Source organism: Diadema antillarum, unplaced genomic scaffold, assembly GCF_040938485.1.
Source record: "Diadema antillarum isolate AM-2024a unplaced genomic scaffold, OU_Dant_1.0 seq00000508_RagTag, whole genome shotgun sequence".
Classification (NCBI taxonomy): domain Eukaryota; kingdom Metazoa; phylum Echinodermata; class Echinoidea; order Diadematoida; family Diadematidae; genus Diadema; species Diadema antillarum.
The window spans coordinates 752,543-824,631 of record NW_027271463.1 but is presented as its reverse complement, the minus strand read 5'-3'; the positions used below and the strand labels follow the sequence as shown (position 1 = coordinate 824,631).

Below are 72,089 nucleotides of genomic sequence, written 5' to 3'. Positions count from 1 at the left end.
GATCGAGGGTATCACATACAGATTCCCCTTACGATTTAGGAACTCTCATAGGCTCATATTTTACAAGGAGCTCTGAAAGGTAAGAAGGAGCAATTTTGTGAAAACATGTATAAAGAAGTAACAAGATCTTAAATTCAATACGCGAAATAATTATGTGAAAACTTAAAAAAGAAAAAGAAAGATGTTGAAACAAGCAAATACTTGTGCATCACTCGATAAAATAACCTGCAAATGAAGAGGAATCTTTGGAAACTTCGTTGGATTCTGCTTTGATATGTATGTCATTTAATGACAGTTAATACAGATATTTTAAAAATTAAAAGAGAGAAAAAGCACGTTGAAAGTTGAAGATAGTTGCTTGTTGCATCACTTATATCAATCTGTAAAACACAGGGGGCTACAACGTTTCATAATTTCTTTAAAATTGTGTTTAAGTAACAAAGCAAAACGCTCCTTGTTGAAAGCCATTGAGGACAAGTGAAAGGGCTCTGATTGCATCCAACTACATGGCCTTGGTATGGACTCCTCCACCTTCCGGGGAGATCCGTGTTCCTACCGCGTCAATGCACGTTTGCTCCGTGTTCAAAACGTGTTGAGAACGTAGTCGCATCGCGTTTAAGTGCTTTCCGCCATCATTGGGACACGGTTCACGGCGGTTTGAGAACCGCCATGAACCGCCATCTAAACCGGCGATGTGTGATCGCACCATTAAGGTGCAATCACACATCGCCGGTTTAGATGGCGGTTCATGGCGGTTCAGCAAATCGCCGTGCTCCGCCAAAGACCGTGTTTACACCGTACACAAACCGTGGTCATCCGTCACCCATCCGCCATGAACCCCGAGAACCGCGGGGAACTGCCAGGCGGTCTTGGCGGTTTGAAATGGACCGTGTTCACATCGCCGTTCATCGTGTTAAGAACGGCATCCTCTGTTTGCACCGCAGGATCCGTGATAATACCGTGTTAACACCGCCATAATTTTCAAGCGAAAAGAAACAATGAACTTAAAAGATAATAATGGCTCCGGTGACACTTCGTGGCGGAGCAGTAAAAAATGGAGATAAAAGCAAAGATGAACCCATAATGCAAGATCGGGCAAATATATTGAATGCTACAGTTTCCTTACTTCTTTAGCACATATACAGTAACAAATAAAGTTTAATGTTCAAAATTGTTAGGTATGTTGAATAGTACATCATTTACATTAAAAGGTAAGTTCATAATTTTATCAAAGCTTAACAGCTTTTAAGATGGCCAGCAACGTGTTACACACAGAAGACTTATGTAAATATGTTAGGTTCTGCTTTCGTGATTATGTATGCCATTTTTGTAAGACATGTTGATACAGATATATTAAAACTTAAGAGAGTAGAGGGAAAAGCAATGTTGAAACTTGAAAAAAACACCATTATTATGTTACATGAACCTGTAAGTAAAGAGGAAACTATTCACATAATACTATATGATTATGCTTCTTTGATAATGTATAATGTACATACTATGTCTTTTTTATTGACTGCTGTTAAAGATATCATTATTATATTATCATCATTACCGTTCTTATATAGCGCATAATACCTTTGGCAAGGTCTCTATGCGCTTTAGAAGGGGAACAAAAAGATAATCAGGAAAAGGTAATTTCAGAAACAGCAACATGCTGCATAAATCATCATCTACAATCACTATGTTACTATTTTCACAGTTAAAGGACAAGTTCACCTTCATGTACATGTGGATTGAGTGAATGCAACAATATTAGTAGAACACATCAGTGAAAGTTTGAGGAAAATTCAACAATCCGTTGAAAAGTTATGAATTTTTTAAGTATCTGCGCAATTACTGCTGGATGAGAAGACTACTACAGTGTGTGATGTCACATGCGTACAACGATATAATGAAAATAAAAAGAATTTCACAAAATTTTACTTCTTGAATAAAATGCACATTTCTTGGACTTGTTACTGATGTATGTTAAGGATAATATTATTCCTATTGCCTTCTGAAAGCGAGAAGTCAAGTAAGTTCTTTTGTTACGCGAGAAAAGTGAAAATAAGGTGAATTTTCTTTATACTTTCTTTATACCGTTGTACTCATGTGACATCACAAGCTATAGTAGTCTTCTCATCCAGCCATGACTGTGTAGAAACTTTAAAAATTCATAACTTTTGAACGGATTGTCGGATTTTCCTCAAACTCTAACTGATGTGTTCTACTAATATTGCTGCATTCACTCAACCCACATCTCTGTGAAGGTGAACTTGTCCTTTAAGTATTTAAAAACATTTTGGACTTATTGATGGAATTTGCATGTTCTATCACTTGGGATGCTGTTCCACAGTTCTGGGGCGGCATAAACCACGTTTGCCATAGTAGTTTGTCGTAATAGATCGAGGGTATCACATACAGATTCCCCTTACGATTTAGGAACTCTCACTAGGCTCATATTTCACAAGAAGCTCTGAAAGATAAGAAGGAGCAATTTTGTGAAAACATGGATAAACAAGCAACAAGATCTAAAATTCAACACGCCAAATAATTATGTGAAAACTTAATTAAGAAAGAATTAAAAAAGAGAGATGTTGAAACAAGCAAGTACTTGTATATCACTTGATAAATAAACCTACAAATGAACAGGAAACTTTGGAAACTATTTTGGATTCTGCTTTGATAGGTATGTCTTTTTAATAACAGTTAATACGGATATTTTAAGAATTAAAAGAGAAAGAGAAAAGTCACATTGAAACTTGAAGATAATTGCTTGTTGCATCACTTATATCAATCTGTAAAACACAGGGGGTTACAACGTTTCATAATTTCTTTAAAATTGTGTTTACCTCACAAAGCAAAACGCTCATTGTTGAAACCCATTGAAGACAAGTGAAAGGGCTCTGATTGCATCCAACTACATGGCCTTGGTATGGACTCCTCCACATTCCGGGACGATACGTGTTACTACCGCGTCAATCCGCGTTTGCTCCGTGTTCAAAACGTGTCGAGAACGTAGTCAAAGTTCTTTCCGCCATCATTGGGACACGGTTCACGGCGCTTTAAGAACCGCCATGAACCGCCATCTAAACCGGCGATGTGCATGTGATCGCACCTTTAGCCCCGGATTATTTTTTCGTTCTGTTTACGCTCGCTTGCTTGGCACCGCAATTGCGGGGTTAGTACCGCAATTGCGGTGCTAACCCTGCTTTTTTGCAGGGCCAGATAGTACGGGATTATCGGTGGGGCTAACCCACTTTGGCAAAAACAAGTGTAAACAGAAAGTGGGCTAAGGAAAGTGGGGCTAAGGGGGGGGGGGGCTTGCAAACCCAACGGTGGGGCTAAGGGGGGGGGGGGGGGGGGGCTTAGCCCCACCGTTGGTACGGGACTAAGCAAAAATTTGCAAGTGCAAAAAGCCCTTAAAGGGGATGGCTAGTAACCGATCAGTGGGAATCAGTGGGAATGCTGGAGGATGATTGTTCCAATCCTTGTGGGATTCATTTAAGAGTACATTATATATCTATTGTTGTGTGAAAATCATTTGCTTCAGAATGGTCTCATATTCAAGTAATGTGCAGTGTAATGTTTCCAAGTTAGCGTGCCTGGTCAGTGACGGGGCATGAATCTACACATTACTTGAAAATGAGGCCGTTCTGAAGCAAATAGTTTTCACACAACAGACGTACTTTTAAATGAATCCCACAAGGATTGAAACAATCATCCCTCAGCATTCCCACTGATTCCCACTGATCTGTTACTAGCCATTCCCTTTAATACAATAGCCAGGTGCCAAGAAAATTTATTGCGTTTTTTTTTTTTCTCGCTATGAGGACTGGTGTCGGGCACAGGCATAAAACTGTAATGACAGCTGTAATGCTGCGGCGATTATAAATTATTTCATCTGCCTCTATTATATGTTAAGCAGCATTACATTCCCTGTTTCATGAATATTGACCCCTGCATGATTGTTCTGATAATTAATAACTTTTTTAATATCATCATTATCATTACTCCTTTTTGCATCGCATTTCTATGACTTGTATTTTTTCTTATGCGTTTGCTTGTTCGTTCGTCATTGAACACAGGGGATCCCGTGGATTTCAAACCCGACTGCCGGAGTTCCTTTGGCTCAAAGTTTTACTGTAACTGGACGATGACAAACATACACGCGACTACTTTCACATTCAACGTCAGTGATCTGTCTTATTATTACACTTACGGTAGTCCGGAAAGGTAAGGGTAAAGGCCACCACACACTACGCGACTTTCGGTCGCACGACTGACTGAAATAAATCACAATAGCTTCAGAATAAACAATTCTGTTTTATTTCAGATTCAGAATCGGTCAGTGGTGCGACCAAAAGTGCGATGGCCTTAAGTCGTTTGAAACGGATACGACGCCTTCACTATTAAATAGTACTGCTGCACATTGCTGTAGCGTGCAGTAACCCTCTTGGCTCGGACCAGGAGCGGATCGAGTCGAAAATTTTGAGTTTATGAATGGGTGGGGGCCAAAGCGGCCCGCGCGAGGTGCGAACTATTTTGGCGCTGCTGCAGCTAGCACCAGGTGCAGACCAGGCGCGGGCCTGGCGCTGATTGAAGAGTTTATGAACGATAGCAGGCGCGGGCCAAAATTCCTTTCACGGTCAAAGGTCACAGCTTCCGCTACTCAGCTCATAGCGCGCGGCACGCACATCAATTATCGCGCGAAAATGCACTTCCGCTCTGTCCATGACGCGTTCAGTTATTACCATGGCAGTTATCCCTTTACGTGACCGAGTTTATGAATGGGTCATCGTAAAAGTAGCGCTGCTCTGCTATAGTTACTGAATGCAAGCTTTACTGCTTGAATCATTTAACTCGGACCAGGAGCGGGCAAAAAATGCATGAGTTTATGAAAGCGGCATCAGTTCGTTTTCTTCACAGATTCGACATCCCAATTGAAATGTGTGTGTGTAAAATGAAACAGGAATGCAATTATCACGTTTACCTGGTAAAAGGTTAAAAAAGTTAAAACAAAAGTGGACATTGCCTAAAATAGCGTAAACTCCTTTAAACATAACAATGGAATTCAAAGAAAATGGGTACAATAATTATAAGACATACGTAAATTTTACAGTTTTTTTTTCTGCAGAGATTTGTATTTCAGTAGGAGCTACATCATGATTATTATGCAGATTGATAAGGGTAAGGATGCCATGACTTTACAAGTCTTCGTTTCTCACGTGAAGAAATCTTCAGTTGATTTCCTAGCCTAACTTTGCCTAACGCAAACTTAGACCCCGTTTACAGTGCGAGGCTCGGCCGCGGCCGAGCCGCGGCACAGCCCACCTTCATTTCAGTGTAACGCGCGAAAGGCCAAAAATGCGAGACAAAAATTGGCCGCGCATTTGGCCACGCTCTGGAGGTGGTCTCGGCCGCGGCCAAGCCGCGGCCGAGCCCGGCCTTTTCTCAGTGTAAACGCAAACTGGACCAAATGCGCGGCCAAGTTTAGTCTGGCTTCCAAACCCTCTGCCTGTGCTATTTCGCTATTCAGGATATTAACCCCCTCAACGTCGAAAACTAGTATAGTTTAAGGGGGTTTTGTCCTGCAAAGGATTTTTTCCTTCGGCAAAAGGCCTTTGCCCGAACGGCGACTTCGTCGCCGCGGAATTCATTTGGCAAAGGGTCTGAAAACCAGACAATACCAAATTACAAGCAGAGCGCCACTACGACAAAATATTGAAAGGTTTGAATCAAAAGCGCGGCCGAGCCCGGCAGCGTGTTTTTTTTTAGACGGCACAGATTGGGGAAACTAAAAATCTATCGGGGACCCTATCCCTAAACCTAACCCTAATCCTAATCCTAACCCTAACCATCAAACCCTAACCCTAACCCTAACCCTAACCCTAACCCCAACCCTAACCCTAACCCTAACCCTAACCATAACCAAAAACCCTAACCCAACGTTTTTCCCATAGGTTTAACACGCGCCATGCCCCAATCTGTGCCGTCTTAAAAAAAAAAAAACGCAGCCCGGCAGTGTAAACCGACAAAATTGCGGAGCCCGGCCTCGCAATTGAGGCTGGGCTCGGCCGCGGCTCGGCCGCGACTCGGCCCAGCCCCGCACTGTAAACGGGGTCTTAGAAAGAACAAATTAATACCCTGCATATCACTTGTTCAGCTGTCAATGAATTTCCATAGGGCATAAAGTCGCAGCTGCATTATGAATGCAGATGCAATCTTATGACTTACTATGCATTACCATAATCCATAGGCTTGTCATGCGATGACATTGGCCTTAAATTTTCCGTCCGGCATCACAGACAAGTGTACTGTTCCATTTTGTCCATGGGAGTGGTAGCTTACGAGTATAAAGGGAAACAGTGTTTATTATAAAACTGCACACAAATGTCTCTTTTATTTTAAAGTTGAGATCAGTTTATGGTAAAAGCGTTTTTTTAATTTTAATAATTGGTCAAAAAATAAAACAAAGTTCTCTAGTGTCGCGTGATTTTATGAAGCAGTAAAATCAATCAGAAAAATTACAATGTAGACGAAATGATGATGTCTTCGACGTATAACTATGTATGGCTGTAACATCACAGATGTTTTAAAATCGCTTGGTTAATCATAACACTTACATGTATAATCATTCTCAACATTGGTCAATCTGTAATGAAATATCATGATTTTATTGTAACAAATATTTGATGAGATAGTGTATTAAGATTTGATGTCTCCTTTTTTTTGTAAGTGAAGATCATTTTTTTTTTTTGACGTGGTTTCAGAACACTGGATAATACAGATACTTGGGTAGCTTCCTTGTTCGTTATCTAAATCACAGAGGGTAGGTGATAGGGAAAACTTAGAGAAAACTCCTGTAATAGTTTCTCCATGCATGACAAGTCCTGGCTTGGTAGAAAAAAAAATGATTATGCACACCCTTTTGAGCAGAAAAGGGATTATGTCTTGTATCGTATTTATATCGCTATAAAAGCCTTTGATAATGATATTGTAGTTTCGGTAAGTGTTTTCATTAACTACCATTTTGTTGTCATTGCTTTTTCGCTTTGAAGACACAGTTCTTGGCTTAACTATGTTCTTTTTATCATCATCTACATTCCAACTCCAGCGACGGGATTGAATTTGACCGGCGTGTCTGCGGCTTCAATGATTCACTGAGTCACTATTACTGCCGTTTTTCAGTCAAGCGATCTCCAAACGCTTGTCAGAGGGACCTCTCCTTTGTCATCAGTGCCTACAACTTCAGCAGACTCATTACATCGAAAACGGTTAAATTCATCAACGCGAAACAAAGTGAGTACTGGTGTGTGGTAGAAAAAAATAACAGCTTCTTCATCCTGTTCTTAAGCTTTTACTGCGGAGCGGGAACGGAGCATAAAAAGCAAGCAAGCAAACCAACAAACAAACTTGTGGAACTTAAAATTTTCTAATGATTTCGAGAAGCATTTATACCGATTACTGTCACACTAATCAGTCGTTTGAAACTTAAATAATGTGATGATGACTGGATAATCACTGCAAATATTGTGCCATCATTTGTTTCCCCAATATTTCAGTAAGTATAGAGTCCCTTCATCTCTTCGCAATCGTCGCTACTGAAAAACAATTCAATGTACTTCATGAATGATAATGACTGCACAATGTGATGTGACCGATAGCACGTCTTCATCTTTTGTTTTTAATGTTCATAGAAAAACTCTAACAAACAAATCTGGAAATCAAAGTCAGTGAAAAGTTATGCTCAACCAAACAGGAAACTCTTGATATTACGATGTCTCCATCCCATCTGACTAGCCTGAATATGACTGTGATCACCGCCTTTGTTTAATGGGAAAGCTAGAAAAAGTTAATATGATTTTTGTCCCCGCCAAACGAGTTCGAGCAGGGGACTATGAAACGGGCTCCGTACGTGTGTGTGTCCGTGTGTCCCGTCCGTCCGTCCGTTCGTCCGTCCGTCCGTTTATGAGCCAATTTTGATTCTGTTTGCTTTATATGATAGCACTACATGGGAGCTTTGAATTTTTTACGCAGAATTTCAGCTGTGACCTTTGACCTTGACCTTTGACCTATATTGTACATTTTGCTTCAAAATGCTACTCCTTCGCCATTTCTAACCCGATTTTGATTCCGTTTGCTTTGTGTGATGGCACTAGGTGAGGGCTTCAGAACTTCTACACAGAATTTTGACCTTTGACTTCTTTGACCTTTGACCTTGATTTTTGACCTATATTGTACATTTGCTACAAAATGCTACTCCTTCGCCATTTCTAACCGGATTTCGATTCCGTTTGCTTTATGTGATGGCACTTGGTGAGGGCTTCAAAACTTCTACACAGAATTTTGACCTTTGACTTCTTTGACCTTTGACCTTGATTTTTGACCTATATTGTACATTTTGCTACAAAATGCTACTCCTTCGCCATTTCTAACCTGATTTCGATTCCGTTTGCTTTATGTGATGGCACTAGGTGAGGGCTTCAAAACTTGTACACAGAGTTTTGACCTTTGACTTCTTTGACCTTTGACCTTGATTTTTGACCTATATTGTACACTTTGCTACAAAATGCTACTCCTTCGCCATTTCTAATCCAATTTCACTTCCGTTTGCTTTATGTGATGGCACTAGGTGAGGGCTTCAAAACTTCTACACGGAATTTTGACCTTTGACTTCTTTGACCTTTGACCTTGATTTTTTATTTATATTGCAGGGGCGTCACCAGCTTTTTTTCAAGGGGGTGCGTTTTGACACTAAATGTAACGAGATTTTTTGGACAGACATTATTTTGGAATATAGGAAGCTCTCAATCCCTAGACTTTTACTGTTTTTTGAGGGAAACCAAGCGGGGAAAGGGCACCGGCGTAGCTAGAATTTCATCTTGGGGGGGGGGGGGGGGTATGCGAGGGAGCGAGCAGGGGGGGGGGGAGGGTGTGTAAGTGCCTGTTGTCTGGCAACTTACTGGCAGCAACATCAGGTGAATTGCATAACGATTCAATGCGAGCGAGCGAAGAGAGCGAGCTTGAAAATTTTGACATTTTACAGTCCCAAAACTGCCGTTTGGAGCTATATTTTTTTTGCTTTGGAAATTAAGGGGGGGGGGGGGCGCACCGGGCGCAACTGCTGACAATTACTGGCAGTAACATCAGAAGAATTGCATAAAGATTAAATGCGAGCGAGCTTGAAAATTTTGACATTTTACAGTCCCCAAACTGCCTTTTGAAGCTATATCTTTTTTGCTTTCGAAATCAAGGGGGGGGGGGCACCGGGCGCAACTGCTGGCAATTACTGACAGCAATATCAGGAGAATTTAAATGCGAGCGAGCGGAGCGAGCGAGCTTGAAAACTGTGACATTTTACAGTCCCCAAACTGCCGTTTGTAGCTATATTTTTTCGCTTTGGAAATTAAGGGGGGGGGGGCCACCGGGCGCAACTGCCGGCAATTACTGGCAGCAACTTCAGGAGAGCGGGCGAGCGGATCAGGGAGCGAGCTTGAAAATTTTGATATTTTACAGTAAAAAAAAACTGCCGTTTGAAGCTATATTTTTTCGCTTTGGAAATTAAGAGGGGGGGGGGGGGGGGAGCCCGGTGCGCCCCTCCCCCTGGATCCGCCACTGGGTGTGGGTTTATGTTCATGACTGGGGGAGGTATGAGCAGCGTGGTGGCGTCGAAGTGACCAAGCGGGGGAATTGTAGGATGCCCATTGTCCAAAATCTGCACTTTAGAGCATCCCCTAATTGTGCGTGTTTGTTTGTGTGTGTGTATTATATACATGGAAAAGTTAGGAATTAGCCCAGGTCAAGTCTTTTTATTGGCAATGCAAGACATTTTTATATAGACTAGCATGTAGGGAAGCAACACTGCAAAATCAATAATCTATAGCTTTGATATAACGAAGCGTATGGTACAAAGGTGTACATTCTACATAACATTGCCCAACATTGTAGCGACTCTTTTTGCCGTTCGGATGTCTGAGTACACTGCGCACATCCTGCTTATATGCAGAATGCCAACCAGGAATCACGCTGAATCACGATCTTTTGTCGGGTCCGGGCTTTTTGAACAATGTAGTTTCACACTATACACCTATTTAATTATGGTTAAAAGAAATCATAGAAAAATATCTTATTTCTTGATCACCCTTTCATTCAAAAGCAGCTTACTAACCCTTGAATAACTATTTTGGTAAGTCATTTTTTTACCAGCGGATTTGGGGGGGGGGGGGGATCCCCCCCCCCCTCCGTAGTTACGCCACTGCTTTTGAGTGAAATAATTGGACATATTTCCAACAAAAAAGCAAGAAAATCTTTTCATCGCGGGAATTATGATTATGTGGGGTGGGGCAAATGGTGCGCTTGCCTTCCAATATTTTTATGGGGGCAACATTTTTTTTTCTTTCAAAAGCAAGAAAATCTTCTCATTTCGGGAATTATTAATTACGGGGGGGGGGGGGGCAAAATTAAAATATGCTTGCCCCTCCGATATTTTTATGGGGGTAACTTTTTGTTTTTTTGTAAAAAAAAAAGTTAAGAAAATCTTCTCGTCTCTGGCATTATGGAGGGGGGGGGGTGGCCAAATGATATGCTTGCCCCTCCATTTTTTTTTATATTTTTTTTTAATGAGGCTAAGGCTCGCTCTTGGGCTGGCAATATGGATTGGTCAGAAGTAACGTACATAGACCCTACATACTTGTAAGTAGCACACTTACATGCAAACGTGTACGTGCTCCGTATCGTACGGATGTACAGTACGGTCGATAAAAAGTAAACACTGTATAGAATACTAGTAGATATGTATAAAATCAGTGCTGCCAGAACCAGGGGTGCGAATTGTTTTTGCCCACGATTTTTTTTTTCCCCTGGTGCAAAAAAAAAAAATAATAATAATAATAATAATTATTTAGCGTCTGGCGTTGAGGTCGCTCGCAGACTGAAGTTTTTTTTTTCTTTTTTTTTCTTTGTTTTCAAAGGATCTGAAGGGGGTGCGTTCGCACCCAACGCACCCCCCCCCCCTGGTGACGCCCATGTATTGTACATTGGCTACAAAATGCTACTCCTTCGCCATTTCTAACCCGATTTTGATTCTGTTTGCTTTATGTGATGGCACTAGGTGAGGGCTTCAAAATTTCTACACAGAATTTTGACCTTTGACTTCTTTGACCTTGATTTTTTACCTTTATTGTACATTTTGCTACTAAATGCTACTTCCGGCGGGAACATATATTCCGCACCGCGTAATTTCTACTTTTCCTTGTTTCTTCTTTTATGTCCTTTTATTTTGTCCTATTAGATTAAAACTTTTAAACTATATATACACTTTTTCTCTTCATCATTGAAAACTAGAGCATGGTAAAAAAATTTTATAGTGATGTTTTGTAGTGGCTATTTAAAAATTGTTAGATTATTCGTACATTTTAATAATGGTTTGTTTGGCACATGCCTCTCGTTTTGTATTGCACAGAACATCCGCAGTGCATAGTATGCAGAACTTCTTTTTATCGCCTCTTTGCTCCGTATCTCGTAATAAAATCGGAGATTGTGAGTTCTGAGTAGCTAAATACCTATTAAATTTTGTATTTAAATCTGGAACTCTGCAATAGCAAAGTTTGGGTCAATGACATGAAAGCGTTTAGTTTTCGAATACCTGTAATTAATTTCGGGCCACCACGAATAGTGCTGCAAAATGATTCCAAGCACTGAAATGCGTTGAGTGTGTACGTCTGCATGGGAAAGATTTGTTCATTGATCCTGATGAGAAGAAACACTGGTCTATACATTTGAACAGAATTAGTAACGTAACATTTTTTTTCCTACTCACCTGAGCCGAGTGGCTCAAGTCACCAAATTAGCAAGTTTTCACAATGATCTACCTCAATCGATCTTCCTCTTGAAATTTTGGCCAAGAATGCATGGGAAGTATAGTTTGGGCAAATACTGGTGGTATCTCACAAGCGAGCTCCTATAATGGCTGGGTACGCTGGCCCAAATACTGAAATTTAGTAATTGAGAGTGCACGATGGGCTGATTTTGACCATACTTGCCAAGTATTGGGGGCGGGGAGGGGAGGAATTGTTGGTTCTGATGGGGAATTGAACCACGATGGCCCTGGGTCTTGCCCTCATTTATAACCTGAGTTTGCGCAGGATTGTCCGTGACTTGTACAGTTAGCAGCATCTGTATACTAGTAATCCTTGGTGACATTATACCAAACTTAAGGCAGGGATCATGAACACTGGGCGATACCAGCTGATATCTGAGTTTGTACGTGGCAGTGATGTCAACAGTATTAACCAATCTTTGCCAAATTTGGCAAAGTTCGGCCAAATTACGAGGGTGCATATCACCAGCGGGCCTGCACCGATCACCAAATCTCCAGATAGTTGAAAATGCTATTCCCCATGTCGGGTGCCACGAACGTCTATTGTTTAAAGTCTAGAATATGTGACATCGCAATGAAACTAATGCTGATATGAACATCCGTCACTGCGCTGAGACTAGAAACTTAGGAAGATGATAAGCTAGGTGTATTATTTGCTTGAAATGTGACAAATTATGAACATGATTATACTCACCAACAGTTAAGATCAAGCCGCCAAGATCGATAACAGTAACTTCCATCAGTCGACAAGATGCCAGCCTTAAGTGGACTGCCCCGCCTGACAATCCCAACCCTGGCAACTGCTCGACGCCAATTCTACAATATGAGATAGAATGCACGGCCTATGACTCTGAAGATAAAATAGAATACGAGGTGAGCAGTGGAGAGTTGTTTGAAATGGCAATAATTGCTATAATAGATCATAGACCCATAATGAACCTCTACCTAAAGATACAAGAACCCCCTCCGTTATTGTTCTTTCCGTTTTTGCCTCCAGAAAACATCAAAAGGCCCATAATGAGCCTCTACCCGAAGATACACGGACCCTCTCTGTTATTGTTCTTTCTGCTTCTTTTTTTTTGCCTCCAGAAGACATAAAAAACTGGGTTACAGCTCGTTATTCCGAAGGTTTTTTATTCCGAAGGCTCTTTAGTCCAAAGATTCGTTATTCCGAAGGTTCATTGTTCCGAATTTCATTTTCGGATTAACGGATCCTCGGAATAACGAACCTTCGGAATAACGCCACAAATGTTCGGATTAACGAACCCTATTTCATTTTCGGATTAACGAACCTCTAGGTATAGGGAATTTGTGTGTTTCGGATTAACGACCCTTCGGAATAACGTACCTTCGGAATAGCGAACCTTCGGAATAACGAACAGCACCCCAAAACCTGAGGCAGCAAAGAAAAAAAAATGTTCAATAAGTCTTAAATTACTTCTTCGAAAACATGAGATTTCCTCTCATTTTTCGGAATTCTGCTTCATCTATATTAAGTGCCAAGGGCAATAAAAAAAAAGACAATGTTACCTCAATATAGTTTGTCGAGCGAATTGATGCTCAATCTACATAGGACCATGACATCAGAAACTGTTGAATGTTTGCACTGGCACGTTACATCTCGATGATCTTCTTGATTTGTTTTGTAGACGAAGCAACACTATAATCTACGTGGTTTGAAGTCTTTCACCGTGTACAGAATACGCTTGAGAACACGGTCAATTTACAATGATATTGATGCATTTGGGCCTTGGTCTGAATACGTCAAACTCCGCACTCTTGGAAATGGTAGGTAGATTGCATGAGATGTGTCACAAAACTAGAAGAAGAAAATAGAGCAAACGAACAGACAAACCTCATTACGAGCATCATGTGTGGTTGGATGTTGTGATTATCAAGCACAGATTCTCAGAGTATTCATATGCATGTTAGCATAGTTTTCTTTTAAATGTATTTCAGAAAATAATTTGTCTATTACAAAGTGACATTTCAGCATGATAATTAATATCTTGTTATAGATTGCTTTTCCCATTGTCCCCCACTAATTGAATTGAATTTCATACTATTTTTATAGTACTCCCCTTTTAGACTAGAAATATTGCATCGCAAATTTATATAATTTCATCAACAAGTAAAAAATGATTTCTATCAAACAATACTTTAGTTCGGATAAAAGAAAATAACACGGGTCTGGCAAAGGGTGGCGGAAAGGAGGTATCAGTAGGATAATCGTAGCACCTAAATACTTGCTACAATCTAACAATTGAAACATTTAAACAGATGATGTAAAGGCATCTTTCCTTGACTTTATGAACAAAGTGTCGACGTTCAAAGTAGGTTTAAATCTTTTTGAGTAACCATAACGTTTACAGTTTACACTGAAGAGCATATCGATAAAGATATTTACTGAACTGATTTGATGAACTTGGAAGAACGGACCCATGTCATGCTTTACAACGATCCATATTTCTCTGTGACCACTTAAACAAGTCGAATGGAGTTTTCTGCAATATGTAGGTAAGAAGTTACAGTTTCATACCCTAAAATAGCATTCACATTGTTTAATCATTTTAAAAGTTATCAATGCTGAAATCCTATTGTAATTTTTTGGGGGACATACTTTATAACTTTCCCTTCTTCATCTCACCTAGTACCACAGGGTGAAGTTAAAAACATAAGTCACCGTAGCATTCCTGTCGGGGGCTGTCCGTGTCTTCGTGACGTCATAATGCGATGGAATGTAAGTCCGAAGTTGTATAAATCAATTATGAATTCACCACGTAATTCACGTTTTGTTGTGTTAAGATTTTGAAGATCTACGATCAAGTATAGACGGAAAACCTGATGTGTATTACTGATGTGAACATTGTGGTGGACAATGTCCTCACCTCACTTTTTTTTTCGTATATTATTCGGTGGCATCTAATTTTACTGTTTTGTGAGAACTCAATGGTGATGACACTTTACATATATAATGCCCTAACCTTATCACGTTGTGTCAGATATTCATGACACTTACATTGCAGTTTGCATGATTTTACCCTGGGGTGAGTGCATCATTCTGTATCGATAACAAGCATGTTTCATTGGAAATAAAATTTCATTTGAATCGAATGGATGTGAATCATAATGCAGACTTCGACAAACAGAGTAAGAATCAGACGAGAATATCGTAGAAGCTTCATAAAAATGACAGACTTAGATTAGACAACAATAATCGGATATCAAAATTTCTCAAGTTTTCACCGAGCATGCCAAGGAATGATGCAACCGCGCCATGTGTAGGTAAACTGAGTTAACAATCTCAACAACAGTTGCACGGTTCCACAATTGTACGATTTCTTGCGTTCTGATTGGGTAAAAACCTTACATCATTTATATGCACATTTGCATGGTTGTATTATTCACGACCTCTTGCGCCCGTCATAGCTTCCTTATCGATACACCCTGTCACATCGCGAAGTTTAATTTCGCGGAGTTTAAATTCTCAAAGCTTAAGTTTTTGAAGTTTTGCCAGTGTGGCATCGACTTGTAAAGCAGATCAACTCAAAGCCAGTCAAAAGGAGTATAACTCTTCGCTTGTTGACTGCCGTAGGTATGTTTTTCTCTCAATCTTGTAATACTATTGGCAAAAGCTTGTACTGATGTACAAATCAGGAAACAACGAGAGAACATTTTGTTGACTTCGGGTACGAGGCTCAAAGAATTATCTCAGACACTTTGAGATCAGTTGATTGCACAGGAGCAGGAGATACCATACTAGGGACCTGAAGAGCTCAAATTTATTCCTATATATCCAATATTAATATACGAAGAGTTGGCACTGTCTCATTGTGGTTGTGGTTATGACTTAAAGGAAACACTTTAAATCGTTTCCTTTAAGGCGCTTATCTGTGGACAATATTGTTGAACTCTCACTTTCACTATTTCACACTGTTATGCATGTAATACGTCAATGAAGCAGAAATGTCAGTCTAAGGCCCGTGTAACATATTCTTCTCATTTTTCCTCTCATTCTTTCATTCTTTTTTCTTTCTTTTTTGTTCGGCTCCTGGTTGGCTTCTGCTTTACCACCAGAAATTAAGCAAGGAACAAGCCCAGAGTGACGACCTAACCTACATCGTGTATCTCGACTCTCGGACTTGGGAGACCAATCAAACTGAAATTCGCATCACAGGTACAGTAGCTGCATCCAGAGGCTGATGCATTTGTGGCAAGATGTGGGGGAAGGGTGGAGGAGGGGAGGGTTGTAGATTAGGTCGGGAGTGTGGGTGAGAAGAGGTGTGGAACTCGTAGAATGATGAGACATTTCAAAGGAATTCCATTGGAGTGAAGTGAAATCCAATCATACTGATCAGGGAAATCGTTAATCAAGTGAACTTTACATATTGCTTCTTTCTTTCCGTATCTCCCTCTCCCTCCCTCTCTCTGTGCTTCAGGACTCTCGCGTTCTGCCGATTATGAGGGAAAAATTACCTGTCGGAATGAACAAGGACCGAGTGGTAGAAACACCAGCTTTTACATACAGCAGGCTGTAGTGCGTAAGTTTTCTTCCTACTTTGACTAGAGATGTTGATAATGATGGTGATGTTATTTATAATAATTGTGATGATGATTATGATGAGAAATCGTCATCATGATGATGACAAGAATAATTGCATTGATTTACATATAGCGTACAGAAATATCGTGGGTTAAACAACTTGCCCAAATAATGTGACCACTGGTAAGGATTCCCATCGTGGGTTAAACAACTTGCCCAAATAATGTGACCACTGGTAAGGATTCCCATCGTGGGTTAAACAACTTGCCCAAATAATGTGACCACTGGTAAGGATTCCCATCGTGGGTTAAACAACTTGCCCAAATAATGTGACCACTGGTAAGGATTCCCATCGTGGGTTAGACACCTTGCCCAAATAATGTGACCACTGGTAAGGATTTCCATCGTGGGTTAAACAACTTGCCCAAATAATGTGACCACTGGTAAGGATTTCCATCGTGGGTTAAACAACTTGTCCAAATAATGTGACCACTGGTAAGGATTCCCATCGTGGGTTAAACAACTTGTCCAAATAATGTGACCACTGGTAAGGATCCAAACCAAGGAATGCCACTGAAAGGGGAAATCCACCCTGAACATTAGTTTGTGTTAATAGAAGCAGGAAAATGAGAGGAACAGGACGGTAAAAGTTTGAGCAAATTCATGTATATTCATATATATATATATATATATATATATATATATATATACACACACACACACATCAAATGTATTCCACAGTAAAAAGGTACATTTCAGGGATGTCGCTTTACTTTCTGTTTCCAATGTGCATTACCCTCAATACAATAATATCATTTTTTTTCTTGAAGAAAAATTTAATGACGGATAACCTATTAGAATTTTGGCCAAAATGAGCAATCTTTGGGGTAAACGCTGCAGAAATCTATGTAGGCCTATACGTCCGTACTAACATAATATTTCTGAAGGTCAAATAATGAATGCTCACTGAAATTTTGTTATTTTTCAACTGAACAGCTTCATATTGATTAGGAAAGATAAAAAGCCCTAAAATTCTGTTGAACATTGTGTTTTATACCATTTCTAGGCTCAGTAGTGAACGTATGTAACATTCTAAGTGGAGAAATGGTATAAAACACAGTGTGTGACAGATTTTAGGGCTGTTATAGGGCTAATTAATATTAGTCCATGCATTTCAAAAACACAACAACCTTAGTATGAAGTATGAAGTCTTTATGCCAATATGTTGGTCCCTTTGCTCTCTCCGTCCGTCGCCAGAGATCATTCTTGCACTGGGCCAAGATTATGATATAATATCACTGACCATATTCCACCACCTAGGTCATATTGATCAAAGAACAGAGATTATCCTCTTACGACGCATTTGATCGACATCCGCTTCATGCATGTCATGGTTATTTCACGACCATACAATGCCTGCAGGATGTGTGAACAGGGGGAAGGTATGAACCTTTGAGAAGATTTTAAAAAAAAAATCAATACGTCTGTTTATATTTTCTTTCCATCTTCATTCCCTCCAATACTCTCTCTCTCTCTCTCTCCCTCCCTTCCTCCATCCATCTGTCACTCAAAATGATATGACAGCGGTTGGAAGCTACAGCTTAAACTTCTCCATGCAGAACTCTACGGCGATTACTTTTTACATCCAAAAGCCCACTCGGAATATTGATTGCATTCGACAGTGGATTATAAAATGGCGTGAATCTCGCCTTGACAAATGGTGAGTAGAAACGTTTCCATAATTGACTTGTGGTTTAAAAACCCCTGACTTCCAGTGCCGCTCATGTGCTTTAAAATTATTGTGATAAAGTAGTTCCAGAATTTGCATTTTATGGAAGACGTCGGGTGATCATTAGAATAATGTTTTTTTCTTCAGATAATTAACTCATAAATTTTCGAATCAAGGGACCCGTTTTCATTGTCGGACGAATGGATTCTTGTCCATTTCGGATAGTCAAACTTCCGGAATATACACACACAACCTAAATGGGTCAATTCCTGGCCTGACTAGCATTAAACTAGTCGAGCACGGTTAGTAAAAATTGCTATACGAACATGATGATAGTAAAATGCGGCAATGCAGCTAGTAATGCTCTGCTTGATTAAATCAGGCCATGGTTTACTAACCCAAAGCTAGTCAATCAAGTCTGACTAGCATAAAATTGTATGCTGTACTAGTTTGCAGTGTATACGCCAAGAATTAGTCAAAGTGGAGGAACTAGTGTAAAGCTAGTCGAAGTGGAGAAACTATCATAAACTCGTTGATCTTACGAAAACAGCGCATGTTAGTAAAACTGAAGGAACTACCGTGAACTAGTAAGTCAAGCTGGCAGAACTAGGGTGAATTCCAGTGAATACATATTTGAATGCATTTGGTTAGGCCAATAGAAATTGAGAATTCCCCTGTCATGTGTTTACTTTAAGCCAATCACCAGCCGCAATTTCCCCTGGTTTGGGCGCGGGAAGGTTTACCTGAGCGACGCGTCTGTCGCCTGTGCGTGGACGTACTGTGTGCATGTGTATACGATGTGCTGTGCGTGTATTATATGCATAGGATTTACGTGCTTGTGCAATCGTGAGAATCAGAGCCTGGATGTAATGGACGTGAGAAAATTTCTGTCTTCAAATGGAGTGGGGCGGAGATATTATTCACATTTTTGAAGGTAAGCAAACCATAGATCGATCTAATTATAACTTGTTGAGTTTTTCCCGTATTATGGGCTACTACCTCTCCGTAAACGACCATCTAAGTTACCTTACGAATAACCCCGGGCCAGGGACGCTCCTTGTAACGTTAGTGTACACAGTTAGCTATGGGGCTGGTCGCAGTTACCTTACCATAAACACCTAACAGCTAGAATCCGAGGCCGAAACTCAACTGTTAGGTGTTGGAATCTAATACTACAGTAATACTTTGAGTCTTTGTGCATGTTGGGATGGGGCTCGGCCTATTCGCGGACTATAAAGTCTTTAACTTTTTAACGTTAGAAACGCATTTTTCAAACAAAATAGAGTCTAGACCAGGTTATGATTTCCAAAATTAACAAAAATGAGTGACGAATGTAACCGTCATTGACATTGTACATCTGACATTGTAACTGTGTGAGGGGGCTACTTGTACTTTTGTAGGCACCTACAATTGTATAGATCTAGAGCGAAGTTGACAAAATGCCTCTCATGATACATCGATCATCAGGAGCTATCTTGTAATAGATTACTTTCTAAAAGTTCTAACGTTAACATTATGCGTTTCAGAAAATATTGGGACACACTAAACTCTGAGTCTAAATTCTCCAGAACGTTAGTCGTAGGCCTAACGTTAACTACTAACAGTGTAATGTTAGATCTTAGAGAAACTAATAGAACTAGACACGGTCTAGTCTACATGTACTTAAGTTGGGGTTCTACCGAGGTAGGGCTTACTCTAAGTCTAACTGTAAAAGTCTAACCGTTGGCGTTAGTCTAAACAAGTCTCACAACCGTTGGCGTTAATTGTAGGCCCTACTCATTTATTCTATTCCAACTTTTAGAACAGCATTAACGCGAAATAGGCCTACTATTACTAACGGGTTAGGCCCAACTAGTATTACTAGGTAGTCTAGAACTCCGGTTAGGTCCCCACTCACCCTTCACCGCTATAGCTGGGGACTTCTTTCAACCTCCATAGACTTTGCGCATTAGTGGAGACACACACGCAGAATGAGAGGGGACCGATATCACGATTTAGCCCTAGAACGTAGTAGAAGCAGAACCTAGACCACTGTTAAACATCTAGGGCCTACATTGAACGGTTTTCCAGGATAAGCTATATCCTAGGGCCTAGGTCCGGTTCTCATTGCGGTATTATAGACCTAACGTTAGGTCTACAGTGCAGTGGTATGAACTCTACATGGACTACAAGCATAGCATCATGCACACAGAGATGATCACTGTAAAGTATGTAGAGGGAGACGTCTGGTCGAGTTTAGACCACGGTTTAGAGATCGACGTATATAAAGCTGTGCTATAATTAACCCTACAGCTGTATTTTAACTAGGGGGGGGGGGTCAAATTGACCCCCTTCTCGACATTTCACGCCACGATTCCGCAACGCGCAAAGATTTTGCCGCGTCATTTCATGACTTTTTTTTCATAGAAGTCTCCCGCATATTTTGAGACCAAATTTGCGATGTCCGGTTACACCGTTTTGAAGTTACGCAATGTTTTGCATATCGTGCATGTCAACCTGAAAACAGCTCAAATTCATGATTTCTGTGCAAATCCTATGCAAATTGTGGTTTGTTTGTTGTTGTTTTTTTGTTTAATTGATATAAATTAGATTATTTCAACTTTTAACCATTGAAATTAATCCATTCTAATGTAGATAAGCTTGAAAAAGTGCCTGCAACAAATTTTGGAAAAAAAACAAACAATGAAAAACAAAAGATCGAAAAAACAGTAAAATACATGAAAAATTAACAAAACAATAAAAAAACAAAAGAAACTGATTTTGACTGCGCTATTTTTTTAAAAGAAAATTGTTTGATGTGTCTTGAGGAACTCTGACACAAAAATTTAGCAATCCTTCAGTCTTTTTGTTGGAGTTATATGTAAAAATATAATTTGATGCATAAATTTGCATAATTAATTTATTCAAAAATATAAAATCAACATTTTTTCTATTGTATGACCGTGTAATCTTGTAGTTGACATCCGGCTCTATTTTCAGGCAAAATTTTGCGGCGATCGCGCGATCGGCGGCCGAGATCTGAAGGGGGGTCAAATTGACCCCCCCCCGTAAAAACTTGGTCTCCAATAGCCCAGTTGAAATAGGGTTAATGCAATAGACTAGAAGCGTCTAGAAACTCTACATTGCTATTGAGTCGACAGCTGAATCACTGACACTGTGTTGCCAGAAGGTGATCTCGATTGATACGGTAATAAAAAAAAAATGGTGAAATTTGGTGATTTATATAATTGTGATGACCTATGTAGTAAAAAGGACTTTTATTTGCCACCACATTCGAGCATCCACACAGCTGGGAGAATACCATAGTGCTATTGCACTCCCACGTCATGTGTGGCAATCATCTAAGTAAAAAATACGATGCATGCACTGTTAAGTGCATCCCCCTTTTAGCAGACGACAACGGGTACTATATTTGAACATTGTTTTTTATGAAAGTTACAGGTGACCTTAGGCATTGAAATTTGGCAGAGATCATCTTTGGGTCTTTCTAAATATGCTGATCGATGTAGCTAAAAAGTAATTTCTAGCTTTTCTATTGATGCACACTTAGTATTTGTGTGGACAAAATGGAACTGCATATTGTCTTGTGGAGATGAGTTCTAAATCCATTTCTGAACATTGTGTTTTCATGCTTTCCTCCAGATAAAAAGACGTAACATGACAGTTCTTCGGGAGTGATGGTGATTTAAAGGAACTCGGTATAGGGGTCATCATTTGGAGAACGAAGACAGACTGATAGCTGTACAGTCTCTGTCACACCACGAGGGTGCAGATCACCAGATTGAAGAAGTACATGTAACAGATGTGGCCAACGACTAGCCATTGAATGCAGGGTTGACGAATGCTGGAAACACCGGGCCAACATCAGCGAAGGAGCCTCTGAGATATGGACTTCCATTGCACTAACCCTGCTGTAAGCTATTCTGTTGTTTTCCACGATGACTAATGAAGGGAGACTAGTTTGAAATTGATTCACATTTATTTTACATTCTAGAGTCTCAGTAATTACATAAGAGGCTACATTAAGAGACTGAAAGCTTTGTTGGTTTTGTTTTGTTTGAAGAAATGATTTTCAAGTATTAATTATTCTTCATGGAGCAGTTTTGGAGCTGTCCTTCTCTCTGAAAATGAAAGCCTTGAGAGGTTAGTACTCGTATTTAAGAAAAATGTGTACTTGCTGTATCGACAGAAGTGAAAACCATGTTATGGTCAGTCTTGAGTTGTGTAAGTAGAGCTGAACGTTGCTTATGGCAAATATGTATATTAAATGATTTTGCACTTCAAGTTTATAATGTAAACTGGAGGGACCTATTATCCTCATGCCATAATTTGTATGATTTGTAAAACCTTTAAATTTTACTTATTTGCCCAGGAATTCAACACACACATCACTCCAAGGGGGAGGATATACTTCAATAGCTGATGGAAGGAGTTCTGACTGCTCCAAGGAGACACCTGCTTATCCAGATCATCGTAGCATATTTCTTGTTGATAATGGAAGCAGAAAACTGTACAGCGTAAGTTCAATTGTTTGAATACTGGTCTGGAAAACCAGTTTCCCATTGTCATGTCTTGTACTATACATTTCCATGCAATATAGCACCATCTAATTTGCCTGTTCACTTTTGTTTTTGTCTTCTCAAATATAGAGAATAACAGTCTAAAATGTGCCCCCCCCCCCAAAAAAAAAAAAAAAAAAAGAAAAATGAAGGGACCGGTAAGTATAACGTTGTAAATGAAGTGATGGTTATAGATTTAAGAATAAAGACTGATATACTTGTATGAAACATGTAAACAGAGTGTACCTACAAGACTCCGCGCTGACTTATTTTCTTGGTAGCCCCATTGGGCCACATGTAAATGATAATAGTCCTAATACTTATGATATAATTATAATAATGATGAATAAAAAAAATGGAAATTGATTTGCCATAAAGTTCGATGGATAATCACATCTTGTATTTTTCTACTAACTGTGCACATCCACACTTAACCCATCTGCATGAAATTTTCATTTGTATTAACTGATATTTGGTGTAAGAAGCACATGAATAAATGTACTTGAAACAGCGGTACTGAATAGCAATAGAAATTAATGCCAAGAAAAAAAAAACATGAAAATAGTTCAGCCCCTTAAAAGATTGAAATGAGGGTCAATTTTTTGATGTTATATATTTGCTTCGTAGAATATGATTAACATTCTTCTTGCTTCCTTTTTAAATTCAGATACCCAAGTAGTGAGCAAAAGACGCGTTGAAGCCAAGGCAGTTGCGATGCAGTACCCCACTTTGTGAGACACCACACAAGGTGCACAAGGATATGTAAGTTTATACTCATAAGTTTATGTGATCTACAACTTTTTAGCCCTCTTTAGCAGAAAGCTTAAGTGACATACATGGTATCTTATTCATCTAGCTTGCAAAAACTTGAACATTTTCAACTTTTCTCCAGAGATAGTGGACAGAATTCAACCATACTAGGAGTTGATCATCCTTGTTTAGTTAGGGGGCAAGGACCCAAAGTTGTTCAGGATATGGTCATGAGCCCCCCCCCCCCCCCCCCCCCCCCTCCCCCCCCCAAAAAAAATGGCCTTTACAGGGAAATTAATTGCATCTATGTCTTAATTAAATCATTGGGCAAATATACAGGCAATGTGGGGGCTTTTGATAATCTTTGATGTACATGTTCATAGATGTCTAATAAATTTTGTGTGCAGATTGGTCTGATTCCATGACTTAGGTTGGATGTACGTAAACTCCAACGTAACGTAATGTAATGTAAGCTCCAACATGCCAGTTGCGCCGTTCATTTATTATAAACCTATTCTCGTTTTCTTCCATAAGAATGCCACTACATGTATTTCTACTGCTATCAGATCTTCATCAGTTATAGTCAACTCTGTGCCAAATTGAAATTTGTTGAGACTCGAGAAAAAGCTTTGACCTACAATGCATTCTTATATTTCAGGAGTACCTGTATGACAAGGATCTCGGGATTCATTGAGTATCGTTTGGAGACCTTGAGGAGCTATGACACCACTCATCAACTCAGGCAGAGAGAGAGTAGTTGCAGCTCCCACCAAGCCCCTGACTGAACACAATTCCAACGTTAGATTAGAAGCCCAACGAGAAGAGACAGCTACCATCGGTGTATAGGCCTACGTACATATCCTTGCTTTTTCCTCTTTTGAGATACATTAAATGCTCCTCTGAAGTTGGAACTTACATTCTTGTTGAAGAGTCAGCCTCATCAGGCTCATCTGTAGTTGAACATGAAGCTGTTACCAGGACGTACTGCAGCACTTCAACACCAAAAGTAGAACAGGGCTCGTCGATGAAAAGAGTTTGTTTTGAAACTTCAAGCTGCCCTGAAAACAACCTTATTATAGGGAAGATTTTATTTTCCCAAACAACTGGCAGTATTCACCAAATATTGTGATGACACAAAACGATCCAAATTCTGTATGTTCATCCATGCTTCCTTCCATGTGTCCATCTGTTACAGTTTCAGTAACTTTTTTGAACTTCAATCGTAACCAAACTTGGATAATAGGTGCACTATGGTAGCTTTCCCCTTATGACACACTTTGAAGTCACATGACAGGGTCAAAGCCTCAAAAGTCAAAAAACAAGGTCATTTGAGGTATAATTGTTAGTTTATTTTGGTTAACTGTTTCAAATTTTGTCAATTAGTGCTAGTTGATATTTAATTTGAATATTAGATGATCAAATATCAGTAACACAATAAACTGCCTTTAGTCAGAAACTGGCTTTCTGGTGAAAAAAAAAAAAAATTGATCTATTTTTAGGACAGAGACTGGTCGATCCATGTACTGTTTTCAAAATGTGGTCTTAACAACTGCTAGTGAAGTGGGTAATGTTCATTGTGTCTATTTTAAACTCAACTGAGCCAAAGGCTTGAGTGAGCTATTGCGATCGATCGCTTTTTGTTCGTCATGCGTCGTGCATAGACTTTTACATTTTCATCTTCTTCTCAAGAACTGGTGGGCGGATATCAACCAAACTTGGTGGGGATCATTCTTAGGGGGTAGGGACCAAAAGTTGTTCATGTGGAGCATGTGGCCCAGGGGGACAGCCCCAAGGGGAAAAAGGGGGTAATCTTTAAAAATCTTCTTCTCCAGACCCCAAAACAATGCAGTTAATATGTTATTTGTAGATCTATACATTTACCTATAAAGAATATAGTTTGTTCATGGAAAGACCCAAGTTTCGGTGGTGGGGGCCAAGGGGAAAAAACACATGTCCATCTTCTTCAAACCGGAGTCCAGATTTCAGTCAAACTTGGTTGGGATCATCCTTAGTGGGTAGGGTCCCAAGGTTGTTCATGTTGAGCATGTGGTCGGGGGGGGGGGGGGGGGGGGGGGGGGGCAAGGGAAGATGGGAGAAACTTTTGTGCTCCAGATCCAAAAGCATTATAGGCAAGATATGGTGTATGTGGATATCTTTATAGGTGAAGAATATACATTCATGACAATGCCTCAATACCTATGATAACCTCCTTGGAGCTCGGGGGGGGGGGGGGGGGGGGGGGGGCAGAGGATAGGGCCCCCAAGAGAGGAAAAAAAAAATCTTGCTCTCCAGACCCGAAAGCATTACAGTCAAGATACGTTTTAAGTAGATACCTTAAAGATAAAGAATATTCATGAAATGTTGTTCATGACAATACCTCGGAAAACCCCTTTGGACAGACTGTTTTGTGTACTAACATCGGTCTTGTACTAGTCTGATTTCATACCTTGATACCACCTTCAGAAATGCATCCTTTCTGTACAAAATGGCATGATATAAAAAGAAAGTCAAAATCTGAAATTTTTAGAGAATTTGTTCTGTTTGTTGTATTTTTAGATCAGATTAATACATTACATGTACCTACATTTGTATTGGATGTTACATCACTGCAAGCCTCATTACATCTTATTCTTATGGACAGTAATGTGTTTGTGTGTGAAAGTTTATGAAATATACTCTGTAATAACGAAATTGTATAGGAACCACACACATTATCTCAATGAGTTATTACTATATGCCTATGTTATAATCATTTGTAAGAAAGCAACCAGAGTCAGATTTCTCTAATTAAATTCCAAAATACATGTACTGTACATTTAGTACACAATCCTTGGGAATGAATTTCTGCTTTAGTTTCAGACTTTGCCTTGCGGCTACTCCTTGACACAGATTTCGAGTTGTATAGCCACATATAATTTATAGTTCTCAATACACTGTACAATAAAACATGCGTTATGAAGCTGAAATAATGAGAAGGATGAGAAAGACTCAAATCAAGTTTGTAGCCCATATTATACCAAAATTATGAATTATAATAAATTTGCTCTCATAGTGTTAAGTTGACTTGGTCATATGATTAAAGCTTTTGTGACTTGATTTGAGATAATTATCATTGAGAAATTTATAATGCATTTGGAGTTGGATTATTATACCTGTCCTAGCTGTAAGAAAAAACCAAAATCAACTGCCTAGTTCCTAGTATAGAAAAGTTATTCACATAATTAAAAAAATCGCTCCCATAGACTTTATGTGTACCGTTTCTCTCCCCTCTCCCCCTCACCTCCCCCGCACCTTCATCGTTTTTTTTTATTCTATCACTTGCCGTGTCACAATTTCATGTGCTTAATGAGCTCATATAACAATGAATCATAACATTTTTTTTTTTGGTCCACCCTTTTGGGTTGCAAGTTCACAACACATGGCCATTTACGGGTTCAATTTTATATAAATGTTGTATATAAGGAGATATGCAGTTGTAGAGCTCGACTCTTGATTTATTTCATGCTTCCCATTGTGCATTGAGTGTTTTTATGTAACCCTGTATATTCATATGTTTATTCAATGCTGCAATTCAATTTCTTTTCAATCATGTAAGATTCATTTGTGATATTCATGATGCCTACATTAATTTGCTGCATTCGTTGGATGAATAAAATTTGAGATTTTTAACCTGATATTATTGCTTTTGTTTTAATGTATTTTCGTCACAGTTACATTATCTGCATACATGTAATTTCATTTCAGATTCATCTCCGAGACCTTGACTAGCTTTCGCTTGTCACGCATGCTGCACTAGGTTTGGTGAAAGCTAGTCAAAAGGGCCAGACCAGCAATAAGCTAGTCTAGCTGTTTGTACTAGCTCTATGTTAGTGTAACTTGACACCATCTACACTAGTTTAAAGCTAGTCGTTTTCTAGTCAAGCAGCAATGACTAGCCTTACTCAGCATAGTCCAGCATCCATTACAAGTCTCATGCTAGTCCAGCAGTCATGACTAGCATGGAAATCCAAAGCTAGTAACTTAGTTCAGCAGACATGACTAGCTTTGTGCTAGTCCAGCACTCTTTGACTATCCTTTGCCTAACTAGTCCAGCAATCACTACTAACATGATGAGTAGTTTTATGCTCATTACTAGCTTGATTTCCCTAGTCCAGCAGTGTTAACTAACATCATGACTAGCATTATGCAAGTCCAGAAGTCATTACTTGCCTTGGCTTACCAAGTCCAGTAGTCATTACTAACTTCACGGTAGTCCAATAAGCAAGTCAAGCTAGCATTACTAGAATAACACTAGTCCAGGGTGACACCATCTGGACTAGCTTCTTATTAGTCCTGCCTACCAATTTAGGTTGTGTGTGTAGGAGCAAAGAATGATCGGTATAACGCAAGTTCGGAATAATGAACCTTCGGATTAACGAACCATCGGAATAACGAACGGTAACCCAGAATTAGAGAGGTATTGTATTCCTCTTAGCATGTGTCATAAACAACTTCAGAGGATTCATAATAACAAATATTTGCTATTGTGACATAAATAAATCCACATGGCCTGTACACCGACATGGATTTCACCAATTTAAGCTCTTACAGTTTATTATTATCTTAAGCCCCTTTCCGATTTCCTTCAAATATCACTGATGTGTTCTTTAAATTCCCAGCTTCAAGACCGGTAGGCCACAAGGCTCTCTCAGGTTGCCACAATGTCGGTACAAAAAAAAAAAAACCCACACACAAAAAAAACACAAAAAACATATATATACATATATATTTGCATTCCATATATCTGGGCCTCGAAAAAAGGCTTATACAAATAGGCTAATACAAAGTGAGCCTCGGGCTAAAAAAAAAAGAAAAAGAAATGAAAGAAAGAAAAAAAAAAAAAAGGTTATGAAGCCACGTTCTGAATCATTTGCTTCACGGGTCCACATGGGGTGAGTTATACCTCGACGCGCGAATTAACTCTCAGTCTGTTGCTGCCTTGCTTCAGGGACAGTCAGCCGGAGCTCACAACAACGGACCGTGTAATAATCCAACCACTCACTCCCGGCACTTCCTACAAGGTCAAACTGAACGCGGAGTACTGCAACAATTCTACCGAGAAGCTCGCCGAAGGAGATACCTCCACGTTGAAATTACGTGAGTGTCGACTTCTACAGAGTTGAACCATGTTCAGATTCGTTAGTTACACTATTAAACAATGGATTATGACGAGTTCTAAAAATTGTGGTAGGGAGGATTGGAACGAATGAGTCCCTTACGCGATAATCATGGGGACAAAATCTGCAAAACACTCGGTTGAATGTTATGAAGAAATTCAAACATTGTGTGAAGAAGTTAGAAATTTTTCGAAGCCTTGTTAATTTCTGTTGGTCTTCTGTTCATGATGTCAGAATATAGGAATATAATTTTTACAAATTCGTTTAATCTATAAAGTGCATTTTTTTCATTACTGAGGTATGATATGTGTAATGGCTAATGATTGCATCGTATGATTTCGATCTACTCTATTCATCTTGGAACTTCTGCCCCTGCTACTCCTATTACATTAATATTGGTAAAATTTGCCTCCGGAAAAAATAACTAGTGAAGTATTCAGAACCCTACAGCGAGCCGGTTCGAGGACAGCTATACATACACTATCACTATGCTTCATAATCCTTATTCCCCGCCCCCTCCCTTTTTTTTCCTTTTTATTCCACCACTGGAAATGGATCAAGCAGTATGCCTTTGTTGTAATTCTAACATCTATGTAATGAAAAAAAAAGTCTGCTAACGTAGAATCATGTTTAACAGAATGAGGTATACAGTGATAATGAAAAATAAGTCACTTTTTTCGAGTTCGTTTAATGTATGTCTCCTCGCGTTCAGAACACTCATCAACACCAGAAAGCACAAGCATGGATTCGACATCGTCCGGTAGGTAAAATTAACGTGCGATTAATTGATTTTTTAAATCGAATTTTCCTACTTTTTTTACAATCATTTGCATGTATTTCGAAAGCATGCAGTATATCACGTACACTGTATATTTCATGAATACTAGTCTATTATGTATCTCTGCATAGTTCTGTGGAATTCATAGCAACCATTTCTTTTTCGGTTATTTCTGCTAATAACTGGAAAACAGTGATTTCCCAAATCAGTATAGCAAAAATACGATCCTCCAAAATCTCATGGTCATCAAGACGAGTGCCTCTCACTCGGATATTTGACTGGGTACTAGGTATTTTAACAGGAAATTAATTTCGAAATACTTGCATTTCCTTGAATCAAACTGACACACAGTGTAAATAATAATGCTATCTTTTACTTTTCCGTCATTGCGTATAGCTTCGACTGAACAAGCACAATTCTCGACTGCGCAAACAGAACTCCGCTCTACAGAACAGAGTGAGTGTGTATTACTTTCGTCTACATTTTCTAAGTCCTTTCATTTCAGTGGGTGTTCTATCGGGTGCTGTTCGTTATTCCGAAGGTTCGTTAATCCGAAACACACGAATTCCATATACCTAGAGGTTCGTTAATCCGAAAAAGAAAAAGGGCTCGTTAATCCGAACATTTGTGGCGTTATTCCGAAGGTTTGTCATTCCGAAAATTTGTTAATCCGAAAGTGAAATAGGGTTCCCTATTCTGATGGCTCGTTTATCCTAAAATGAGATAGGGTTTGTTATTCCGAAGGTTCGTTATTCCGAAAATGAAATAGGGTTCGTTATTTCGAAGGTTCGTTGATCCGAAATGAAATAGGGTCCGTGACGAACCTGCGGAATGACGAGCTTTGTTTTATTTTCGGATTAACGAACCTTCGGAGTAACGAATCTTCAGAATAACGAACCTTCGGAATAATGAACTTTCGGACTAAAGAACCTTCGGAATAACGACCCTTCGGAATAACGAGCTGTAACCGTTCTATCGTAATGTGGCGTTCACAAGCCATTTATCTTCAGTTGTTCATGAGGCTAGTATCAATGAAAGACAATCTAACTGCCCAAAGAGAAGGCCCTGACTCTAATGATCAAAACTGCCCTAAATGTAGTGTAACATTGTTCGTTAATGCGTGCACGTTCGGTGTGTCAAACACACAAAAAGTAATAATGGTAGAAGAATCAAAAGAGATGACACATGGATGAGGTGTACATTTCTTGGAAATAGCAACTTTCTAAACTTCTCCTGATTACTTGCGAAATAAGTTCGTGAGGATGGTTGATGAATATTGAATTAAGATAAAGAGTTTCTAAGCACATCGCAGGGCCGGCGCTGCGTTTTTTTAAAGTGAAGGGGTCCAGTTTATGGGAACATAAATTCTTCATTTTGAGGATGGGGGGAGAGATTTTGGATGACTGTTAAATTGTGTCCCTAAATCGGATGACAAGCAAAATAATCATCAGTATCATCATCATTATCACTATAATAATAAAATAGGGGGTTATCATTTTTTTGGTACAACTTTCGGAGTTAATCGGCTGACTATAGCTGGCTGTCAAACAAACAGACACAAACAACAACAATAAAAAAGACTTAGTGTGCAAAAGTCAGCTGACAAGCTTTACAGTGTGTAAAGCCACTGCTCTAAAAAGAAAATCCCCTGCTGACAAGCTACATTTTTTTTTTTTTTTTTTTTTTTTTGCAAAAGAGTGTGAAGGGGGGAGGTGGGCAACTTTAAGATGATACTCTACTTGCTAAGACGTAAGCTTACATTGGAAGTGCAGTGCTATGAAAATTAATGTGGAGTAAGGTCAAAGTTAAATATTGCGAAATGACCCAAGTGTGGTAAGTTGCTTCCCAAGTTCGACTTCCTTCTTTTACATCCTAGCTGAGAGTCAACCCCATCGCCAACCCGTCGATCGGTCAAAGCAACCGCCTGCGCAACTGCCGGTGTCTCTGACGCTTGTTATAAGCGGCGTGGTATTTGTGATCGCTTGCATCATCGCTTGCATTGCCTACAAGACCTTTTTGCGACCCTCGATGAAACTCGATTCTGTCGTTTCAGGCGCCTTGACCAAGGTCAACGTAAGTCGACAGTTCTTTCATTCTCGGTCGTGTTTGAGCGGAGGCGTTTTAAAATGGCTCCCGAAAATTCTGAAAATTCCAAAAGTCCTACAATCAATCACTGATTTTTGTAATTTTCTCATTGCCTTGCTGCGCACATAAAAGTTATGTTTTCGTATGATGCGCAGGCTAAACTAATCAATTAAACCATGGCATGTACGTGCCAAATCGAATAATGTAATTCATGAAGATGTGATCTGAAAAAAAAAATGTTTAAAAGACAGGAGGAATAAGATATGGAATGGCCCTAACCCTGGACAAAAAAAAAATATTTTTCATTTTCAACAATGATCCCGACATTAATCGAACCTAAGCCCACTTGGAGGTGAACTTAACCTTGAAAATACTTAAGTTCGTCTCTATAGCAAAACACCAGACAAACAAAAAGTGACAATCGGTGAAATAAAACAAAAAACTGAGAAATGAGAGAGGTATAATTTCTTTAAGAAAACAGACAATATTCGGTGATGTTTTACGCGAGCTCCCCCTATTTTCCTTGTACCAGACGAAAAATTTTCATTTTCCCCTAATAAATAAATGCGTATTTAATCTTATATGCACTCTGACTTGATACAACCCTGTTCCTCTCGCCGACAAACTTGTATGTCCCCCGTCTAATTCTTCGCAGTAATTGTAGCACCGACCTTTAAATTTTGGGAAGTAGACTTCATAGAGATTTTAGCTTCCATTATCGAACGTTAATGAGACTACACGTAGCAGCTGTGCCTCTCTTTGTAAATATTAACTCTGATCTACAACAGAGTGTACGATGTCTCATTTCATGAGATGGCCCTGAGATCAGGACTGAGTATTTTTATTTTTTTTGTAGTTCATATTTATCTACCGTTCTGCATTGTAACAGAAAAGCTGTCAGGGTCGACACTCCTGGAGAAAAATGTTGATACAAGAACCAGAACGCTTCGACCTTATCCGCACGAAGCCCCCTCCCCCAGAATCTTCTCCGGACCCACCGAAATCTGCGGACTTTAGGCGGCCAGACACCAAATCCAGCCCTTATATATCCATGTACAGCGTCGTAAACACCCGCCCTAGTTGATTTTCACCTCAGTTGACAATACAGCGGACTCCCGTTATAACGAAGTCCTCGAAACCGGCAGTTTTCTTTCATTATACAAAGTTTTCGTTATTACCGCAAAAAAAGTAAGGAATTAGAAAACATGGAGCCGATAATGTTGCGGCCTGGGTTTTTACTTCGGTTGGAACCGGAATTTGTTATAACAATGTTCGTGATAGCGGGAGTTCAATGGTACTTTCACAATCAGGATCAAGAGCTGGAATTTGTAAGTTTGTGTTTTGAGAGGAGAACAACGAGGGACTAAAGAAACAAACGAATCATGAATCACACCCATCTCTCGGGCAGAACACGGTCATAACTGTGTTTGTGTCATGAAATTGCCATGGTTTTGATCTATGAAATTTAATAGAAATGCGAGCGAAAGGCGTGAAAATTGTGTAGGCCTTTGCAGAGACTCCTGGTAAATGCATTCTACATGTATTAATGTCACAAGTTTATCGTTGGGTAGAAGCTCCTGCCGTCTTTCATTATTGAAAGGATCCGATGATTTTCAGACTTGCAATTTTGATATCTATAGATTGGTCATACTGGGTACAGGGTTTCAGAATGGAATATTTAGTGAATGGGATGATGGATAAGAATGTTTTTTTTTTGTTGTTGTTGTTCAAAGCAAGGATGATGACAGAGCAGATTTACTTAAGAAAGCATGACTGGGCGCTGTAATGGAATGTCATTGCTGCATTACTGGAATATGTGAGGCTCCTACGTCATCATCCTCGTTCTGTGTATTATGTTTTGAGTTGTTTGGAGCATTGGGTTATCTGCTCAAACCATAATAAGTACAACAAATATGCACATGGCAATATCGATTTATGTACTAGTACTACATTGTGTATAATGTGAAATTACATGTATAATCGTTTGGAATGCCCGTTTAAGCGTGTGTATAGGCATTAAGACGAATGACTCGGCGATGTCATGACGACACTGTAAGAAGTGTAGATACTTTACTCACGTGATCTGTGACGCAATGTGAGCACCAATGTTTTCATAGTATTTTGGACAAAATTCATGAGCCAGATTTGCTTGTAGGGTTACGAAATGTTGATTTCTAGTGAGCCACTGAAAAAAATAACAACTTTCGCTCAAACATCTCATCAACTAAAGTGGCTAGTTTGTGTTTTGCATTTAAGAAAACAAGAAAGAGAATCTTCTGTGCCCTCTCTGCTGATTATAAAGGCGGTTGCCTATTATATGAAGTTGAAATTGATGTACATAATCTTCAAATTCTGATTGTGCCTTGAATCTGTGACTAAACAGACTTCTTGTGTATTTGTGTCGTATCTGTGGAAAATAGGTGCGTTTATTGAAGTTATCTCTCGATAGTTCAGAAGTTGAGTAAATCTAAACGGAGACCAATGCAATGAAAATTTGAATTGGATCTTTCAAAAGGCATGCTAGACCAAGATGTGCCCAGTATCATGTTAGTACAAAGACTTGATACATTTCCATACTTACACATTCCCTCTGTCATGTAAAACATGTTTTCAGCGAAAATAGACTGTAAATATTGATTTCATATGTAATATGTATGTATATATGCCTTATAAAGATGTGAGCCAAGCAATGGTAGTACAACGTTTCCATGCATGACAAAGTCATGTACATTGAACTGATAGGGACCCCGTTCCCAAGGAATAGGGCGTAATATGCCAAAAGAGTAAGACGGAGAAAACAAGGAAAATAAAAACACTTCAGTAAGAAAGAACGAAGAAAGTAGGGAAAGATAGTATCAAGAATGAGAATGAGAGAGAGAGAGAGAGAGAATGCTCAGCTCATTGAAGGAAGCAGACTTAACCAGAAGAAGAGTATGAAGAGGAAGAGATATGGAGAGAGAGGGAGAGGGAGAGAGGCTATAGGAGGGATTTACCCTGGCATTGGTCTGTCAAAAGCACAAAGAATCTATAGAGTTTGAATTGTAATAATGAATAACAAATTGATAAGCGTGCATGTCGTTTTATGTATTGTTTCTTTGCTAGTCACCATGATTATATAGGTATGAAGTACTGTACACGTCACAGTATCGATAAGAGAATGCTTACGATTGGACAGTTAAGTACAATGTGATTATAATTTGTTTTGTTTGTTTGTTTTTTAGTTGTAGGGTCCTTTCTGTCGGTACAATTAAAAAAACGTTTTCATTTTTGTTTGTTTTTAGCTCACCTGAGCCAAAGGCTTAAATAAGCCATTACGATCTTGCGTCCGTCGTGCGTCGTGCGTCGTTTCGTCGTGCTTCGTCCACGATGTCATCAGTCGTGCGTAAACTTTTTACACTGTCATCTTTTTTCTGAGAACCCCATGACGGATTTTCACCAAACTTAGCCCTCTGATTTGTGTACGTGTCAATCCCCTTATTTTCGTGGTAATGTCGGGCAACATCGGGGTATTTACCTTAGCTGGCTAGGGTAGAATTTGGCAAAAGTTACCGCGACGACTTACGAGCAACATATTTCTGGAACCGTTTAACAGGCAGGGCAATAAAATATTACCCGGACGCTACCCGAGCGTCGTCGCGGTAGCTCTTGGTTGAAAGGCTCTGTTAAAACGGAACTTGAGGCTTGCCCCGATGTGGCCATAGATAATGGTTGCTGTAAGTGCATAAATTAAGCATTGAAATTTGTGAGAGTGTGCAAGTGGATTTAAGACAATGACAAGTCAAAATGATGTTGATTCAACTGTGACTATTACATGATATTCATTTACGCATGATGTTTTAACATCACAAATACATGGACGATGAACATAGTACTTTCGCTTGTTTTCGATCGTATCAGTAACGACTTAATGCATATTTATTATGACTACTTGTAATTTCTACAACTGTGCTTCGAGAAGTATGTCCTTGTCTCTGCTATTTTAGTATTTTTGAGTACGAGTATTATACGAGTATTTTTGCTGCAAAATATTGTATGATAAGCGAACATAAGTATGTGCACATGTTTTTGAAAAGAATGCCTACTGTCATGTATGTCTATATGAGTTCCGTGGTCTTGTGTACAAGACCGTGGCAGACTACATAGAAAGACCCTGGATTTCATGTTCATTGATAAAAATGCTATTTCACACAGTCTATACAATGCGAAGAAAAAACGTTGATATAATAATAATAATAATAATAATAATAATAATAATAATAATAATAATAATAATAATTGTTTTGGATATAAACTCCAAATTTTATTGTCCAAGAATGGAAATTCATTTTGCCCAATTGATCGTGGGCCCGGCAGCCACTGAGCAGCGCCAGATCGACGTTGCTCTAACCTTTTCAACTGTTGAACGGCAAACAAGGCAGCAGCAACTCCCATCTTTTAACGTCTTTTGGTATAACGCTGCCGGGGTTTGAACCCACGACCTCCCGATTGTGAGGGCAGCCGCTCTACTCACTGAGCCAACACATCGGTAGTTGCTCGGCCCTATATGTTTTTCTACAATAAGCCAACACTGTTTATTTGGAACTTTCAATCTTGTCTGAACGTAAAATAATATAGTATAAAGTGATGTTTCTATAAATCAGATGGACTGATTTGTGCAAATGAGGCCTTGAATAAAAGCGATGTACCATGTAGCAACCTCTGTGTATATAACTGATGCTCTAATCTCTCATGTAAATTCAAAATCGTGCAAGTTTGTAAAATTTGGGGAGGCATTATTGTAGAAAAACATATAGGGCCGAGCAATAATGTGAAATGTATGAGGAGATTAACAAAATAATCAGGCTTTTTTTTTTTTGGCGGATGCCTTTGATTTCTCATCTTGTAGCCTCTTAGTTGAAAGAGTGGGGGAAAATTCACTCTTGATTTCTTCTTTAAAATAAAAGGTATGACCTATGTTTGACCTGAGATATACTACACCCGCACCTATACATTCCAGATTATTGTTCTTGTTGATAGGACTGAGAGCATAGAACTCTCTTTTATTTTTTTTAGAATTTTACAGTTATATTCAATTAAAAACAAAAACAAAAATGAAATTCAGCGTTTTTCACACGCAACCGGACATTGCCGGATGTAGGGATGACTTCATTCATGATAACAAGGTGGTGACAAGTCGATGAAAAAAAAGAAGAATTATAGTAAACTGAAAAAAAAAAGTTCCCCGTAAACTCCTCGAGGGCTTGCAGTGGATGGAAGAAGTAAATGGGGTGTTTAATCACACCAGGCGTTCGATCAAGTGTGAAACAAATTGAAACGAATATTTAGGGGAAGGGGTGTAGTTGTTTTTTATGCATATGACGGATTCTTAATTGCCTGGTCCATTTTCTAACAGGTGAGAATGATTGTATATCTAATTGAGCAAAAGTACTTCATGCAATGTACATGTGGATTATCTAATTTTGTGGTACTGTCTGTCAGTTCCAAGTCGATGTTCGTACATTGTAAATGCAATTATGTGTATGCAAGAGTTCATATCTGTTAAGGAGGATATGATTAGATATGTAAACATATTGAACAATTAATTTATTTCCACGAGAAATATACCAAATGAATCTTTAGGCGTTGGGAAAAATAACAAATATATAGACTCTTTCGTTTATCTTGACCACTATTTCATTAATACCTCGAACACTTCCATGAATAGTCGGGGTTTTTTTCTGCACAATAATAGACAGCGTCGTTCGGTTTATACCAGTATTTCACTTAAAAGTCAAGACCGTTACTTATTGTGTGTAGAAGATGCCTTCATGTTTACTCTTTTCACTAATTTCCTCTGCGCGATCCTGCAAAGCGACGTTCGTACCAGTAGCCCTGCAAGGGCGATGGTACCGAAACTGTGTACGTGGCTGGTTCCCTGCACAATTGCATTCACCTTAAAGTGATGGTATTAATTTGGTTGGGATGGGGTTTCAGTTTTCAACTTTTTTGTGAGATAATGAAAAACATCTTATAAAATTCTAAAGAGCGTACAATTCTAAGAGGAACTGAAAGTTTATTTGATGAAAATTGTTTTTAAAATAGTTGGCATATCCAAAAACATAGTGGTCCTAATGATAGGTGGGACCCACCTTATATTAGGACGACTTTGTTTTGCTGGTTTTTTTAATATCCCAGTCATATAAAACATATAATAAATATTTAATTCATCTAAGAATTGTGTGGTCTTTTACATTTCACAAGTGGTTTCTGATCATCTCACAAAAAGTGAAAATTTAAATCCCCATCTCAACCGAAATTGTTCCATCTTTTTAAATGAAGACGTCGAACTATAAATCAATAACGTTGTTCAATTGACTTTGTGGTATATTTTGTATGAATAATGAATGTGGGAATCAAATCAAATCGAATCAAATCAAAGTAATTACAGAACGTTAGCAATGGTCCATTGCTGTACTATTAAACTTTTTTTTTTTGCAATTTTTCGAAGTAAGACAAGGTTGGTTTGACTATAATTATACCTATTGAAATGTATCATATAATATGAAGGGATTGATGGCTAGCCCCTCTCCACATGCTCGGGGAATACTGATAAAGGGGAATTCCAGGCCAATCATAGTCTAAAAAGAAAGTCAAATATGACGAGCACATCCCTCAAGTAAAAATTGGTCAAAATGGGATTAAAAGTAAAGAAGATAGGAAATTTCAAATATTCGCTAATTCTCGGAAAGCAGTTATTGGATAGTTGATATGAATAATCATTACGTGAGTGACTGAGCTGACGATATCATCAAACCCCAAGAAAATGACGAAAAATTCAATTTGCTACCAAAGTGTAAAATATAATGTTATTCCTATGTGCAGAACTTCAAAATGGTGACAAGACATATCAGGATTTGGGACTGGGGCATATTTGCTTTTGAACAAAATACTTGAAATTTAAAGATATCATATACAAACTTTAAAGTAGGTTGTGAGGGACTGACATGATCAATTTAGTATTTGCATATTCATAACATTGACTGTTCAAGAACTGTTTCGTGAAAATTAGCGAAACTTCAAAATGTCCTTAATTTTCATCCAATTTTGATCGAATTTTCAATTTTTGTGCGAAGAAACTTTAGCCATTTTTAGACTAACTTACAGGAGATCCTGAATTCCCCTTTAGTAAATTCGAACACGCTAGTTAAGCACATTTTGGTGTGGCACTGTATAAAGCTGAGATTTTGTACTTTTATGCTTTTTCTTAGTGTTTCGTATGAGATGTAGTAGAATGTAGTAAACATAATTGAGGGCTCTTCTTTTCATATGGGAAATTTACCAACCTCGGCGTTTCATTCTTTTGAATTACCAATAAAATTTACAAAAAGAAAAATCTGTTTTGAGTTTATTTTTTTATTTGGTATAAAATGTGTCAATTACTGCAGAGAAGACTTCCAGTTTTCCATTCCTCGTATCGACTAAACAAGCCAAGAAAGCATTTTTACGTTACTGACGTCCGGATTCGTTTGTGCATACATGGAAAACGCGCAGTCCTCTTTTGTTGAATATGTGGTACATTGTCAATAGTAATATGAAAAAAGCTCGTGGCATAGCTATAGTCACGCATACACAGAGTACACGTAACTCATGTACACAGCTAAACTGCCTTTGTTACCAAAAACAAAAAATGCTATTTGAGTACATGTGACAGGAAGTTTATGAATGCAAATACGATAAAATTTGTAAGATTAGTAAGTAACAATCGCTGAATGAATCTGAAAAAAAAAAAACATCAACAAAACCATTCCGCTGCAGGTTAAGAAACTGAGTGGAAAACAAAAGAAAAGAACGCTTAGCGTTATCGTAGGTAGATGTGAAGTAACATTTGAATTTGATAGTTGTCAGAAGATGGCTACTTTGCTACAGGACAAGATTCCCAAATCAGGAGAAACTTTCACTCGCGTTTCGTCATATATTATGTGTCTCATGTTCATAAATGCTTGATTTTACTACATACATGCTACATATTGACTTACATATAGCGCGCATGCGCACACAGGCAGACAAAAACTGTGAGTAAAAAATATTAATATTATTTAGTATTAATCTGTGTTACCTAAGACAAAAGAGATTATTTAACCTGAGGACTGCTTTTGTAATTCTACGAAAGAAAAGTAGCCCTCGTCGATTCTTGGTAAATGGTTTTCTTAGGTGTACTGTGTTTGGTTGGTGACAGAAATTACGTACATGCAAGAGCTGTCTACTTCCTTAGGTTATTTTGTTGAATTGGCATAAATCAGTATCTTCCTCTTCCATGAAAATGCAGCATAACAATAGTTGTCTCCATTTCCGGCTTACTTTCTCTTTGTTTTGTTCTTTGAAAGCCGTTTACACTCAATAATAGTGATGTGTTTACCCTCACTTCAGTACACTCATATGCACACTCTATACACAGACACGTGAACAAAGTAGTATTCATATTTTACATGTTATAATAGAATGTAGTCCATTAATACACACAACGTATACATATCTTACCAATTAGCGTATATACCTACGAACATACTTGATCTGAGTCCACAATCTGCACTGGAACACGGAGAGAAACGTTCGGCTGCAAACGGTAGGTATCCTGGGTGGTTAAAATTGGACCCCTAAACTGAGTGTATCAATTTTGATGAAATGCATGGAGAAACATGTTTAGCCTATAGGGCCTAGTGTGATATCCACCATCCTCGTGTCATGTTTTCCCTGTTTGTTTTCATTTCGTCATGTGCACATAGAAATAATATGCCCAAAGATATTAAATAATTTTATTGACGGACAGCACAAAATCTGCCACAATTTTCAAACCCAGAAGTTCAGTTCAGTTTTTGTTTAAGTTTTCTCCATCGCAACATAGTCAATAACATAGATGCACAGTGTACATGAAATTGAATAATTTCAACATAAGTAATCAATACAAAGGGAGGTGCATTACACTTTACAGAAGGAAATCATACAAATAAGCATTATAAAGATAAATTAATCGGAGGATGGAGATGGGGGACCCACTGAAAAGCGAAGCTTGTAGATTGTGGGCCCCAGATGCAATATACAATGTTCAAACGAAAAAATAAGGAGATATTCGTGGTCACCAAACCCAAGTCATATTGAACGATCGGCCAGATCAAACATTAATACATACATGCCGTTTGTACTTGTTCATAGAGCTGATACACTAAACATGCTAAATGAAACATAGAAATCCAGTAAAGACGAGACTAACAGCACAAACAAGCAAGATACAAGACAAGTACGTGAACTAGGACACACCCAAGTACGAACAAGAACACTACAAATGCAACAAATTTATAAACAACGAAAATCGGGACCGGTGTTGAGAAAGGAGAAAAGAAAAAAGAAAGTGGAGCGGGTACAGAAGAACATACATTTGGTAGAAGCATTGAAATGCATGGGACATTATTTTCTATTAAGCCTTAAACTATGACTCAATGACAATAAATACTAATTATATGAAATTGCACTCATTCATTCGATTTATGTGATTGCAACAATATCTACTTCAGTTTCCTTTTAAATACAGCTAATGATGGGGCATTTTGAAATAATTATTATCACTCAATGCATTCCAGAATCTTGGCCCGTCATAATGAACGTATTTTGTGCTAACATGGACCTCAACTAAGGTAAATGTTTTCCAGTCTGAGTTTAGTGCTATATAGAAATAACAAGCACAAACACGTGGCAGATTATTATCGGGTTAATGGCGCGGTTATCTCCTTAATGTGAGAATTGCGACAGACTGCTCCTGCTGTTGGGGGCTGCTTGGTGAACGTCTCGTAAAATTTCCGCCGGTTCTCGTCGTCTGGTAATCAGTAGTCTCCAGATCTCGCCTTCTTACATGTACCATGGGACTCTTGTTCGCACTCGTTCTTCTTGCAGCCATCTCCTTGCACGGTAAATTTTGTCATGAATTTTGCTTACCCGACTGTAATTGATTTGTTTTGAGTTGTTCTTGCATGCCAAAGCCCATTTCATTTGACATTTATATGGCAACTCTACAAGCATCGTCGTCTGTTTATCTCCGCTTTTCAATTAATTCATTCAAATAGGGAATGCATCTTATTTAATCAGTCATAAAAGAATAGTAAAGACATGAGAGAGGTTAGGTGAGGAGGTCTTTGTCTTTGGGGCCAAAATGTAGAGGTATACTCAAGTTTGGGCTAGTTACAGATTCACCTTTGTCAGGACAGAGCTAATGGATAAGAAAAGATGGCACACTGCAGCACGAAGCTGTATCCATTTTATATCATCTTTGTCACAAGGAACGAGTGCTGCTGGGCACCTTCAAATTTACAAAATATTGTGTGTGTTAGAATAACGAGTCGGATTGTACAAACATTTCGTGAGTGACATTCGAGTAACATGCATTATTCTATGTGCGCCACAAGCTATGGAGGCATGAGTCAAGGAACCATCACTGCGTGATACCGATTTGTTAAAACAGACTTACAACAGAGATAAAACAGTCTCAGAATACCACCCCAGAAATAGTACTCAAACTCAATACTAAATAGAATATTTTGACAAAAGCGACCGTCGCACAGTGGGCCAGAGAGATACCAAAGTGCGCCAAAAGTCATTTTGGGCACTTGGGATTTTTTAATTTTTGACATGCGCTCTTGAGAGGAAATACTTTGAAGAATATTTCACTGAAATATTTAAATCAGATATGAACATTAAGGGGATATATTTCCTACCTAAAGTAGCAAAATACAACATTTTAAGAGTTTCAAAGCAAATTGTAACCTCTTTAATGAATACGTAATTTCGACATATAGTTTTTGAGATATCAACCTGTAATTTCTCCCACATATTTCTCAAAGTTTATCTTACGTTATGAATGCCGTAAAAATGCAAAGGAACCTAATCTTCATGAACATTTTCCGGTAAATATCCTTGAAAAGAGGGTAATTATTTGTCTTTTTTAATATATCCAAATGAAAAGTTTAGATTGCCACGGATTTCCAACTAAATTCTATTACCACAACATTTCCTGATGTCTCAGCTTTAAGCTGATACCAGATTTGGCTGCCACCTTTTGCCACTTTTTGTGTTAGAGCCGATTTTCCGCGGCACATTACGTGTATTTTGGACCTGGCAGCCGCTTAGGAATTCTGTTATCATACGGCGCCGCATGAGGGCGGCATTATATTTTAAATCATTTTTTTTTTCTTCTTGCACGTTAAAGGCCCGCAAACATGATTAACACTGAATAAGAGGTAAACAGAGTTATAAATATATGAATAGGGTTAGTTCCGGCACCTAAAAGACCCTTCTTTCAAAGATAAAAGAGTACATAATTGCACATAACCAAGGTCATAGCCATATTATTGTCCATATTGTCATAGCCACTGCTGTAAACAAGCTATTCCCTCTGCAATACATACTGTATGGACACCTAAATACTTCGATCCTACTCTTGACATGCAGATAGAACGTTATACACCTAAACACAGATATTCTATTCTCATCGGTTACTCTTTGGAAGCAAAGTCTGTTGCTATCCGGCTGCTCACCAAAGTATATCGGATCGCAGTCTGATGAATCCGACTGTGTCGGTCGACTATCAGGTCAATGTCAGACATTGCTCGCGTGATCCTCATCGGACGATCTTGCCTCATGGGATCATGCCCGACCTGTCTGACATTGACCTGATAGGCGACAAATACAAGTCGGATTCATCAGACTGTGATCCCATATACTTAGGTGAGTTGCCGGAAGCAAAAAATAAAAATAAAAAATGCTTCCGACGACTGACTGAGGAGAAAAAAAAAAATCCTTGTGGAATGGGGATGAATCTATAATTTCACATGATAGTGATTCCGATAGATTTTTCATTAAAAAAAAAATCTTTTATTATAGCTTTTTCAAGTAAACCTTCATACACGGCAGACTCATTCTTAGTTATTAAGTCATAACCTTTCATTCTCCTGATTACTGACTTCACAATTTGTTATCTTTCCAGTAAAATTAGACAAAATGGTTTTTTTAGTGTTGCGTTTGTATAAATTGATATGGCATAGGCCTAAGGTTATAAAGCAGAGAGATTGATTTGATACCACACATTTATGTCCTGCTAGAATAGAGCGAAGAAATTCACCCAAAAGTACAGCGTACATCACAAACTTATTCTAATTTACACGGACAACAGTATTATTTTGCAGTACGTGTGTATGATATGGAACTTCCAGCGCAGCATGAATTCGATCGCCAAATGTTTATACACTTTCTGTGGCCAATTATGTAAGCATCTTGTATTCAATGGTAGTAGATAAGCAGTGTCAGTGAATGTGAAAAGATAAATGAACCCCTTTTCAAATTAACCTTTAAAGAAAATAAAACAGCCCAAGATTTGCACTGCTTTATTAGTCATTTACAGACCGATTTTTGGTAGCCAATGAAAAATCAGCATCACAGTGACGTAATATGAGTTTGAAATTATGTTCAATCAATTCTACGCCCCAAATTACCCCTAGGCACCAAATTTGGATAAAAAGAAACCATGGGATATAATTTTGGCGCACTTTGAGCTCATTCTGGCCCACTGTGCGTCGGCTTTTATAGCCCTGCTCTCCAACGACGGCGGCACCCATGTTTTAAAAATTCATGACTTCTGTGCGGATTGTCCTATTCACTTTAAACTTGATTTAGTGACGTGTTCTGCCAATATATATATACATGTCATGTATACATGTATATGTACGTGTATATATATATATATATATATATGAAACAAGGAAGGGAAAACTGACCAGTTTTCGCTATATATATATATATATATATATATATAAATCGCATTTATTCAGTTCATAAAATCTTCGGTTTAGTTTCCCTTTAAGAAAGATACTGTTAAAATACTGATAGCTATGGCATTAAAAAATGATTAAAAAACAAAGAATGAAGAAGAAATAGAGCTTCAATGATGACTCTTATACTTCTGCTGCTACCGATTAAAATGAGAATGATGGTAGAAATAATGATAATCATTACCGTCATTACTGCGAGTTTAACTTTGGAACTGTTAAAACCCACCAGAGCAGCGAGTGGGTTTTAAACTGTTCCGAAGTTAAACTAGAGCATCCAATTCTCATTGATCCATGAAATAGGCCTGAGCATCATTTGTGTTATAAAATGGGCCGGTAAATTCATGAAATAAAACCATCTTCCCCATCATGCGTTTGGTATACCTATGCAACACTGTACAAGACTTGAGCCATGCGTTCGGATTTTACTGGACGCATGGCTCAGTATGGATCAGTAAAAATCAATGCATGACAACTTGCCGATCAGATTGCAGAGATTCTAAAGCCCATTTTTATCATTCTTTCTATACCAGCAGGGACTACACAGTGCTACTAGGGTTTTCTTTGCCAATCGACACTCAAAGCACACAATACGAGGTTAAAGAAGTACTGTTGTGTCAGAAAACTCAGCACTTCCAAACCTCCATTGTAAAACAATTATCAATCCTTTGAATTATTTGCAGGACCATTTCTTTAGGTAAATCGTAGATATTCCATCACACACAAACAAAATAAACTCTTACAGGCACACGCACGAACACACACACACACGCACACACACGCACACACACGCACACACACGCACACACACACACATCAGAAAACCAGTGCTTCTAACGTGGACATGCATCCGTTTGATCCTCGCTTTGAAGTTTGTATCTTTATGTATTGACTAGTCCGGTGTGCTGAAATTTGCTACGATGATGTCGGCTGTTTCAACAACGACACGTGTTACCCCTTCGGATTCCCGCCAAAGACCCCCGAGGAGATCGGAACGAGGTTCTATCTCTATACAAGGAGCAACAAGAACGACCCGCAGGAAATAAGCCGCAAGGATGTGGCGGGTCTGCGCGCCTCCTTTTTCGACGCCCGACGTCGGACGAAGTTCGTCGTCCATGGCTACACGTCCGATTCGTTCTCCTCGTGGGAAAAAGCCAAGAGGGATGCACTCCTTCAAGTGGTAATTTCTGGAGTTTTGTTAAATTCATGTTATCTTTTGCCTTTTTGATTTACTTATATTTATATACATCTATATCTAGATTATCTATTTCTCTCTGTATATGTGTGTGTGTGTGGGTGTGTGCTTTGATGTGGAAAGAGAAAGAGAGAGAGAGAGAGAGAGAGAGAGACTGAAATGAATCTGTTCGTTTTGAATGTCAAAACTGTCGGTTTGCAGTGTATCTGGGATTGTTAATTGCCAGTTTGTATTAATCACATTTCGAAGACTCAAATGAAGGTGGTGGACTGCAGTTGAATCAATGGGTATTATGACCTAACAGTCGACAATGTAACAGTTTTACTATGGCTATTATTTTGTTTTGGACGTCATTCACACGATTTGTACAACTATATTACGCCATTCTGCTCATTCGACAGAATGAAGATTAAATAAGTCTTTAATTTTTTGTTTTTATATTTCATTGCGTCAAACTTGAAGGAGGAAAGATCTGATAGATGACTAGGCCATATATCATAAAAAGTTGATATGATAGCAACTCTTGCTGGAATGGCAATTGTCATGGTAACAACAAGAATCCAGCTTCCTGATTGGCTGTTGCTATTGGAAGTTGCCATTCCATCAAGAGTTGCTACCCAAACATCTTTTATGAAATGGGGCCCTGGTCCCGTTTCATAAAACTTGTTACCAGAACAACTGCCACATTATACATTTGCTCTCGGTCAATCATATGCAAGGATTTCAGTAGCTTATAACAACTATCGTAACTTGTTTTTGATAGCAGGTTAATGAAACGGGGCCCAGTACTACCGACTTTCAGTCGAGCTTAGTGAACAAACAGATTGTTGGAGAATTATTACCTCTTCTGCGCTACCAACTCACACTATATAAGTTTTAAAACACTTAGATATGGCATGCAGAATCCCTGTTTGGGAGCCGCAATATAGTTTTTATCGTGAATTCTCCATCTGTGACTTCGCACCACGCAAAAACAGTCATGCGATACTGCTCGACTTGTGGTACACTCAGATATTGTTAGCATGCTGAGATGAAAGTAAAATAAAAATTATACAATGGATATGCAAATAAACAGAAAAAGAAACATGGGGCTTGGAATGGTGGAGATCTCTTTAACATGAATTTGCCAGTTCTTCCGCATCAGTTTCAGAATCAAAATCAGTTCTTCCGAAACCATTTACAACTATACGTTGAATCATCTCTCTCTCTCCCAACAGCAATTCATTAACCTCGTCGTGTATTATGTAACTAACATGAATGTTTATTTCTAAGATTTATTTGTTTGATCGAGCCCAGTACACAGCTGCATAGGTTCTCGCACCTTCTTTTGCCTCAGATATTTATTAATCTTAGTCATGACAGTTGTCTACAATGACCACCAATACCATAATTATTATCAAAACTTTATTGCATATCAATATGATTATTCTAAGTATTCTGTCATGAATATTTTAACAAAATATCATTTCTCAGCACACAAAAAAAGAAAAAAAAAAGCCCCACACAGGAAATATATTTTTAAATGCATGCACTTATGATAAAAATGCCAACTGTGCAAACTTAAAAAAAAGAAACATTAAATGATAGAAAAGGGTGAAATCCCTCACATCTTCCTCCGTAAGGAGTTGTGATTTTCGGTTAAAAATTCAATAATGAACATTACGTTTTGTTGGTAAATGACAACGTGGGATTTATTCGTATCAATGTAACAGGAGAATGTGAATGTTATCTCCGTCGACTGGGGCACCGGTGCCTTGGGCCTCTACAGCAAGTGTCACTGGAACGCACGGGTGGTAGGGCGAGAGATTGGTCTCTTGGCGAGGTTCCTCAACCTCGAGGCTGGCATGTATTATAAGGACGTCCACCTGATCGGCATGAGTCTTGGGGCACACGTGGTCGGGTTTGCCGGCGAGTTCCAGCCGGGCTTCGCTCGTATCACTGGTGAGAAGCAGCCAAGCCAAAATCTTGATAATGATCATCCTACTAGTATCCGACACTCACAGAGATGCCGTAAATCAAGAAAAGAAAATAATTGTATTTGGGGTTGGAACGATATCGCTATGGTATTTTTGGAAAGGGAAGTGCTAGAAATGAGCTCTATGTGTTGTTAATGCATGGCCGTCATCACGAAAGACTTACATAATAATTGAACACTGCTACTCTAACTTTCTGCATATCTGAATTTTAGAAGAATTTACATTTTCGCGGATGAGTTTCATTACATTCATTTTATAAATATACATATTTTCTACAGCAAAAACGTTAAGAAAGCTAGCCACTGAATGTGGACGCATTTCGTGATAAAACCTGCTTTAAACAAAAATGTTGAAGTTCATCATGCAATCAAATGATCGAGTAACTAGTCAAATGAAATAGGAAACTTGAACATATGAACATATAAAAAAAAAGATTCTTAAAATATTTGCCCAAAGCAAATTCCATTACTCTTAAAAATACCCAACGTGAGGTATTTATATCCGGAAGTTAACCAACGACAAATAAACTCTTCAACAGGTTTGTATTATGATGAGCGACCGCACGTATTCCAAGTTTGTGTCATTTCGTAACGAGTGTTCCAGGATTTCTTTCGAGGAGATCGACGATAAAGCTGTGATTACGTGTAGAAAGAATTTTGTTTTCACAGGAGGAATTCTTGATGATTTCTCAAACTGTTTCTGGAAACGTCGTCTTGTTAATCATCCGGGTTAATTACCTCGAGTTGCATTTAATTTTCGCCAACGGATTGACTGCCTTGAACTGGACAAAATGTAATAGACCTACAGACCGAGAACTCATACTCGTGCAATATCCATCACCGTGTTCTTATGTGTTCTCATCATTTTTATAAATACATTTTCATATTTATACTACAGGTCTTGACCCAGCTGGACCGTATTTCCGTGATAACAGATACGATTTTCGAGACCAGGGTCCTGAGTGCCGTCTTGATCCCACCGATGCTCTCTTTGTCGATGTCATACACACGGATGGCAATGACATCCTGGGTGCCGGCCAAATTTGGCAGGTATACAGAGCGTATAAAAAAAAAGATAATCCAACTTTGGAGGGCTACCATTTGTCAGCTATGAAGAGCAAAATGTTAATTGTGAGGAAAGAAAAACTCTTCCTCTTTCTATTGAGACCTAATTATGTTGATAATTGTCATGCATGACTGAGCACATAAACTTTAAAGGCAACAATGACAAATTGCACTTTTTCCAAATTTTCCTTTTACTGTAAGGGAACAATGCATGCCTCACTGCATGGATGAGATCTGGCAATGAAAGTTGCCAAATAGGTCAGCCTGTACGAATGCAGGTTTGTGTTTAGTGTTTGTGTTTAAGGTCTGTGTTGAGGTCTTTATTGAGGTATTCTCCTAACATTTTATGGTCCACAACCTTAAACATGGCCTTTTGTCCGATATCTGTCCCACAGAGGCCAATACATAGTCCATTTTTCTCTGTTCATATTCAACACATAGCTCCCAGTCACAAACCATGTCTTGAATATGATGAGGGAAAATGGATAGTGGTTTTGCCTTAATGGGAAGGACCGAGTTATCGACAACGTGGCCATGTTGAAGGTCGTGAATCATAAAACATTAGAAGAAACCCTAAACACGAATTTGCAGTCATGAAGGCTGGACTGATGATTTGAAAACTTCCATTGACAGATCTCATCCATGCAGTGATCCCAGACATGCATTGTTCCTTCACAATAGCACTCAAACTTGGAAAAAGTGCGATTTGTCAATGTTGTCTTTAAATTCAATTTGCTGAGTCATGCATGACATTTTTCACCATAATTAGGTATCAATGTAAAGAAAAAGAGTTCTTCTTTCACTATACAACCAACATTGTTCTCTCCATAGCTGACACTTAAGAAATGGTAGCCCTCCAAAGTTGGATTACCTTTTTTTTATACGCACCGTATAGGAATGAGTGAAAGGCTGGGTCATCAGCAATACAGCATGTTTCACTTTCAGTGTGGTTTGTTTCTGCGTTTTCCATGAAAATCACATGATATACGGTATATGTACGGATTGTATTTGAACAAAGAGTAAGATGTAAGTATGTGCGTTTGGTGCATATAACAATTACTTTGTCTTGCTGTCGAGCTATATATCTTTCGCCTGCCTATCCATTCTGAATCCATTCTACCTATTAAGCAATGTATTTTCCGACTTATATAACTACACCTATCTTTCTCTGTCTTACAACGTATGTAATCTTTTTTTATTTATTTGTGTAACTCAAATGCATATCTATAATCCAGCTTGGCCATCAAGATTTCTATCCCAACGGTGGGCGACATCAGGCCGGCTGCGAAGGCCCCGATATCGTCTCCGGCTGCAGTCACATGCGAGCCGAGTATCTGTTTACCGATACAATTTTGGAGACGTCCTGTAGTTTTACCGCCTACCCGTGCTTCAACTGGCTGCAGTTCGTGCGGGGAAAGTGCCAGGAGTGCGGACCGCTTGGCTGCCCCACCATGGGATATTACGCCGATCAGAACATGATGGTTAGCGGAAAATTCTACCTGCGAACCAACGGACAATCGCCATTCTGCATAGACGAATGAAAACACATCCCTCCCGTAGAATCAACCTTATACCAACAAACCAACCAAACAAACACACACGAATTTAATTAAATTGTGGCAATTGCAGTTTTTCCTTTCTAGTATGATTTGTCTCGTGGTATTCAGTGTTATCTCGCATCATAATTATACTTTTAGCTAGTTTCTTCACGTATCAGTAATTTATTCTACCACTGTGTCTACAGGTCACTTTTATTTTCTTTCTCCAAGTATCAGTACATAAAAATTCTACAGGAGTAAAAAGTGGCCATAAATCAAAACTTTAATGGACAAAAAGAGGATGGCACTATGCTTATCAAACAAGAGTTTGCTTCCCGCAATGCATTCGGAAATGACACGATACCCTACGCATGATTGTTTCTGTAAAGCTGAATTTTAACTTAACTGTTCATCCAAAGTTTTCGACTGAGACTTTGACTTTGTTCTTGATTTTTTTTTTTTTGCTCTAACTTATACGCCGCTCATTTTCAAATATATTTTCAACTTTATGATGACAATATCAATGTTGGTAAAGAATAAATCTGTACATGGTACAAGACGAGGACGTATGGTGGGATAAATTTGATGGTAAATGTTTCGACTCGCGAGTCAACTTTCATGCTTAATAAAGTGGGTGATAGTAATGAGATTGCGGCGAATATACCATATCCCCTATCAGTGAACACAACAAAAGTAATCGAAAAAAGAATGTACTAGAAATACAGGAAGAAGGCCGATAGTTCAGCAGCAGATCTCTATGAAAAAAAATAAAGAGTCACAACTTGTTTCTTCTGGCTATGAAAAAGACGCATTTCACCCTAACCGTATACCTGTGCAAATAAATAATGTTGGCCCTGAACATGACTGAAAAACTCAGTGGACATGCATGAACAATAAGAAATGACATCTGTAAAAGTGTTTACTATATAAAAAATAATAATGCATGAATAAGTATTCAAGTGAGTGTAAGCCATGTCAACAGCATATACAGTAATCACGAAACATATCTGACTGCTTCTTGGTCGAAGCTGTAGGCAAGGGATGCAGCTTCACAAAGCGACCTTGGGTATACACAGTTATGGTGGGCAAGAGGAAAAGATGGTGGCAAATCAACATGTCACACATATCAGTGGCGGATCCAGAGGGAGCGCAACCGGCACACCCCCCCCCCATATTTTTCTTTAAAAACAAAAGAAATAAAAAGAAAAAATGAAATGAAACCCGGAAGTGGCACCAGGAATATCAGTTGACCCCTCCCCCCTTTACAGAATTCCTGGATCCGCTCCTGGATATCATCAGTGATACCAAACAGACCGCCAGACTTTCTTATTGGAGTAACAGCTACAACTGAACTTTTTTAACCTCGATCACCATGTCCGTCCGAAAAGTCTCGAAACTTTTTGCCCCACGTGGGCTCTACATGTTACACAATTTACATAAATACATATTCATGACAGTACAAATACTGACAAAATCTGAAAGATTTAACATTTATCTGTTGACGTAAATTACAAATAAGTTACAAAATTAATTTCAAAATTGATGCAACCGTACTTGATCTTGTATTTTGATTTTAATCGATAACATTTATCACACCAAAGTATTGTATCAGTTTCCATATCCTTTTCCACATATCACGGATGGACAGTATGCAGTTGACACGACTTATTCTCATGATTGAATTGTTCAATTTTTTCATTTATAACTGCTATCATAAAGTGATACTCCACATTATCACGATTGTGTATAATTGATTTTTCCAGAAGCTGTTGAAAAACAATTTATATCACATTGGTCCAAGTAAAAGTGAACCAAGTTAGCATTGGTGAAGCTGGGCATTACAAAATTAAAGTAGACGATCCTTATGAAAATTATTTATGTCCGACAAATTCAGAGAGATACGTACAACTTGTCAGATGTAATATATATGTTAATAAATCAAAATATGGAATGGATCTTAGAATGACTGACATTACAATGATTAAAATGACTACCATGCAGAATTAAAGATTCCAATTTGTTTCCTTTTCCTTTTTGACTTTACCATGAGAGCGGAGTTATACTCTGACTAATATGAATAAAGATCAAAACTCATATGCATCAATGCATTATAGACATGACATGTATATGAGTGTATATTTGTGTATGTTATTCTGTCCCTCTATGAAAAGCAAGATTGTCGTCACTTCGTACAGATAGGTTCATGCCATGATGTCACAAAGAAATACATAATTCGTAGTCTCATACAGATTTAGTATGACTTTAATGAGATTGCGTGTACTCCACCATTTAAAAAAAAAAGAAAAAAAAAGGCATTTCAACGTGGAATGGTAACGACAATAGTGAATATTCGGAGGGTCATCCAACAAGGCTGACACCCACGAGACATACAGCCCACGAGTTCGACATTGAAAAAAGGTCAATGAGCCACACAGCCCACGAGTCGTACAGCCCGCGAGTTCGACACTAGGCAAATAAAGCCATGAGTTCCACATAAATAATAATAATAATAATAATACAGGGTACTTATAATGCGCAAGTTCCACAGTTATCGTGCTCAAGGCGCAGTAGAAGAGTAAGTTATGAAATACAAAAATCCTTACACAAACATGCACATGAAAATGAATGACACAATAATGATAATGAAAAAATACACATCATTAAACATCTGGAAGGATTATAAAATTTCAGTAAATTAACATTGTACTCTGGGGAAGATCCGTGTACGCAATAAAAAACAAATAGTAATAGTTTAAATACAATGCGAGATTGAACAGGTAACCAATGCAATGAGGACAAAACAGGGGTAATGTGAGTATTTCTCCTGGTAAGGGTAACAATGCGGGCTGCTGAATTTTGCAATTTTTGTAACCGTGAAAGTTGAGATTGTGGTAGCTAAAATAGGAGTGCATTACCAAAGTCAAGTCGGGATGATATAAGAGCATGAACTATTTTTTCTGTGGCCGAACGAGTTAAATACTTGCGAATAATGCCCAAATTACGTAACTGATATCTCACGGATTTACAGACAGCAGAGATGTGAACACACATGGACATTGTAGAATCAAATAATACTCCAAGATTTCTACATGATTTAGATGGAGCAATAACCACATCCTTGTCAACCGTTAAAGAAGGAAGACTAACCTTGTCAAGTAGAACCTTGGAACCAATAAATAACAACTCTGACTTTTCCTGCTTTAACTTCAATGAATGCGAGCTCATCCACTTTTTGATATCATGGATGCAAGCCTCAAGTTTCTGAATGATGTCAACGACATTGGTTTGGGTAGGTAGAAATGATGTATATATCTGGATATCATCAGCATAACAATGATGGTTAAAAGAGTGACAATGTAAAATCTCTTTCAAACCAGTCAGATAAATCGAGAAAAGCGTTGGGCCCCCGACAGATCCTTGTGGGACACCACAGTCTAATGGAGCAGGATCAGATTTTGCATTATTAACACAAACAACCTGAAACCTTTCAGATAAGTATGACTTGAACCACTCAAGAGCTTTACCATCAACACCTAATGACTTCAAAGTATTCACCAGAATCGTATGATTAACAGTATTAAATGCTGATGATAAATCAAGCAGCAAGAGAACAGTAATCTTTCCATCATCCATATCTCTCAAAATATCATTGGATAAGTTAACTAGTAAGGTCTCAACACTATGATGCGGCCGATATGCTGACTGACGGTTATCTAAGAGATTATTCTCCAGCAGATAGTCTGATAATCGTGAAAAGACAACGCGCTCAAGGATCTTGGACAAAAATGGAAGATTCGATACAGGCCGGTAATTCTGCAGAGCCTCAGGATCAAGGGATGGCTTCTTTAACAAAGGGTAAATGTAAGCCAACTTCAATGAGACTGGGACTGATGCCTGCTGAAGACTCAAATTAACAATGCTGGCTATTATAGGTGCAAAAAACTGTAGCACACTCTTTCACTAAGATGGTAAGAATCGGATCTAACTCGCAGGACTTTGGTGATATGTTGCGCAGAAGTTTCTCAATCTCAGCTGGAGAAGTAGATTCAAATGATAACAAAGATGCACTTGTTTGCAAGGGTGGTTGAGGGGTGACATCTGCATGAAATTTGCTACATATGTTACTAATCTTTGACTTGAAGAACTGGATGAAGAGCTGCGCCAAGGATTGAGCATCCACATGAGCTGGAAGGGGTGATGACTTCTTACGATTCAGGAGACGATTAGCCACACTAAATAGACGCTTCGAATCCGATCCGCAGTCTTCAATGAGACTAACATAGTAGTTCCGCTTGGCCTTGCGAACAAGAGAATGAACAATCTGTCTCTGATGGGAGTACAGCTGACGATCTATCTCCAGTTTGCCTTTGGTACGCCATTTCCGTTCAGCTTTTCGACAGCTACGCTTAGCAAGGATAATCTCATGAGTATACCATGGACTTGTGGACTGATCCCTCCTGATGCACATCTTAGCAGGTGCGACAGTGTCGAGAATGGTGCCTAGATGCGAATTATAATTGTCAACAGCACTGCACACATCCAAGTCAGATGAAGACAACTTAAAGGCATTGCAAACATCAGCAGCAAATGCAATCCTGTCTATCGATCTGATATTTCGAACAACCTTGTATCTCCTAGTCTGGCGAGGTTTATCAAGATGGAGGTTGCAAGTAATGGCAGAATGATCAGATATGCCAGGTATGACTTGAACATTGGAATGAAATTCACACTCGGACGAGCGAAACAGTAATACATCGAGAATATGTCCCTTCTCATGGGTAGGGACATCTATTACCTGGATGAGACCATGGCTAGAGAGCAATTCATTGAATTTCTTAGTGTTGGAAGAAGCCAAATTGTCCAGATGAACATTCAAGTCACCACATATCAAGAGAGGTGTCGGACGAAAAATGTTATCATCGAGCATGGATGAGAACTCATCTAAGAACTTAGTGAAAGAAGATCGAGTCCCAGGTGGCCTGTAGATAACGACAATATCGGTGCTGATGCTGTTTGATGTAACAGTACCTGACATCACTTCAAAGCTGTCATAGACAGAAGATGGTTTAACAATCACGTTCAGTTCATTGCGGTAAAGGAATCCAATGCCTCCACCTCGTCTACCAGGTCTGGGTCGGTGCTTGAAGATAAAGCCATCTGGACAGAAGTCAGTCACCACTGCATCATTACATGGAGTAAGCCATGTCTCACAGACGCATACTATGTCAAGGTGCTTATCTATGACAAAATCTTGAAATTCTGAAGATTTATTCCTGAGTGAGCGAGCATTAAGAACACCAAAATTCAACTTATTGTGCCTTGCTTCCACAGAAGAGGTTTCTTGGGAGAGACTAGTATAGATCTCTCGTTGGATAGTTGATGTTCATGCTGCTGCTGTCTTCTTCTCCTTCTGAAGCCCTTGCTTCCACGATGAGTCTTCCTTCTGTGATGAATACCCAAGGCTTTGATTCTGCTGAACAGTTCATCATGCAGTCTGGTGTAGAGCACACGTCGAAAAGGCTGTAAATCATGTAGAGTGGTACCAGTATATATAATACGCTGGTTATGCTTTGGAGCAAGGGGATAAACACTATCATGAGATCCATCATGAGGGTTTGATGGACCAGGGTTGGTGCTGACATCTCCAGATTTCAGAAGTAAGAGCTCAAAGGTGGCTGGAGAGTTTGCATATTATACAACACGTGTTCCATAGCATTTCTTCACATAGGTTGCCTTGGTATAGCCAGTGCACTGGCTGTGATGCTCTTTCAGGCAAGTCCCCTTGCACTGCAGCACAAAGAAGACAAAGAGAGTGAACTTGACCAGATCCATTGTTGACAGGAATGTTATTGACTAAGGCCTTTTGTATCCCAGGGAAGGTTGAGTGAGCAGGCTCTAATACTGAGAAAACATGGAGTACAGTGCCAATGCCTTGCAATGTAGCAAGGGCAAAACATCTTTCCACAAAATCTGAAGGTTGGAAGTGAATTCTTAATCCAAAAATCGTCCAGCAGGATCTATGACATACTAGTATATACTGACATGTGGCAGAGTCAAATGAAGACAGACACGATGAAATACAGCAAGAGCGAAAAAAAAATGATAAAAACAGCCAGCGAGTTCGACATTACAACACTGAACTCAATGTGTCGGTATTGTGGGCCTTGTTTCATTTATGTTGGACTCATGGGCTGTATGACATGTGGACTGTATGACTCGTGGGCTGTACGATTCGTTGTTGTCGAACTCGTGACGTGCATCCAATATTCGTTGTGTTAACAAGAGGGCAAGCTGTCTTACAGAATGTAAGGACAAGGTTTCATTGATAATAATATCTCCTTGCGAAATTAAGAGAATCAGAATGGGCCAATAAATTCAAATCATTTCCCTATCTCTAAAGAACATAAGGAAACAATGATACCAGTGTCAGGTGAGATGCGAAAAAGTCTTAGGAACACCAAGAGAAAGGAGCAATGAAGAGGATAAGAACTAGAAATAAATCAAGGAAAAGAAGAATAAGAAGAGGAGAAGGAGGAAGAGAAGAAGAAGAAGAAGAAGAAGACAAACAATAAGGAGGGAAGAAAGTGAAGATGGACTCGTAGTACATAAAGAGAAACACAATTGTGTTGGCTAATTGATTCATAAATATAAAAGACAATAGAATAATGGGCGCTGGCTAGATGAGCTGAATTTCTGCCTTGGATATCATATGCTAGTAATGTTATGAGAGTTTTGACATCACCACGGCACTATTTATGACACTGGCATGATGCACGTGCGATTCATGAGTCTCACCGGAGGTGTCTATATGGGGTCTAACGCAGAGCAGGTCCTCATCACCTTTGCCCGTGGGGGAAGATTGTACCAGCTATTACTGCGACAGGTGTAGAGCTCCCATCGTGTATATCGTCTGAAATTTATTTCACGTGTTACAATGGGTGCTTGTTATCACGATACATCGTAATTATAACAATAATAGCAGTTTAATTACCCCTAACCTTCTCTAATCCTCCCCCCCCCCCAGCTTTCTCCCTCCTACCCTCGTTAGTAGATACAACACGTGACGGTTACTAAATTCCAGCAGGGATGATTCAATAACAAAATAAATGGCTTTTAACATAAAACTGCACCTGGATGAATTTCCATTCATTTTCAAATGTCTACATAATCTATAATTGGTGTTTAGCATGTTGTGTTTTGAAATGTGTGAACAAATAATACAACATTCGACCATATGTCAGTAACAAGTCGAGGGAAGCGTAGGCCTACTTATCCTAGAAAAAATAACCGTATATGTAACTATTATTCTCAATTTTCCCTCTTTTTCCTGTGTTAGAATAATGTAATTTTCGGTGTGTTCATAACATAAGTTATGGAAGGTACAGCAACAAGCAAGCCTTCTCTTAGCATTTCTTTTTTTCGTGCCTTATATCTTAAACGAAGGAATTGCCAAGTATTGGCACTTTGTTCAATAGATAAGTTTCATAGATTTCTTTTATTGGGTCAAAGTGCGCAAAAGAAGATTGTCTATAAAATAGGATTAAGTTGCGACTTTATAGAGAGGTAACCGGATTGCAATGATACGAAGAGCATTTCTCGTCGTACCGGAGTAAACAATAAGCTGTAAGTACATTGCTTGTATTTCTCACAATTTTCGTTGCTTTTATTTCGCGCTTATGCATTCACTGAAGATCAGTTTAAATAAACGCATTCAGGTTGAAATTAATGTAATCATTGTCATTGTCGTATCATCATTATCCTGATACTTCTATTACCCTTTGGAGACTAAAGTTTCTATAAATACATTGAACAGTAATTCGTTTCTGACCCACTGAACTACAATAATGATAATAGTAGTAGTCGTAGTAGTAGTAGTAGTAGTGGTAATAATAATGATAAAGATAATACTAATAATGACAATAATAATAATAATAATGATAATAATAATGTCTTATTTATCCAGGGTATCCTCTTCAGCGCTGCCGCTGTTCTACCAGAGAGCCCTGTTATTATCATTACCCAAGCGTTGCCAGTACTATTACACCAGTGTCGAGGGAGACATCGTGGGTAAAGCATCTTATCCAAGGACGTAAGCACTGGGCGGTATTCGAACTCGTGTCCTCCGATCGGGAGCCGGGAGTCTTATCCACAATGCCACAGCGCCCCAACAACAATCACTAAAAAACAAGGGAACACCGGACATCAATCTGTTTATATGTGACGTGTTATTATCTGTAAAGTATTTGCTAATCTGGATTATGGATTATATATCACACACCGATAACGGAATCTATCTAAGGTATGGCCAAGCATGAAATGGACATGATGGGTGTGACTGATATGAGGGTATACTGTGAACACTCGGATGAGTGAACAGCTGTCAGAAAATATCTTCACACTCTTCACACCCGTATTTGCATTCATTACGGGATACCATCGAAGACAAGCGGTCAGGAAAACTGTAGGCCCTAAAGTACAGCTCTGTTCTTAGTTGCTGCTCTGTTGTACTCTAAAGATCTTCAGCAGCCAAAATTACACATCATCTACCATGATTCTCTTCCTCCTTGTATTGGTTTTCACACTCGGGCATCTTGGTAAGTATGGAGTTATGTATAGCAATACATTTATCTATAGTAAAGAGATGGAAACTTTATCATTGTTGTTGATATCACATTTTATTATTATTATCATTATTGAATCAAATTTGTAGTTCTTTGCTTGTTGGTCAAATAGTATGAACGTGTCTAAATCAGACGCAAAATGAGGTGTTCCTCAAGAAATACTTCCTTTCATCCTCCTTATTTTCAACCGACAGTCGATCTATCATTCTTTCCGTGATATATCGTTTTGCTTTTGCTTTGCTAGTCATTCTTGACTGTATTCATGAATTTACTTCTGTATCTATCATGTTTACTGTTGCCTTTAGAAAGCATTTGCCCAACATTAGCTTTCTTATGCAAACTATTAATGGCACATGTCATACATGGAATATTTTAGCCCACGCCGCTGAAATCTGCTACGATGGTCTCGGCTGTTTTACCGATGAGCTGGAGTGCCATCAGCCCGCCTTCCCGCCACAATCTCTGGAAGAAATCGATCTCCATTTCTACCTGTACTCTCGCCGAAACCGCTATACACCCTACGAACTCTTCCGAACTGATGTCGACAACATCCGAAACTCGAATTTTGATCCGCAGAAGAGAACGAAGATCTTAACCCATGGTTATCTTGGCAACTACGAAGAACAGATGTACGAAGACCTTAAAAATGCCTTCCTCGACAGGGTAAGCGTGTCTTATTTTCTCTTTCATCCTCCTTTTTACTTTGACACACCATTACGAATCGCGAACTATCATGAAAGGATTTTTAAAGGGCATGTTGCTTCTCAGTCTTTTGACACATTGCATTATACTCAAAGTCGATGTTTGATTCTCCCAAACTCAGACAAAAAATTTGGATGAAATACCATCCCCTTTTTTCGTTTCACACTACGAAACCGTCTTCTTGTCCTACACATACTGTGTTATGAAGTCAAAGCAAAGATCCCGAAACTTTACTGTACTTTTCTTATCAATCAACTAAACTGCTTGTCCGTATCCTTTTCATGCAGCGCTTGCCAATCATATGAATCTGGGTATGGAAGTGTATTCCGTGATATGACAGCAATCGAAAGATGGAAGGTTAGATTGTCATTCCGTCATGGAACCAATTATTTAAAAACTTTTGTTCTGCAAGTCGAATTATAATCACACAGTCCTCAAAGAAAATCATTACTATTCATAATTTACGATTACTAAGCATGTTTGTTTTTCAATACTTGCTTTCATCCTGCCTTAGTTCGCTTTCTATTATAGTTCTCATTCCTCTCTTAATACATGTTGATTTTCTTTCCCCTGTTCTCTTTTAGTCCCTTTTCCTTTTGTGTATCCTTTTCTTTTCTTTCCATCTTCTTCTACTCATCCTTTAATACTCACTGTGCATATCTATTTCTCTCCTACATTCCAGGAAGATGTTAACTTCATTTTGCTTGACTGGCGCGATGGTGCAGTCGGTCGCTACTCCGTGAGCATGCAGAACGCCCGCGTGGTCGGCCGCCAGACCGCCTCCCTCATCGAGACCTTCAACGTCGAGCTCGGGGCTTACTACAAGGACTTCCACGTGATCGGCTACAGCCTGGGCGGTCACGTCGCGGGCTACGTCGGCGAGATCATCCCCGGACTCGGCCGGATAACCGGTGAGAGTTTCAAAATTGAGTTATGCGACAGTGTGCAGCAGTGAGCTTTATAGTCCAGAAAGCAAGCTTGTTCCTGCCGAGCACATATTACGCACCGAACATTCTCTTCTCTATCGTGCCCATCTTAAAATCATCGTGGTTACCGCGCGTGAGAGAGTGCGTTCACGCAGGGAAAAAAAATCCCTCTGATATTCGTACGACACCAAACGAGTTAAGACCACGTATAAGGAACATGAAGGTTTATAATCTTAAAAAGACACATTGAATTTAAGTGTCAAAATTTGGGCTCATTATCAGCATTACATTGTATTTGTGCTTTTTTTTTTCTAAGAACCTATCCCAAGTTAAACAGACTCTTGACTGCACACAACCTGTAAATCCTATGAGATGTAGCGGTTCTATCAACTTACAAATTAATTATTTAACAATATAACATAATAATGGTGGCGGATGTCGAACTGGATTATATTGTGTATCGCACTTAACCTTGCTTAAGAGGAAACTATTACTGATGGGTTTATAAACTTAAGTATCATGTTTCTTCACAAGGCCTTGACCCTGCTGGACCAGGCTTTCAGTACACCGACGTGAAGGAGTGCAGGTTGGATGAGAGTGACGCGATGCTAGTTGACGTGATCCACTCTGGTGCGAAACTTACCGGAACGACTATTAGGGTAAGATGAGGAGAAGAACAGGGGCTTAGGCTTGCCATGTGCGAGGTGGTATTGTTTGTGGTTGCCTAAGGATTCGTGCCGTTTGTGACCAAGAACAAACTCACCGAGAAAATGTAATGAAATAATTATGAAGTAAACTGGATCTCAGGACAGCAATCAATCAAAATGTTGGCGATGGCGAAGGCGTTGGCAACCAATATGACGATCATGACGATCATTACGACGAATGACCACAGTCATCATTGTTTTTATATCATTCAATCTACATCTCCATTAATCATTGTTTTCACAGCAACTATCTCGATGATGACGACGAGGTTATTTGATAGCACGTTGAGAGTACATGAGCTAAGCTAAAACATCGTCCAATTTCTACCCCTATTTTGTTCCAACTCTCTGGCAAGTGTCTGGTGTTATTTCTATTTTCTTAAAGTAAGTTGAAGCCATCGGTAAATAGTTCGTACACTATACTGTGATATCGTGAGATGACAATCCATACACGGCTCTGGTAATATCTTCAAATACCTCAAATATTGTTGTTGGGTTTTTTCCATAGCTGGGACACATGGATTTCTATCCCAACGGAGGTGAGCAGCAGCCGGGATGCGGTGTGGACGTGACGTCAAACTGCAGTCACGAGCGATCTCGCCAGTTCCTCCTCGAGAGTCTTACCTCGACGGACTGCCAGTTCACCTCCTACCCGTGTGACAGCTGGAACAGGTACGAGAACGAACTCCAAAGTTTATTTTTGTCTCGTTCCTTGTTTTTTTTTTCTGATACGGATTCACAGACAATTCCATGTCCTACTTTCCATTTATGTCTCTATCTCATACTATGACACCACCACTACGATTAGGGAATACCAAGTTTTCATGAACACACAAACGAAATGCATAAGTTTAGTTTCTAACTTTTTTTGGTGAGATAATGAGAAATCTCTTATAAAATGTGACAGTGCATATAATTTTAGTAAAAACACGTTTATTTGAGGAACATGTGTTTTGAAATCGCTGAAATATCCAAAACAAAATGATGCTAATTAGGATCGCTTTGTTTTACTTTGTATTTTGGCTATCTCAGGGAGTTCAAAACCGATTTTCATCAAATAAACTTTGAATTCCTCTTGGAATAGTATGCTCTGTAACATTTCATAAGTGGTTTCTTAGTACAATGTATCTCGCAAAAAGTTAAAAGCTCAATCCTCCTCTCCACCAATTGTACACCATCCCTTTAAGAAACATTGCAAACACATCTTGACCTCACCACAAGGGCAATATGGCTCTCCCTGCATCTTGTTCGTGCTTGAAGACTAAGAACAATAATAACGCAAACCATTCAATTTTACGGCGAGCAGGGGTCCTATATATCATATTAAAAATGAAAATAGATACATGTACAACGAAACGCTGTTCTTCTTCTTCAGGCAATATTGATCGAACCGAAGCAATAATGTGGCCTTCACAATGAGCTCCTGTATGGAGACAATTATTACTACGAGCTTCCTAGTCATGCTAGTGGAGACATTTTAAGTAGAATAGGTATAAATAGCATTGTTGTTGAGATCTGTAATATCGCTTGATTTATCAGTACTTGCTTGAGCAAATTATTTCTGACAGGGCCCCATTCTATTTTTGCATGAAACAACAACCCAATGAATGCGATGAATTTCATTTAACGCAGACTTTGTTCAGATAAAACTATCCGCTTTTCGGCAAATACTTACAAAATTAGTGAAAAGTCGAACCCACCATACAATACACTCACAAGCATCTGCTTTTATGTAGGCTCCCATCGCACACAATTTTGTTCACCCATCATAAATGTAATGCCCTTGAGATTGATTTCAATTAATTTTGTGTCATGTAAGCGTGATCAGTCTTTATACAGTGAATTTGTAATTCATGTGTTAATTTACATTGTCATGGGTGGATGTTGTAAATACAACACTGTATGATTTATGTGAAAACTTGATAAATGAAGTGAAATGAAATAGTGTTCATTCTCAACATAATTATTAGTGTCGTCGCATTCCAGGTACCGTCTCGGCGCGTGCACGTCGTGCGGCGAGGACGGGTGTCCGGTCATGGGGATTGATGCCGAGTTGACTCCAATGGATGGAACTTTCTATCTGGCGACTAACGCCCAATCTCCTTACTGCATCAACTAATGTCTTACATTGAGCTATCATCCATCAATGATCTTTTGAACGGTTACAGGAGACTCATGACCATATCAGGTATCTCTCATACACGGCAGCGCACCCAAAGCTGCGGAGTCATTGGGATATAGACATTATATCACAAAATCATACCTCAGGGAAACTTCAGTCTTTAAAGACTGGTTTTATGCTCAAATGCTCTGTGTTTGATATCAGCCAAAATCGGAGAAAGTGTCTCGCAGGATTATCTTTCCAAAAGTCATAGAATAAAATAAGATCATGTCACCTATAACCTCTCCGTCTTTGTCCATTTTGATAATGATGATGGTGATAACACTAAAATGCCGGCAATTAAGTACTTCTACTGCATTCTACAACTGTAACGACAACCAGGACAATAATTAATGACAAGAACTACCATGTTATTACATGTAGACTCCTACAGTGCTGTAGTTGCAATAAGGATTATATAGTAGCTGTGTGGAAGTTATCACTATACACTGAGCTACGTTTTTAGCACAACTAATGAAGGTATTTACGATGCAAATATTCAAGCAACAACAATGAACCCTGGATTGTTTTCTTTTTTCAGTTCTATTGAATTTAGTGTTTATTTGCATTTGACGTCAAGAGCTGCTATTTTTTTTTCTTTTTTTGGCACAGTAAACTTAACTTTAAACAAAAGGTGCACGGACTTTTTGTGTTTTTTTCCTGGTGGCAAATGTATTGAATTCGCTGCTCATGAGATTCTGAAATCCCTGTCAGCTTTTTACATTCCCCAGTGCGTTCACGCACACAGTGGACTAAGTTTCGTCGTGTATTTGAAGTTCAGAGTTCCCACAAGCGATTGTACTACCGAATTACACTACCAGCTGCTTTTAGTAATGACTTGATGGTAAACTAGAAGCTTCTCTACGATTTTAACAAACCATGGTGAACAATGCATCGTCTTTGAAGTTTTGTTTTGTTTTGTCTTGTTTTTGTTTTGTTTTGTTTTGTTTTTGACGAGGAGGGAGGGACCATCTACTCCATCTGAAAGAACAAAGTTCATGGCGAACGTCCATGACCTGGCCCATTTAACTGGGGCAACTACAGTTGAAATGTTTTATCTTCGAGGTGCCTGGCACTACGATAGAAACACAGATCACGTTTCTTCACCAGAATTGACCTTACTGTTCCTCAGTTCCTCAACCAGCTGAGGCTTAACAGTAGCGAGCTATAGATCTGCGACGCGAACGGTAAATGACATCGCTATTAGGTGTTCCCATTGTTCAACCCGCTAGGCTGCGTCGTCTTAGCGTCGCAGTTCTGAAGCTTGCTGATGTTTCAATCAATCAGAAAGGAGTAAGTTCAATTGTACATGTAGTAAAGCTCAGAATATAAAGCTCGTTGGCAGTTAATTTCGAGACACTCGTGCAAATCGGCGAAGAACGAACATGAAGGGTTGAGGACCTTGTCAGACATGAAAATGACTATCGAGCGATGTTCAAACTATATCCCACTCATCAAGAATGCTCATACAGACAAAAAAGAAAACAGAAAAAAGAAGGTAAACATGCATTAAAGGGAACGAAACCCAAAATATACAAATGGCACTAATGGATTAATTGAATGCAACACTACAATGACTGTATTAGTAGAACACATCAGGCATTGATGAGAATATCCGTTCAAAATTATTAATGAATGTTTCGGTGCACCAATCCCTGGATGAGAAGACTGATGTAATTTTCAACATATATACAGTGTATACGTAAAATAATAGAAAGAGAATTCCACGAAAATTCATTTTATTTTTAAAGTGAAAAGTACTCATTTCCTTGACTTGTTACTGACATACTGCTATGGGTAATATTTTTTCCTTGCTTTCTACAATGGACAAATAAAGTGTTTTTTTTTTCTTGTGCTAGAAAAGTGAAATATATCGATTTTTTTCATATTATTTTCAAAACATGGCGTCATAAAGTAATGTAGTCTTCCCATTCAGTGATGGCGGCACCGAAATTGTAACTTTTCAACGGATAGTCCGTTTTGCCTATAACTTTCACTGATGCGTTCTACTAATACTGCTGCATTCCCTCAATTCGCATTATTTGGATTTCTATGCAGTTTGTCATAGACATACGAATATAACATTCACTCCACCACACGGACTTTACCATCAACTTTAAGCGAATTTATTGCCAGAAATTTACCATTCCACTGAAATTCGAGATAATAACACTACTTAACTAGAGGCCAGTGATTCAAAGTTACATATATCTCATATCATCTTTTACTCCATATAATCATTCATATTTTTATCCTCCACAACATTCTTTACAATGCAATGATAAAAAACAAAAAAACAAAAAAGCACCACTCAATACGACAAAACAGCCGTCAACACATAATGACATTAGTGCTGGTAGTCAGACAATAAAATTCGGGACTTTTCTCTCAAGGAAGAGCACCACTTGACGTAATACACCGAGTAAACAAAATTATGCTTAATGAATTATTAGAATTCAAATGGTTTACAGAACTGTGCAAATGATTATTCAATACGTGTAAACAACTGAAGTAGATGATCATCCAACCCGTTTATATAATTATGAATTCAGTCTCGCACACGCCATCATTCTTATTTTCTGCTCATCAACCAAGCAAATGTGTGATTTCTGCCGCTGAGGAATGTTCACTGGATCATGATACCGGGGCTCTGTTTCATAAAGCTGTGCGTAAAGTGAGGCATGACTTTACGAACGACTGGAATATGAAGTGCCAATATAATATGTGCCTATTTTCTTCTTTTTTTTTTCCTTTTCACATGTTAACAAAGTATGACTGTATGTCAATATTTCATCTTCATTGGGGCAAAAATACACTTTCCACTAAAAACGTGTGTTAGCACGTACGAATAGTCATTAATATCTGCAAATTTTAACTTTAGCTACTGAAATAAACAATGATTAGGAAACCCACTTGGCTTGCCATATTTAAGTAGTTCCTAAAGTAGTGCGTAACTTTACGAACAGCTTTATGAAACAGGGCCCAGTACTGTATTGTACTTCTCTGTTCACTTATTAGCCAAAACACAACTAATACCATGTATACCTTTCCATAAGTAGAATACATAACCAAAGTTGCTTTAAATGAGATGTCTACACGAGCGTCAATCAATCAGTTAATTCAATAATCACTTTTGGACACTATCCCTTCCCCCTCTGCCAAGGATTTAAGATGCCAACACAAAGCACTGACATTGTCACAAAAATGTAGCTGCTATCATCAGATTACAGGCAATAAACAAATTCGAGTCTATCATATTTGACAGTTGCTTGGTAACCAGTGATGGGAACCATCTCATAACGGTCCAAACTTTTTGGGGTGATGAGATGGGGAACCGATGTTCCGTGATGCACCAGTTTGGTCTAAGGTGGAGCTTTATGATGATAACATCTTCCGTACTATAACGTGTCTGCTTTCATACCAGATATACACATACGATTTCCCCCTTTAATTGCTACTCTTACCCCGTGGACATACTCAACTTTATTCCTTCTTCTTTTTTCTTTTTTTGATTTATCACTACAATTGAGTGTGCTGTGCTCGAAGAGGAAAATCACAAATAAATGGATGTGCCAGTATTTGATACGATGTGTGCACAATAAAGACAAACAAGGTGGAAGTTTCTATCATTTCACACACAAGTCACAAGTTCAGGATGGAGATATAATGGTAGATGTACAACAATCCTGCACCAGCTCTTGATGAGGTGTGGGTGCATTGATTCACATTGAAAAGATAATATTTAGTATGTGAACACCCCATTCACACTCACAAAGTGTATTATCTATACACTGTACAGTGTTTATCTATTCTCACAATGGTGGCAAGGACATTCGGTACTAATAAGCCATAACAATGGGTGTATATACATGTATATCATTATATAGTTAATAATTACTCTGTTTATGCTTTTGAATTATTGGTATGATACACATGCAATGCAGCATTTTAGCATAGATAATATCACTGGACAACTATTCAAATATGCATACTATAATTCACGTGATACATAGTACATCAGAAATTATTTGAATTCCCTGAAGCAATGAATGTGCACACATAGCACTCTAACTCAACATCCAATGGAACAGCACACATTTCGTCATGATTGTACAAAGTACATTTACGATGCTATGAAATTCGGATTCCCTCAGACAAATTAACTAACACGTCACAATATTGGCACAATCCTGACCTCAAGATTAACAGTGTCAGATCTGCATATGAACAGGGCGATCTAAATTTTTCTGGTCTCTTATTTTGTTTGGGACAGAACAAATTTATGAAAGTAACGGCATCAACAAAACCAACTGCAATCACACAAATCAGTCAAACAACAAAATGCATTTCCAGGAGAAAAAAGAAAAAAAAAAGAATACACAATAACTGATTCATGATTCAAGCACTGCATATCAGCAACTTAGCAACATACAGTACATGAAACATGTTGAGAAATAATAGGAGGAAGAGCTAAATTAAGCAATTTGTCAATATTATAGGACAAGTTCATCTTCATAGACATGTGGGTTGAGTGAATGCAGCAATATTAGTAGAACACATCAATGAGAGTTTGAGGAAAATCAGACAATCCATTCAAAAGTTATGAATTTTTGAAGTTTCTGCTCAGTCACGGCTGGATGAGACGACTACTATAGCTTGTGATGTCATATGAGTACAACTATATAAAGAAAGTATAAAGAAAATTCAAGATATTCTCACTTTTCTCACATAATAAATGAACACTCAACTTCTCTCTTTCAGAAGTCAGGGGGAATAATATTACCCCTAACATAAGTCAGTAACAAGTCGAGGAAATGTGCACTTTATTCAAAAAGCCAAGTTTTGCGAAATTCTCTTCTCATTTTCCTTATATCGTTGTACGCATGTGGCATCATACACTGTAGTAGTCTTCTCCTCCAGCATTGATTGCACAGATATTTAAAAAATTCATAACTGATTTTGAACGGATTGTTGGATTTTCCCAAACTTTCACTGACGTGTTCTATTAACATTCTTGCCTTTCTGCCACTCATTCTGCCACTCAATCCACATGTATATGAAGGTGAACTTGTCCTTTAACATTTTCTGCCTTTTCTCAAAAGTAAGAGCAAATTTCATTAAGCACCCATAGTTCACAGCAACCATGATTTTGGAGTCCTGGATAAACACGTTTGCATATTGTTCACAAGTGAAATCATTGTATGACAACAGAAGCATATCCCCTCCCCCCCCCCCCCCCTTGTCAACCTGGCAGTACCTTACATCTGATTTTTCCAAGGTGGTGCAAGTTGTGAAATACTTTTGCTTTCAGAGCTTCAATTATTCAGCCATTAGTACATTGACCAAAGGAGACATGACCATATATCTCCTGTTCTCTGCTCACTCCATTGGCTACCGGTCCATTCTCGCATTACTTTCAAGATCCTACTTGTGACGTACAAAATCACATGTAATCTTGCACCCACGTATCTTCAAAACCTTGTCTCTCTTTGCTCCCCCCTTTTGCCAGACCCCTCTGTTCATCTTCCTGTACTCTCCAATTACTTCATGGCTCACGTACAAAAACCCGTTATGGCGACCAAGCCTTCTCCTCCATTGCCCCCACTCTTTGTAATAAACTCCCTCTACATATTCAGAATGCCTCTTCTATTGAATCATTTAAAATCCTTCTTAAAACTCATCTGTTGAACCCGTTGTATTTTTTTTTCTTTTGGAGGCACACACAGTGAGTCATTAATTAATGTATCACTGAATCACATGTATTTTTTTTTTCTTCTTCTTCTCTCGTGACTGTAATTTTGGTTTTGCATTGCCCTAATGTTATTGTGTCTTCTAGTCTTTTTGTATGAATAGCACCAGTGCGCTTTATAGAAACACCAGTATAAAGTGCCAAATTACAGTGGACTCGTGTCATAATGAAGTCCTCAGGACTAACGGTTTTCTTTTATTATTTTGAAATTGAGTTACATCCGAACAGTAAAGTAGGTGAAGGTACGTATATACATGTATACGATAATTTGGGGAACTGAATTTTTACTTCATTGTAATGAGAATTTCGTTAAAACCATGTTTGTTATAACAGGAGTGCACTGTATAACAACAGACTGTAACATCATCACTGCTGTACTCCACATGTAAAAAGCCTGAATTGGAATCATCATGCCCAGCGTGCACAGAGTAAAGTAATAGTCTGAGAGCTGGCTGCTGGTCAATTTACCCCATCAAGCCCAAAAGGTTTGACCCCTCATAGTTGCTGGGGCCACCCTCCTCATTGAAAAAATGCGCGTCAGCCTGGTCCCTGAGGGCGGGTTCGGCCCCCAGGGACCCCCCGAAAAGGCCCTCCGGCGGGTGTAATTTACCCCATGGAGCCCATGGACCAAACTTGGCCTAAATGAATGTCCTATGGGTGTACAAAATTAAAAAATAAAAACTGACAAAATATCTGGTCGGGAAAGGGGTTGCCAGACCACTTGTTTGGATGCATAAAACCTTGTTTTCGGTCAAGGAGTCTGCGCCAAGACTACACTGTCCCATAGGTCCTGTACTGTAGCGTCTCCCACCAGTCTCCAGTTAGTGCATGTAGTAGTCTTGGCGCAGACTCCTTTACGCCCAACAAGGGTTTGTGCCTGCAAACTACCCGCTGTACCCTGGGAACCAGGGGAGTTTGCATGCACAATTTGACCACACACACACACGCACACACGCACACACGCACACACGCACACACACACACACACACACACACAATGTTCACACATTACTCTATTGTATATACCATAACACTAAACATGTTATAAGTGTAGGTTTCTCAGTAATACAGCCATAATACCTGGCACACAATTAATGTCAGACCTATAAGATGTTCACACCTTTTGAAGTTTTACATTGATACTATCAGTGAACCTTCAAGCAGGTACACTGAGGAAATTTTGAAATTTGTGTGAAATTGTATTGTGTTTTACTGGCCACACAACCTGCTTATTCTCTGTTATGTATCCACCTTATAAGAAAACAATATATATATATATATATATATATATATATATTATATATATATATATATTATATATACACGCATGTATGAGTAGACTTCAGTTATATATGCCTCAAATCATGCATCATACTGTATGATAGACTAAAATATGAAATTATGTTTGATGTTTGTATGAACAAACATGCCAAATACTGTTCAGTTCAGGAATCATAGCCTGCGACTGTAACAGGCATGTGCAATGCTTATCAGGCCTACATTATGTAAATTATGTAAGCTTTAGTCTTCCACAGAGTGCAATGGATGGCTTGATGTGTAATTGCCAGTTTTGAATGGCAATTAAATCATAAACATGAACTACATTGTAACTGTACATGGTATATTACACCCTGAAAGTATTACCTTTTTTTTGGGGGGGGGGGAAGGAAGGGGAGGTAGACAAAGTAGGACCTATCTCATAAATGAGGAGTTGACAAAAATTCTGATATAAAAGAGAACACAAGAACACAACATGTAAATGCTCTCAACGTGCATAATATTGTTAAAGAAAAGAGATTAAGCGAACATTTCATTTAGCTGTTAATTTTGTGTTTCAACATTGTATGTGTATGTCCAGGGTTAATGGCAATCATACTATATATATGGTGTGCTGTTTGCAGTATGTGACACCATAGGTTGAGTTTTGTTTGTGTGGGGCTGGGGAACTAAAGATGAAGTATCTCCAGAAATAAGGAGTTGACAAACATGCTGATATAAAGAGACCACAAGACCAAGTTGATACTCTCAGCCTATATGCTATATAAAAAGAGAGCTATTTAGCTGATGATTTGATGTTTCAGCTTAGTCACGGTCTACTGGTCACGGTCAATTGCAGTGTTTGCAGTATGTGACACCATTTGTGTGGGGCTTAGAACTACTATGAATAAAAAGTATCTCCAGAAATTAGAATTTGACCAAAAAAAAAAGTGCTGAAGATATAAAGAGAACACAAGATCAAAGTAAATGCTCCCTGCCTTTTATTTTCATTACAGAAAATTAGCATTCTATTGTGAAGCTTGTTATTTGATGTTTCAAGGAAGTTCAGCAATACATGTATACAATTTATATAGAACACCATAATTGTGTTCATAACTCTTATGCAGATATTTGTCCCAAACTATGAGGTGACATGCAATACTGAGTATGAAAATGGATCGATATCATTTCCAAAACCATTAATCTCCTTCCTGAACATGCTGAATGTTATGTTATGCAGTTTATTCTGATTTGGAATCTATTAGAGTCAAATAAAGGAATGTTTTAATGGATGCTGTAACCCTTGCCTATTTTATACATCAAAGGGTGGTTTTATTAGCCAAAAACACAAAAAAGTTATTAGTTTGAGGTTTTCAAACGAATCTTATATGAGGATATGAGGATTGAGACTTATTATTTGTACATGTATTTAAAAGAGGATATCAAGCAGGAGAAAGAGAAGTAATCCAAGCTAAATCCGACTTTTTGACATAAACTTTATTAAAGGTATGTTTAATGCACTGCAGTGATGATGAAAATGTTTACTTAAATGTGTTATACAACTGGCCTTTAGTGCTGTTGTGGTTGGTCTGAAACTGTATTCATAACAAAAGTTTTATTTCAGCATTTTCTGAAAAGCTCTATTTGTGTCTCATAAGGTGAATACATCATACAGAAAAAGTAGGCTGTGTGACCAGTAAAACAAAATACAACTTCACACAAATTTCAAATTTCTTCAGTGTTCCTTAAAGGGAAGATAAACCCCAAGAGCAATGTGGATTGAGTGAAAGCAGCAACATAAGTAGAACACATCAGTGAAAGTTTGAAGAAAATCGGACAATCGATGCAAAAGTTATGAATTTTTAAAGTTTTGATGTTGGAA

At 38.7% G+C, this 72,089-nt stretch overlaps 2 protein-coding genes and 2 long non-coding RNA genes across 4 annotated transcripts; all 4 read left to right on the top strand.

Annotated features, from left to right (window-relative positions):
- Positions 1 to 18,513: 18,513 nt before the first annotated feature.
- Positions 18,514 to 22,540, top strand: LOC139734086 (uncharacterized). Its single transcript, XR_011711134.1, has 3 exons — positions 18,514 to 19,069; positions 21,778 to 22,048; positions 22,508 to 22,540. It is a non-coding gene; the product is annotated as an uncharacterized lncRNA (long non-coding RNA).
- Positions 22,541 to 22,545: 5 nt separating this feature from the next.
- Positions 22,546 to 24,744, top strand: LOC139734085 (uncharacterized). Its single transcript, XR_011711133.1, has 3 exons — positions 22,546 to 22,652; positions 23,362 to 23,456; positions 24,103 to 24,744. It is a non-coding gene; the product is annotated as an uncharacterized lncRNA (long non-coding RNA).
- A 3,626-nt stretch (positions 24,745 to 28,370) lies between these two features.
- LOC139734078 (pancreatic lipase-related protein 2-like) lies at positions 28,371 to 50,087 on the top strand. Its single transcript, XM_071644892.1, has 6 exons — positions 28,371 to 28,375; positions 28,438 to 28,580; positions 45,208 to 45,491; positions 47,219 to 47,447; positions 48,380 to 48,531; positions 49,782 to 50,087. Exons 1-6 carry the CDS (start codon positions 28,371 to 28,373, stop codon positions 50,085 to 50,087), a joined length of 1,119 nt encoding a protein of 372 aa, XP_071500993.1.
- Positions 50,088 to 56,853: 6,766 nt separating this feature from the next.
- On the top strand, positions 56,854 to 63,159 carry LOC139734077 (pancreatic lipase-related protein 2-like). The gene is made up of 6 exons (XM_071644890.1): positions 56,854 to 56,932; positions 59,082 to 59,368; positions 60,090 to 60,318; positions 60,868 to 60,992; positions 61,549 to 61,712; positions 63,027 to 63,159. Exons 1-6 carry the CDS (start codon positions 56,854 to 56,856, stop codon positions 63,157 to 63,159), a joined length of 1,017 nt encoding a protein of 338 aa, XP_071500991.1.
- The last annotated feature ends 8,930 nt before the right edge of the window (positions 63,160 to 72,089 follow it).

What these genes read in the sequence shown, in the direction of transcription:
- LOC139734077 (XM_071644890.1), top strand. Translation starts at nt 56,854, where the DNA reads ATGCACGTGCGATTCATGAGTCTCACCGGAGGTGTCTATATGGGGTCT. An exon ending in CGGACTCGGCCGGATAACCG is followed by an intron (nt 60,319 to 60,867) that starts GTGAGAGTTTCA and finishes TTTCTTCACAAG; the next exon opens with GCCTTGACCCTGCTGGACCA. An exon ending in CCGTGTGACAGCTGGAACAG is followed by an intron (nt 61,713 to 63,026) that starts GTACGAGAACGA and finishes GTCGCATTCCAG; the next exon opens with GTACCGTCTCGGCGCGTGCA.
- LOC139734078 (XM_071644892.1), top strand. An exon ending in GGGATGCACTCCTTCAAGTG is followed by an intron (nt 45,492 to 47,218) that starts GTAATTTCTGGA and finishes TCAATGTAACAG; the next exon opens with GAGAATGTGAATGTTATCTC. An exon ending in GGGCTTCGCTCGTATCACTG is followed by an intron (nt 47,448 to 48,379) that starts GTGAGAAGCAGC and finishes TTTATACTACAG; the next exon opens with GTCTTGACCCAGCTGGACCG.